Consider the following 72,089-nt stretch of genomic DNA (forward strand, 5'->3'; position numbering starts at 1 on the left):
ACAGGATAATCAGAAACAACACTTTTAGCTTTTATGGAATTTTAGTGAAAAGGAAGTCTCTTCTAAACGAAAATCCAGTCTAGGCAGAAAGTGTTGTCCCTGATTAGCCTGTGAAGACGTACGCTCATGCATTAAGACCTGTTTTCTCACAAAGAGGCTCTTAAATAGTTACCAGTATAGAAGAATCCTGCATCCACCATATTGTCAACACTAACGGGAAATTTAACTCCGCACTTTCGAAACGTTTCCTGCCTTGTGACAGGTTTACTGTACTCCGGAAACTTTGCAACATTTGTTCTGTGAGTTGCATTGCAAGCTGTCTGAGGGAGGGGAACATTTCCAACATTTTGCTTAGCTAAAAAAGGACATGAAGAGTTAAATTTTGAATGTTCTGTACGCACTCTATCGCCTTGTTCCCAACTTTTTAACACTAAATTACAAAATATGCACTTTGCCTGATCTGGTTGTCCCAAAAAGTAAAATCCATCTTTGGCAAGTTCTTCTGGTCTCACAGGAGATGACTTTGGCCAGTCCTTGAAAGAGTTCAGTCTCATCTTCTCACTTTTCAACAACAACCGATCAGTAAAATCATCCTGCAAAATATTTTTGAAATTGTATTTAAATTTGAAAAGACAATACTTACAGTGTTCTACAAGTTGTTACAAAGAACAAAAAAGATTTCCATACTACAGTTAATTTTCCCTTAATCAGTGATCAGTTGAAACACAGGACATACATCATTTTTTGTGGAAATGTAGAAATTATTGTAATAAATTAATTATCATAAACTGTAATGTCTTCTGACTGATTGACATTGCTTATATTTAATGCAATGTTGAATCTACCATTATATTTATATAAAGGTGTAGGTAAATATAAAACAAAATTGTATTTGGAATTTTTAAGTTTGATTCCATACCAAGCATGCATTGACAAAGTAACAGGCCCTGATATAAGCATAGCTGTACTTTCTACCTAAGTTAGGAACAGCAAACACCCTCAGCATAATGACATCATTTTTCTGTCATTTTCTTTAGTTTATTAACCCTTTCCCACTCAGAGGCAAAGTGAAAGTGGCTATATGCAAACAACATTAAACCAGAACAGCCTGCGAGTAACTTGCAGTCTGTTCAGGTTTTATGCTGTTTGCTGCTCATCAGTAACTATGGGATGGAAATGAAGCCTTTCAAACTTGAATCTAGTAAGAAAGGTCTTCAATTAAATTCAATTTTTTAAGGGAATCGAAATGCGTAAAAAAAGCGTATCTAATTGGTAAAGGATTAAATAGAAACATAAGAATGTACAGGATAAATATAATACCAGGAAAGTGTGAATACAGATAAGTTGACATGCTAGGCTGGACAACCTGAGACACTTACCAGGCTATGGGTGTATGGCTTCTAATCATAAATAAATCATAAATAAACAGGCCTTGCTCTGGGAAAATGGGGTTAAATGCATGTGCGTAAAGAGTCGTACAACACAGGCTAATAATCAGGCATGACCCTCTCCGCCTAGTTCAGATTTTCACTTAAAAGAGATTTCATTTAAATGAAAAATACCATAAAAGCAGAAAGTGTTGTTCCTGATTAGCCTGCGCTGACTGCATGCCCCCCCCCCAAACATCTACAGACCCCATACCTGTTTGCAGTCCATGTCATCAAAGCCATTAGTGATCTGTTCTCCTCTTTCCTGGCCATTCACCGGCATTTTAGGCCTTGATGCTGGACAAATAGCACGGTCTGCCACATCTCTACTGCGAACGCTCATTTAGTACCTTTATTTCTAAAAAAAGAAAAATCTGGTAAACTAAATTCTTAACACCCCAATACCTCCCACCCAATAAAGTTGCGCTAATTTTAATCGCCACTTAACAACATTTTCATTTCGCAACAATTTTGATACAGGCAGCAAGAACCCTGGGTAAACTTTGTTTGTTGAAAGTGCCTGAATTGTGCTTCCAATTAAGAAATTATGTTAAAGCGTCAATCAGTATATATTCAATGAGTTATGTTCCTTATTAAAAATAATTTGCTGCTTAAAACAAGTAATACAAGGTACAATACGTGATGCCTGGCATGAACTGACAATAGCTCATGAGATAAAATCCTGAAAGGCTCTTTCACACATCAATCAAAATTTAGATTGGACTTGGATAATATTCAATCATCACACATAGATATCACTTGTTTAGCAGTTAACATCATGATCATTTTTGTTGGGGACTTTACTAAGATGGTTTTTTATGGAAAATAATCCATGGGCAATAACTGGAGATGTAGCGGGGTTTTCCAATTGTTCTATTACAATAACTGTATACAATTTAATGACTACATTGAGTTCATCAATAACACAAAACTTTATTAATATTTTAGATCGTATTTTTTTAATTTTACTACAGGTTTCATAATATTCCAAATTCCAAAATAAGCAGTTTTTACTCTTACACTTAATATTTAGTTATTTCCCCCCCCCCCCCCACCCGAGCTTGAACTAATTAAAAAAGCAAATTAACCTAACACTACCATGGTGTCTAGTATATTGCTGGTGAATTACTGGCATTTCACGACAGGAGGAGTTGTTACTTTTTGGGACAAAACCTGGATACAAATTAGCAGACCCATAAAAAGCAGAGAAGATGTAGATCTACAATGTGGCTTCATTTGCGATATAAAGACAGAATGATGAATGTGAAACAATCTTTATAAAAAATATCAAACAATAATTTCCTTGACATCTTAATCAAGAAAAAAACTCACAATTACATTTGAAAAATCCATACAAAATTACAGAACTGGTTTTAAATATTAGTACTTAAGAAACATTTGGAAGTGGGATTGAGATGAAATGATAATATACCTTCTAATAAATATTAAAAAAGGCAGTTAAATATACAGTTAGTGATTGCCCATGAGCTCAATGGAGTATATTTTTTCCTGGGATACTAAATTTCTTAAACTTCATACAAGTCCATTCAATTTATCATTGAATACAAATTGGCGACTGTGAATCGATAACAAATTTAATAATTCATTTATTGGGGTTAATCAAATTATTCCATTCAGGCTAATAATAGGAAATAGCTCATTTAAATTGCTTTATGTTTTTTTATTATATATCATTTTAGTTTTGAAGAGTGTAAGATACACATTACATGTTCATGGTTCTGGGCTTATATAGTTATTTTGATGAGTAATCAAAATCATAAAGATTGTTACCCATGCAGGTAACCAATTGAAAAGATCATTTATTTTCCTGTATATAAACGGAAACACAAATTATTGAGAAGGAAATTTCTGAAATGTTATTTCAGGTTCTATAAAATTTTGTACTAAAAAAGCAGATTATGTAAATCGCATGACTAAGAAAAATGGTAAACTATGTTTAGTAACTGATCTTAGAATAGCTTTTCTAATCTAAGCCTCTTAAGTTTATACCATTTATGCCTAGTGGACTCTCCCATCCTTCTAAAATGGATCAATTTATTTCCAAAATAAGGGATGTCTTATCATGTCTAGTATATTTATTTCTATATTTTGAATATTCCTTACAGAAATTCCTTTAAGCAAACAGCGCAGACCCTGATGAGACGCCGCATCATGCAGCGTCTCATCTGGGTCTACGCTGTTTGCCAAGGCCTTTTTTCTAGACGCTAGGCATAAATGGGTTAACCTTAAGACTATTTGATAACAGTTGATTAGAAAAATGAGTTAACATTTCCCATTGTGGATATTTTTAGGATTCATTTTTTTAATTTAAGTATGGTTCTTAAAAAGTAATACAGATTCATCATACTGGATGAAGTATTTGAATAATTTTAACCATGATGAGTGTAAGTACATCCAGTCTCTTTTCCTGTATATTTGACGAATTAATAGTTAAATTAATTTTTTATACTAAATGAAAACAAGTTCAACACAATTGTGACATTTCATTAAAATGTGTATGCAATCACAACAAAATACAAGCAAAATGATTTATGTATTAGATATTTTCTGAGTAAAAGGCCCATTCTAAGATTACACCATAGCAAATTGTTTTTCCCAATAGGGAAAAGTACCAGTACCGCACAAAATTAAAAAAATAGCCAAAAAAACAATAAACTTGGGAAATTTGCATTGTTAAATTCTCACTTTGGGAATTATGAGTCTCTTTAATTGTTTGTTACTTATAATTGCACAAACCTATTTAAATAATCGTTTACATGCCTCTAGGCCTGCAATGTTCAGTTTCAGCCATAATTTTAATTGTTTGACAGATACAGAAAACCTGTTGCAGATAATGCGCTTCTGAGAGAAATTGGTGCAACCTTTCTTCTGTTGGGGATTTTTTCAGATGACAAATGGGAATTTTGCAATTTTTCATCATTTGGGAAAGTGCTTTTTACCAGCACGTTACAAAGAAGGAAAAAAATGCTGCAACCCTGATTTGTTCATATCTTTTCTCTCACTCAGTTCAGTCATGATTTGATAACAAATACACTAAACTTTTTTTTAGAATTTTTGTTGTAGTGAGGATATTCGCAAAGAAACAGTAAAGCTGAACATTTACCATGCTTTAAATATACATTATATGCATCTTTCAATGTTAAAAAAAAGAAAATTATCAAGCGCTTCAAAGGCCAAACTATTGAATAACTTTTAGACTTTTGAATAGACTTTTACTCCAAGGGCCAGTGGTTTAAGCCCAGTTGAGGAATACTTTTGTCTCTTTTTTAATTGTATTCTTGTTTGTTTTTTTACAGTATTTATTTACTTCCAATGTTTAAATTTATCAATTTAAAGCATTTAATGACAAACTTCATTACATATTACCAGGGCCCTCAATCTATTAAATCTGCCGCCGAATTTCGGCGGCAGTCCCCCACCTGAAAAGTATACTTTTTTCCCCTTTTGGGGGGAAAAATTCCCCCTTAAAAAAAAATAATGTTTTTTTTTTTAAATAGAAAGATGTGTCTCATGATAATTATATCTCAATTCTATTTCAATTTAATCTTTGCAAACATACTAAATTATGAAAAATGCAATGAATATAGTGCAAACATGTACAAATGTAATAATGAGAGAGCAAGTAAAAAAATCCCCCAAAAAGGGAAACGCCGCGAAAATTCCCCCTCCTAAGGGCTGCGGACCCCTTCCCCCAAAGTAGTGTGAGGGCCCTGTATTACATACCAAAATCTGTGAAAAGGTCCCTTTAACGCAACAGGTTTAGCAAATTTTACTTTATTAATGAGTTTTTTTCCAAACAAAATCTACAAATCAGGTGCTTTGAACGAAAAAACAACATCTATAAGATAGATTTTTATAATAAATAACTTAAGTTTAAGCAGCTATATAATTTCCAACTTGAAGGGGTAGCCAAAATCCATAGCAATGGATAAAACTATAGGAAAGTCTAAGAAAGATACAAGTGAGGCACAATCCAATGAGTTAGTAGCATAGGTTTTTAAGATTTTTTTTCTACTCCTATACATATGATATCTATATATCCTACTCCATAGATTATGTCTAATTATTTGGACTATGGATTTTCATAGGGATACATGAGGTGACTAACCAGTCATGATAATTATGTTTTTCATGTTTTCTATATTTAGAACATACTGATTATCATACAGTTTTTATCAATTAAGGTGTAATGACGAATGGCAAACCTACATTTTTCACATTGCTTAAATATTTAGGAAATATTTATAGGCACAATTGAATTGAATTGTAAACAGACCCATGATTTACATCATCGACAATCAGCGAGCAGCACCATGCACTTGGTAAATTGTCTTGCTTTTCAGGCTGTTGTCGTTTCCGTTTATTATTGTTTGTGTTGTTGTTGTTGTTGTTGTCTGGAAATTATAATCGGGGTCACTAGGTCAAGACGGGCACTGGAGAACAGCCAATAGATCTACATAGCAGACATTCCTCTATATTCTGCAAATTTTATAATTTCATAGAAAACCGCAACAGTACTCAGTCCTACTTGGTTACTCCTTTCTCCATAGATTCAACAAGATCAGGGCTAATCTATTTAACATTTCAGGGGTCATTATCAAAGTGGTGTGAAGCGCTGAACACTGTTGGACGTGATAACATGAGGGGATTTATTGGCCATATCTAATTACAAGATATTGGTGCAGAATGCTGAGAATTCAGAGGGTTTTAAACATTGCTCACACACTAAATGAACAATTTGATTGTAGAAAAATACAGGGGCATGCATTTTAATAGGTATCAAAGAGTTAATTAATATTAATTAACTCAAGCACATTTTAATAAAGAGCATCGTGCTTGTATTTGAATGATGGATTAAAATATAAAAAACAGATCAAAACTTGTACATAGTTTATTATTGAATTGAACAACATATTAATTAAACTATGTTATGGAAAGTATATAAATATGCGAAGAGTATGTAATGATCTCAGAGCATAATTATAATTATGTTATATAAAATTATAATGCAGATATTTTTTATTACACATTATTATCAAATTCAGAAGTAAGCAATTGAATATTCCTTATTTTTTCAATGTAAATTTATTAATGTTCATATAAACAAGTTGAAATAGCATTAATAGAATGCCACATAAACTTTATAGAATTCTTGTCAATTTATAATAATAGAATGATAACCTGCTGTATACAGTTATATTAAGTACTGTCATGATTGTAACCCAAACTTTTCTAGCAAGAACATTTCATGGAAAAAAACATTTATTTATACACCAAATACCAACTTCACCTTAGTAATTCACATAACAAATGTTCACATAATATACATAACGGGTAACCATGTTACTAATCAGTAAGTTAAAAAACAAATTTTTTAATAAACAACTTTACAGGACTATCAACATGAGTATCCAGCATGATATTTGCTAGTGGAGTGTTGAACTTAAATTATATAATTAAATGAATTAATTAGATGTAGTCTCCTGTGGTTGATAAATATTAAATACCAAAATGTCCCAACTTAGAGTCTTATCAACATGAATTTTGCATTGATCTACTTCAAATATATTTTCCATCTGTGCACTGGTTCATCAAACATCATGTTTCTTTCTGAAAAACAAGAACAATGATTTATTGTTTGAAATTCTTCTCTGTAAAATAACAGCATGCTTGTATTTGTGTACACTTATTCTTTTAATATGTAACCACTTACACACATAAATTGTACATCTATTCAGATTCAAGACATAAATTCCAACACTATGTAGGCAAGCTACATTAAGTCAGTTGAAAGGTTGCGCCGTTACGGTACCTAATCAATAAGATTTTAATAATGATTAATACTAACGATAACTAACATTATGTATAAACTTATCAATATCATGTGTTCGAACCCTTACAACTTCCTACACAATCAAAATAAAACATTATGTATATCAGAATTAAAGTAAAATGTAATTATGCGGCATAAGGCTACACAATTTGAAAGCAACATTTTTGCTATTGTCGGCATATATGGTATCTCCTTCTCTCATAAAATGCATTTCAAAGAAACATATTTTCCTCCAGCTTTCTTCAGTAAACTCATTTTTGTAAAATGAATTTAATGTTGTACTGCCTCTTTCCTCAATTTTAAGTTCCGACAAAAGGACTTTTGACAGAAAATCAGCATTAACTATATGTTTGTATATCTCTTTTGTAGATGTAATGGGGGTTTCCTCTGACTGTTTAACTAATATCCCCTTAATTCCTTCGTAACCTGTCTACACACTTCACAGTATTGCACTATTTGCTCTCCAGTTTAAATAAAGGTTTTCCTTCAACACTTTTTACACTGCGATCTTTTCCTTTCAACCAACTGAAAATGTTGCCACTTTTAATTGCTGGTTCATCTCCACACTTATTGTTTTTTAGAAATGTTTTGAACTCATCAAAGATAATTTATATTCTGAATCAGTTTCGTCAAAAACTATTCTAAGTTACCTCAGTGATGGAATATGAAAAGTCATTTTGGTTGTCAATCTGAAAGAGTAAAGAAAACTATGTTTTAAAATCATATAACTTCTATTAGTTTTAATTTCAATCATTTCATATTACATGTTCGGTGCTTGTTACATGTCAAATTTAAAATCTAACAAAGGTGAACATAAAATTATTTTACTAACAAATTTCAAGCTTACCTGTTTTATAAATATAAAAAATCAAAATAAATGTTGTATTGGCTATGAATATTTGGCACAACTGATAATAACACTGGTCGATAACTCTCTGAAATATGTTGCAGCATATTCAGATTTGGCCAGATATAACACCTGGGTTCATTTATTATCGCCAAACAGGCTGTTGTCAGCCTGACAGGGGAGTGTGCTTTATGACCACAGAACAGTTAACACTAATTAGTTCTGCTGATAAGCCGATGGCTAAAATCTAGCCGTCCTGGGAGTAACTGAGTAGGACTGTACTCGCTTATTTTGAAAATAAAAGCAGTTTACTGATACAACAACTACTACTAGTACTACTACTACTTCTACTACCACTGTGCAGCAACTACTACTACTGCTTCTGCTACTAAAACCGCTATATATAATAATACTAATACTATCAATTATAATACTAATATAAAGAAATGGAACCTGAAATGAGCTGCATGTGAATCGTTTTAAAACAGTTTAATACAAACATACCTTAATACCTTACACCACATCCAATTTATTTATTTTTTGCTTAATATACATTTATATCCTACACATAAACATGCTCATAAGAAACAAGACTCAACCGTTGTTTCATTCTTGATCTTTAGTTATTTACATTCCCCATGTGTTGGTGTTATCTATCTGTTTACAATAGCCATGAAATCCCCCGATTATGACTCATACCTACGGTCGCGTGGTATTGCCATCTCGATATAAACATAGCTTAATAGTCACTGTGTCTACTGACTTTTAAAACATATGCAATTAGTTTATGTAAAGAATGTATTGCTTTCCATGCAATTTGTCTTTTTTTTCTAGGACGTTCATTTATAATCGTTATCAGTCATATTTGTCAAATAAGGTTGAATAGATTCTACATGATTTAATATATTATTTAGTATAAAATTGAATTTTATTTTCTCTAAAAGAAAGGGCGTGTACGATGTAAATATAGCATATGCTATGAATATAATTACAAATTCAAATAAATAAAAAGGAGTTTGTTAGTTTAATGTATATAAATATGTGCAATAGTGAAAAAAACACGTTTGCCCAAGTAGGATACCGTATTTATTGTTTATATATATATGGTTTAAGCGATCTCGACCGAACGTAAATTGAAGTTAATTAGAAAGTGTATATATAGAGAGTTATCTAGTTAAATACTATTCAAGCATGAGCCATTACTATGATTTAAGTGGGACGCGACTTTAATTATATTTAATAACACGTATGTATTTGTTATAAGACTTTCAGTTTATAAATAGCTCATATATTAAACTTGTCAAAAAAGAATATTTGATTGAGACTAGACCACAAAGTACAGTACAAGATTTGTAACGCATGGGATTAACTGAGGAGTCGTTAAGTATAGATCGTAAGATATGCGTGGCTTCTGAACGAGAACCATCGATTAATGACTCACAAACACAAAAGTGAATTCGATAATTTTAATTTACGCCAAACTACACTATTTACAATTAAATACGTCAATGTGCGCACGTTCTTCTGAAGGAGTTAACCTGAAATGACAAATTTGGGTTAACAAGTAAGGTAGTAAACGATGTCATCAAAACTAAGTATATATTTTTCATTTGTTGTTGTAATTGTTTCAAAATACCAATATTATTTAAGTGAAATGTTCGAAGATTTTCGTGTTTGTGAAAAATATCAGAACAATTTTATTTTAAATAATGTGGTATTATCAGTATATCAAGAAAACAAGTTCAACAATTTGTATAAGACTGTGCGAAACGATATATTTCGTGTTTGTTTAGAAATCAGTGTTATTTTGTTTTCGTATAATTCATCAATTTTGGAGTCATGGCTTTTTCCGGATCGCGGTATTGTAGTGGATATGGTGTCCGCCTAGCGATCGGGAGGTAACGGGTTCGATCCCCGTTCTGGGAGCGTTCTTTCTATCTCCCCCAAAGAAGTGCTGGTTCTAACCAGGCTTAAGACTCATTGAATAGTCATATTGCGTCGATGCTCCTGCAATTAATGGGAAGAAGAAGAAGGAAGAAGAAGAAGAAGAAGAAAAGTTTGTCCAGCACGGATGGATACTGCCTGAAGTGACAAGTGTTGCGAGCTCACAAGTTTATTGTGAAGAAAAAATTCAATGGCCATTGTCAGATTAAATAAATAAAAGCATCGCACTTAATCCATCTTATCCGGGGCTTTACTTTCCCCATTATGGTTTGACTTGTGCTTGAACTGAACAGGTGTAAAGCATGGTGATGCAGACAATCACGCGCTTCTGTAAGTGCTTGAGAGTTTGTCCAATCTGTATCTCTCAAAAAAGCTTATCGGTGTTTTTCTTAGACACTTATTTTCCACAAATGGAACAAGAAAACAACCTTAACCAAATACATTTATTTCATGAATAAAGTACAAGGCTCCATCTTTTTTTAACAAAAAGAGTCAAAGTATTATACATGTATAAAATATACACCATATTTAACCCATTAATGCCTAGTGGACTCTCCCATCCTGCTAAATTTGATCAATCTATTTCCAAAATAGGGATATCTAGTATATTTATTTCTATATTTAGAATATTTCTTAAAGAAATTCCTTTAAGCATACAGCGCAGACCCAGATGAGACGCTGCATCATGCGGCGTCTCATCTGGGTCTACGCTGTTTTCAAAGGCCTTTTTTCTCGACGCTAGGCATAAATGGGTTAAACCAGCTAATGGTTACATGCTTTTTTCTGATAATGTTTCTTGTGCTTACTTATGCATATATTCAAACTACGTCACAGCTTTTGAAAACATCAACTTTGAACCGCTTTTTAATGATGAAAATCTCAGTTTTTAGTTGCCTATTTTTGTTTCTCGGGAGGTGATAAGTCTGCCCGCCGTCGGTTCGCCCGTTCGTCCGCCAGACCGTCTATCTGGAAACTGGATTCTGCAATTTCTCAAAGAGAACAGCATATTGTTGTATGGAACTTGGTATGAAAACGGGATGAGTATGCACCACAGTGTATTTTAGTATTACGTCATTATACTCGGCATCATGCTCTGCTCTCAGTCTGCACTTGGCTTTATATTCCTCGAATCAATGAAATAATGTTCAATAAATTATCAGACGAGTGCACACGTATATATGCGAAATCTAGAACGAACCTAACGCCAAGCAAATAATGACATATTATATCATTATTGTTTTTTTAACTTAATTTGTTTACATTTGATACTAAAACAGTGTGATTTGTGCCGTGTGGTTGCATACGTATCCCCGTAAATATAATTATGCTATGAAGTTTTGTGCATGAGACGTTGGCCTTTGGTCACTTGTCATAAGTAACAGACCTCTTGCTTTCTTCCTGTAATAAAATGTATGCCCTGCACCATCATTTTCGCTTTGTTTATACACTACTTCTACAGCAGTTTTTCTCTTTGTAGCGCGTGAAAGCAGGACTTACGTGCTAATGTACTTAATATTTGTATTTTTTTAGATAAATAAACCGGGTTTATTACTGCATTTAAATTGAAATCTCTCTCAATAACTAATAGCTCATCATCTACGGTCACTAATTTAGGGTGTTGATAGGATGTTCTTAGAGTATCTTCTTTTTCTTATCCCTTGTAAAATTAACATCCACAACAGGCGCACCCTAAAGTACACAGTAGGTGGCTTAGTTCGTAAGCCAGGAAAATTATTATTTAAACTGATTCACTTTGTAAAACTATGTACACTTTCTTTAGTATTTACACTGGATTTGAAAGTCAATTATTGTATCATACAATGTCAATATGATATGTACTGCAATACAATAGTAGAACCACGTAACCTTAGCTCCCAGTAAACACTGATTTCCTCGCAGAGATTATTTCGCAAATTGTGTAGACAAACAATAAAACGTCTGGTTTGAAGTTAAACGTGCACCTTACTATCATTGTCTCGAATACATGTTCCGAACACGTTGACCAGTCCACACTAGGTTTAAGAAAGTCACGCTATGTAAAATATCTCATAGTAATGTAATGCGGTATTATTAAATAGGATACCATCTAGCCGGTTGTTAACTCGGTTACCTGATGTTAAAATTTCCATAGTGTCGTTTTTCACACAGCAGAGAGGACACAGCTATGAATCAAATTCTGGCTAAACTAAGATTTATTTACTTGAAGAACAACTGTCACAGTCAACCCACAAAGTTGGAGAGCAACCAAGAAACTTCCCTGGATGTCAAAGTACAGTTCATGTAGATTGATTTTCTCCTTGGCTCTTGCAGTTCTTTTTAACGACTATATTGACCAGCCTTGTTCATCTCGATTTTAAAACTGGATTATTCAGGTGGCCATGCGTATTACCCAGGTCATATAACGAGAGAAAGTGTTGTATTGGGCCGGCTCATGGGTTGTTCTTCTTGCATTTGATGCCGTTTGTAAAGTTGTATTCCAATAGAAATTGTGCCTTGATAACTGATATTATTGAACATGTATCTTCAGGTCTAGAACAGCTTCTACAGGAAGGAGACCATTAATTAAATGTCTGCATGGTTAGCAACAGGTTAGTATTGTCATTACATATGTAACATATGATTTCAAGCATCATTCAGAGTTGATGCCGTGAAGACCAGCAACTGCCTTTTCTGTTAAATGTTTAATTTCATATTTTAAAGACGATGACGAAAAGCTTCTGATGAGGCCAAGATGGGTTGCTAATGATTTGCGGGTGGATCCGAATGTAGGCGGCTGTAATAAGTAGCATTCTTATGCTGCAATTGTGCTGGCTATATTAGTTGTCAACTTGGGTCCTACTATGGTTGAAGGACTGAGGAATGCTCCTGGAGATCACAATGTCCTCAGTACTCGAAGTATGCCAGGAACGTTGGATGCTGGACACAGAGGGCTGGGTGTTCAGTGGAGTTCTTGGAGATACTGGCATGTGCTTTTGAAGGATGAGGAGAAGCAGACTGGAGCGTCTTGATGCGTGTTCTAAATTCGTGGTATTGGGAGTGATGACAACAGTTGTGTTCCTCGGTTTGATAGAGGTTATGCGGGATATTGTTCGAGGGAGTGATGACCACAGTTGTGGTCCTCGGGTTGGCAGCTGTTGTGAGAGACTCTGGCGTGATATTTTCCCAGGCCCTTTGATGAGGAGGGACACTGTGTGTCTGCCTTGTCCGGAAAAATTCGGGGAATGTGCTTCCTATGTTACCATGTAGAATTGAGTTCCAGTCAGGAAATATGTCCTCAGCTACCCTTCCATCCATAACTATTAAAGCAGGAAAGACTAGCGAAATTTTTTCTGCCTGGATTACTTTCACGGATTTCTTTTTGTATTTTGGCCGTTTGAGCGTTTATCGAGCTTGTGTGATTTCGTCAGAAAAGTCTCTGTTAATGCTGAAGTTTGACCCTCTTAACCGATTTGCACGAGAGAGATCATTTCAAGTTTATTGAACGTCCGGAAAGTTCACAATGATACCCCTGCTGGTGCTCCTTGAGAGTCTTCCAAGATGGTGAGCTCGCTGAATTCTTCGATGGTGCCTTATCTTGAGCTGTTCATCAAGAAATTGAGCAATGACTTTAAAACAGTTTTCATTTCTTTGCTCGACTATTCCACCAAATATGAGATTATTTCTTCGGCTCCTTGCCTCAATGTCAATGGATTTGTATTCAAGGAGTTTTAAACGTAAATTTTGTTCTGACAGTGTATCTTCTATTGATATCAATTTTGTATGCATCTTTAAACATTCTTCAACCTTGTGATCAAAATGTTCATTTGTTTAAATATATCTGTCACTTTTCCATCAAGTGATAATTGAAATACAACAAAGTTGTTTTTACATCGAACATATGTTGCAATCAAAGGTGCGAAAGTTTCCCTTTGTGATTCACACCTATACAGTATTATCCACACCTATCCACTTATATATTATCAGTGGAACGAACTGGTAGTGGCACGAAACGTCCATCACCCCACAGTTCAAAATTGCTATTTTTCGGATAAACTTTATTTATTTCATGGGCTAAATGACAAAGTGCGAATACCAAAAAAGTTGCTCATTATTAGCAGGTATGATAGAAGCATGTAAATAATTTTTAATTTACACCGAACTGAGCACCTTTGTACAGTTTTCAACCCATAACCTATAAGCGCCAACACATCTTCTCTTTAGAAGAAGTGCTGGAATGGAAGTAAAAGAAGACATAAAAACTGCATCTTGTACCTTATACGTGTTAAGCTTTCAAACATTTTTTCCTGTAATTAAAAAAAGATTATCTTATACAAAGGATGTTTTGGTAAAACATAGAATTTTGTATTTAATGAAAAATGTATGATGTTACATGATGAACAACAGTTTACGCTTTTGATAAAGCAGTCATGCCAAGAAACAGATTAGCATGTAACCAGCAAAGTTCATCATTGTCTTCAACACTGTGGTGACAGCAATTAACACATGTATGATTAAGTAATTAATAAGCATTATACTTTATATACTTGGTATTAATGCGCATGCGTGGAAAAGTGTAGACATGGACTTTTAAAAACAACAGTTTTTGGCTCTAAAAATTAATGTATAAGTGCTTACTAGTGTTTTTTCATGAAGAATACCCGACATGAGGCAGTGCTCCAACATTTTTACTCAATGCCGGCTAATAGCGACAATTCATAAACAAGACAACCCAAACAGGTCAGAATAGGAAAACGTAATGCCAACACCCCATTTACGGGTGATGATAACCATTGTTCCGAAACCGGTTTGGCAAATCAGCAAACTACAAGCACGGGAAAATCAAGCGCGATTCAAGCGGTCAACACACCAGCAACGTATGTAAACATTCCCTTGAATGATTGCCTAAGTTTTCAAAACAGTCAGGAATACGTTTCGTCAATAATTAACCCTTATAACATCTCACTAGTCGCTATGAATTTTAGTCAACCGAACTTTGGAAAACCGCATTTTTTATGTTCACTCCCCAAACTTCTGCCGGCCAACAGAACATTACACCAAATTGAACATTGGGCATAATGAAAGACGTGAAAGCTATCACAACGCCATTCCTCCTAATCGAGAAACATTAAGCACTATGAGTTTAAAGATCACCGAAATGGAAAACAAACTCGGAAATTTAGACCAAAGGGTTACAACTATTGAAAACTCTTGCAGCTTCATAAGCAATGAATTTGACACACAAACAGTTCAGCTCACACAAACACAGGCACAATTAAAAACGTTAAAATCTAAATGTGCGACTATGAAAAAAATTCTTAAGAATATGATTCCAAAGAGGAGATAAACGAAAAGTAGTCGACCTTGAAAGTCGCTAATTGAGGGAAAATCTAATGTTCTACGGAATCGACGAGACAAATGACCCAGTCAATGAAAACAGCGAAACATTAGTTAAAACACTCATTCTAGACGTCCTGAAAATCAATACACAAATCATGGTATTCGATAGGGTACACAGAATTGGCCCAAAAGGAAATAGACGAACGAGACCTATCGTCGCCAAAGTCCATAGCTACAACGACAGAGAGACAGTGCGTCAAAAATCGTTTGACACAGAAAGCGGAAATGGAATAGCGTAACATTGAAGTCGGCGTCCAATGACCCCAACAAATCAGACAGGCCAGAAAAGCTCTGCATTTCTTGCCAAGGAAGCGGAATCCAGATGGGAAAAAACACGGATGGTAGACAACAAACTCTACATCAACAATTAATTACGTCATAAGTACGTCAACGGAAACGTCATCAACATTAGACAATAGGAACATCATGAGAATGACATCAGCTTCCTGTCGTGGAACGTTAACGGACTTGCTCGGAAAATAAGTGATCCAGATTTCCTAAGTGAAAGAACATCATATGACATTATACTTTGATCAGAGACTTGGCTATCATCTAACACGTGTGTCCATCTGGACATCAATAGGTTTAAAAGCGAACATATCGTCATATCCTAAGAAAAAAAAGTGCAAACACCACAAAAGGGCGATACAGTGGAGGTATTTCATTATATTATAAAAATGATTTACCAAACAAAATTAAAATAGAAGATACAAATAAATTAGGATAAAATGTTGTAAAACTATTTTTAACTTTGATCAAGATGTGTATATATGTCATGCATACAATAAAAACCTAAAATCTCAATACCAGCGATATTGATTTTTTGAAATAATAGAATTCGATATAGAACGATATAAAATCCACGGAAAGATATTAATTACGGGCTATTTGAATAGCAGAACCTCGACATGCTTGAGAGAGAACGATGTTTTAGATATTGATTGATATATCGATGATGACGTGACATTACAAAACAATGTTTACATCACGCCGCGATTAAGTAAAGATCACGTGCTTGATGCGCACGGTAAACGCCTCATCGAGTTTTGTCAATTGACCAGTCGCCAAATTATCGATCGCTCCGCCCACATAGTCACGTGGTCTAGTGATTAGAAAACTCCGACAAGCAGATCGCAATTATAGCGGATTACGTGAGGGAAATTCTATATTTGTAGTGATGTATTATGCTCTTTTCTATAAAATAAATTATTAAAGCCGCACACTAAACTAGACTGCTTTGTAAAACGTTAATACAATCATAAAAACTTTAGAGAGAAATGGCGTAATCAAAATAAATGAGTTAACGGCAGACTGACTATCAGAAACGTTTCTTATACATATTATATAGGGAGGTGATGAAAAATCCGTTGTAAAAATGAGCATTTATTTCATATTGATTTTGAACTTGTATTCAACCGTCTGACAGTAAACCCGGTGGCTATTCATATATAATTTTGAAAATATTTTTATTAAATTCAAATGACATATCCATATTATGATGGGTTTTTTGTTTATTAAAAATGTTTAGATCTTTGTTTTATTGTGTTAGTTTTAAAAAGACACCGATTTTTTTTATTTAGATATAAATTAAATTTTGATTGTAACCATAATTTAATACAGGCCTGATTTCGTGGTTTCATTAACAGATAGTCTAATATGCATTTTATTACATTTATGTTTCATGCGAACCTGTTACATTTCACTATCAAAAAATGAAATGTTGGTATTACGGTGCTGTTCACGAACATTCGAATTGAATACATTTAGCATATTATGCATTTGCTTATTTATAACAAGATGGCCCTTATATGTTAATTGCAATTTTCACATTTCTCCCCGTATCAATATATGTTGTATTAGAAATGTTGTTGTTGTAATATAAGCCGTACATTTTACACTTGAAGTCGCTTTAAGCTGGCTAAACCGCGTTGAAATCACCTTTTTGTTGTTTTTACTTTAGTTAAAACAATATTTAAGTTAACAATTTATAATGATTTCCCTTGTTTATGATCCACAGAAAATAAATATATAATTGGAAATCATTTAAGTAATTAAATAGTTTTCTTTTCTTGTGTACAGTACCTAACAATGCCTTAATGTTCCTTCATTCTGAGATCCACGCAACATACTGTTATTTATTAATCATCGACAATTACGCTGAGATTAATAAGCACGTGTGGCAATTATTATGTTGCCCAAACTGCTTAATAATATTGTGCATCAAACGGTATAACACGTTTAATAGAACACACACCTGGTGTAGTTAAACTATTTATTGTGTTTGTTTTCTCATTACTCGTTCATATGTTCAAGAAATAAAGATAAAATAATAACCTTTTATTAAGTATGTATAGCACCTACAATTTTGAATAATAATCGAACAGTAATGATCATGCATTTGATATAAAATCTGTGTAAACTCTTAAAAATTACGTCCATTCCATATGTACAACACGCTTTGTTTGTCGGACAAAATGGCGGCCAGATAAGCGTTGCTGAGGGGTGTGTGAAAAATCGATATCTGATTGGCTGATCGACAAAATGTGGGCGGAGTTGGCGACTGGTCAATTAAGTTCGCTTATAATGGGTAATGGTCGGCTGCATAGTGACCGCGACATCGGAGTATTTACATTTCATTCATTCAGTGAGAGTAGCGTTGGAGATTATCTTTTATTAAGTTTCCGAGATTTTGACTGCGTTTCGTATTTTGGGATATTAGATCAAAATGAATTTTCGGACCATTCGGGGCTAGTATTTTGCTTACAGTCTTACCAACAATTACCCTGAAAAGCCGAACAATTCAAATCTTATTTGATTGAATACCAAGCCAACATAAATTCGTTGGCGGATCGAATCGATAATGGGAGTGATATTGATATAATATCCTCACATTTTATGGATATTTTGGAAACAGGTGCGGCCCAAGTATTTGAGAAAAAGCACACCTCTTCTCATAAAAGTCATCCGTCTAATGATAACGAAAAACCCTGGTTTAACCAAGAATGCCGTTTAGCAAGATCGGAATTTAAAAAATCTCGAAATAAATTTCTGAAGGATAAAACCAATTCAAGTTAAGGACAGGCATTCTTAAACTCAAAAACTAAATACACACGTACAAGCTGCAAAGCAAAATGTAATTTTAAGACCCACGAAAGCAACATCTTTCGAAATTGAGTAAATCGAACCATAAAGATTTTTGGAACGCCTAGCCGGTACGAGCACTTTAAGAACCTTTACTCAACTGAAGAAACCCCCGAAAATGCATAACCCGAACACACCCTAAACACCCAAGATATCGAATTAGATAGAGAATTAAGCCTATAGGAAATCATTTAAGCAATACGTTCACAAAACATCAACGGTAATAGTGGTATTGATAAGCTATGTGCAGAGGTTTACAAATGCGCAATCAGCGAACTAGCGCCGTTCATTCTTAAGTTATTTAATAGTCTATTCGACCATGGGGAATACCCGAGTCATGGGGAGAGGGCATAATTGTACCGATCTTCAAAGGCGGAAACATGGAAGATGAAACGAATTACAGAGGAATCACTTTAGTTAATATCCTTCCAAAAACATATTCAACTGTACTTTTAAATCGTTTGACGGAATGGTCCGAAAATATGAAACTATCATAAAAAACCAATTTGGTTTCAAAAGGGTAAATCAAAATAGATTGTATCTTCGTTCTGCATTCTATAATTACAAAAACACTTAGTAAAAAAGCAATTATATTGCGCCTTCGTGGACTTTGAATAATGTTTCGATAAATTAGCGACAATTATTTTCCAGAAACTTATTAATGAAAATGTCAGCTCCAAATTCGTAAACGCGGTCAGAGGTATGTACAGTACCATGAAATCATGCGTGCGATATAATTCTACGTACTCGTCGTTTTTCGAGTCAAAACAAGGTGATCAAAGCTCAACTTTACTCTTCCTCTTTTTCGTAAACGATTTTTCACAAACATTAATGAAAACATAGACGGACTATTCACGTTAGAAAATCAAAAGCTATTTCTGTTACTTTTTGCCGACGATGCCGTTTTGTTCGCACACACTCCGCGAGCGCTCTCGTCATTGCTTAAAGACCTCGAACATTACTTCCAACATTGGCGCCTATCTGTCAATATCTCGGTGTGCAGCTCTTAAAAACGGCAATTGGAATATAACACAGAAAAATATTCAAGTAGGTACAACATTAACATATTCAGCGGAAATATGGGGTTTAAAAGAAAGTTACGATATAGTAACGATATAGAACTAGTACACCGAAAATTTATCACAGTTAGAAAATCAACATTCAGATGGTTTATATGGAGAATTAGAAAGGTACCCTATGGTTATAAAACAAAAACTAAAAGTACTTAAATACTGGATATTGTTTTTAATAAACCCGAATAACAAATTATTAACAAGACATATTTATCATTTGTTAAAAGAGGAAGCTGATGGAAATATCACATACGGAAATAAAAAAAATGGGCCTTCGAAATAATATCTCTATTAGAAAATATTGGATGGTGGAATCAAAACGAAGTTTTACCAAATGATTTCGACCTAAAAAATATATCAGATCGAATATATGATATTTTTTAACAGTCGTGGTACTCAAACATTAATAATTCAAATCGACTAGCCTCTTATAGCACCTATAAGGACGATTTTGAATTTGAGGCATATCTTAATAGCATAAACGAAACAACATTTAGAATTGCCCTAACTCAGTTTAGAATATCTGCACACAATAATGCGATCGAGAAAGAACGAGATGAAAATATCCCAAAAGAAAATAGATTGTGCACATATTGTAATATGAAAGTCATCGAAAGTGAATACCACTTCTTACTTGTATATCCAGCCATACCACAATCAGAAAACAATATTTGAAACCATATTACTGTCACTGGCCATCAATAAACAAGTTCCGGTCTCTTATGTCGTCAAAATCAACTAAAGTAATAAACAATTTATCGAAGTACATATATTATGAAACAAGATCACGAACTATTTTTACATCGAATATACCCTAAATAAATAGCACGTTATTGTCTCTTGCATCATTTATAAGAAGATAGTGTAAAGGACGCTAAATCATAATGTATCCTACATGCAAATAAATGTTGTTGTTATTGTTGTAAATCAAGATAATATGTACTATGCAAATTCTGTTTGCACGGCACTTACATCTCTGTTAATCATTCTCAGATTAATGTTTAAAATATGTCATGTTCCTTTCACTTTTCACGCTATAACTCTATTGTTGGCTAACAGTATGCATTGTGCTATTTTATGCCAGAATAAAGATATGTTATGCTATGTTATGTTAAATTAATGTTTAAATTTAGAGCATTAAATATTTTCTGTTCTCTATGCATGTCTGGAGGGTTCAGAGTGTATTATGTACAAAACAAAAATATTTTCATCATGCTAATATATATTGATTAATAATTTGTTGTGATATTTTCACAAAGATTAAGTTTAAAAAGAAAAATAACGATGAAAACAAATAGTGCATTTTATATTGATTTTATTGTAATAAATTGTGGAAAAGTATGTGGTCTCAATTGTGTGATGTATTACTGATGTGTTCGTAAAAGGTTGCTTATACGCAATCAGTCATTTATATATTTGTTATCATTGCAGATCTTCGAAAATTCATTTTGCCAATCCTGGTGCAACCTTTGCTTACCAAGCTTAAATTTAACTGTCAGTTTGGACACTATGTCGATGATAATATGTACGATATATTGTGTTGTGATTGACTTTTTTAACAGATAAAGTGTTTTATTTCAGACTTAACATGTCATTTTTCATCAAGGAATAACAAAAAAATACAATTTTATTGATATGCATGAATAAGTAGTAAATAATATCAACGATCTGTATCTTATGTTGTTTTTTAACAGTCTGTCATCCATAAGTAAACACATTAAGCACGTAAAGTATGTTTAGGGAATACAATGTATACATTTTTGTTGTTTCTGCAAACTAAGTCAGATACATGAAAATCTGTTTCATGATTGATGATGAACAACTCACTCATAGTGATTTCACTATAAAATATACTGTACAGTAAAATAAATATGTTGTATTGTATGCCTGGTATGTGTTCTAAAAATAAAATCGCTAATACTGTTGTAGTTCATATTCTCATCAAGATACATATATTGTGGATAACAAATAGCATGTATATGCAATAGAAAATGTACTGTTTCCATAGCAACTGTTAACGCAATTAATTTTGTGTAATTAATTTCATCAATCATTGAATAAAATAGAATTGCTAAATACAAAGACTTATGGCGGTATAGATGCACAACACAAATTGTATCATGAGCAGTTATTCATGTTAGTTCCTTGTTCGTAGCTATAGAAACTGGTCAATCTCTGAATACACCTATTTCAAGAAAATGTGCATACATTTTTTATTATAAAAATGTTTATGATGTTTCATATCTGTCTAGGGCCTTTTTCTTGCTGTCATGTTTTTGTATTATATTCTTTAAAATGGTCATACATATGAAAAAAGAACATGTTTGTTTCCATGAAAACCATGAGTATTTCTGATTTATATTACTTCAAATAATTCGGTATTTTTAATCAAATACATCAACATACGCGAATAATGGAGTTATTATCAGCACAAACTGATAAGCATAACATGTACTGATACTTATTGAATTAAAATGTAATTTCTTCAAAACAGTGCCATTTGGCGCGTAAGATTTGCAACACAAAAATGAACAGGAATTGCGAAAATGCTGACTTTGAAATAAGTTTACCTTCTAAATAATACAATTGAAAACAAAAGTTAAACTATTTTTGTGTGTTTTCACTTGTAAGTCGCATATTCACCGCATGAAATGTGAGTTATTATAGTCAAACCACACATTAGTGTTAGTAGATACAAATTATACATCCGGAGTTCACATCATATGTGTCCTCATCGCTTATTATGAGTTTATCTCTCCGCCATCGAAATATATCGTTTGTACATATTTAACACGAATTAAGTTTTTTCGGACCATTTAAATCACACATTCATGGCCGCGTCATGCGAAAATGGGTCTTATGGCGTTTCGGGCAACGCTCAAGCCCAGCCTGTTCATTTGCGTGGTCTGGTCATAAGCGATGCTGTCCGCTATAAAATCACTCAATGTTTTATGGTCTCATTATGTATCTCCTGTCCAGACTGAGAGATGTGCAGACTGGGTGGGCTATACATGTAGCTATGATGGGCGCATATGGCATAAGAACCATTTTCGCATGACGCGGGTCCTTTTAAATCTCATTGTGAATTGTAAATGGCATATTTTAGCAAAATGCATTTCGATATAAAATTGAATTCAAAAAGCAAATGCAGCAAACTGGCAAATAAGGGTAGCCTATTCAGGCGTTCAGGAACGATTTCCAGACGTGCTGACCGAGTACGGCAAACATTTGTGGTTAGAAAATTAATTGATTTTCTCTTAACCTGATACTATACTATTTCGGTAGTGTTTTTTTTTTTCATCTTAAAAGCAAAAATGTTTTTATCGACAGTCATTTATGTCCCTGACGATTTAGTGACTGCGTACGGAACCTGAAATTCTGCGAGATGGGCCACATTTTGTGTATATGTGTCGCTTGAACATGCAGAGTAGTCCGGAATTGCGTAAATTAAAACAGTGTTACATCCTTTACGCTGCGCACAGACACAGTGATGCAGCCAAATGTCAGGGGGTTTCTTTCTATTCAGCCTAAAAAATAGTCAAGTGTATTCATTCGTGCCTGCTTGCGTTATGTAGAGGTCATTTAAGGTGAAAAGCTGGGTAAAACAGCTACGCAGAAAAAGCGCACGAGTGTTCTATACCGATGTTCAGGTAGGAGACTTGTTGACACCGTGTGAACTACTAGGGTAACAAGTAATGCATCAACAACAAAGTAATTGTAAACAGAGCTTTCTTTATGACAACCTAATACCATCGTGGGATACCCACGTTCGACCCATTCCGCTCCACTCCATTTATCGACCGTGGGGCATTGCGAACTCTTTTCACCGTTTTAGGGTGTGTCAAATCCAGTAATTTCATTGGATCCCTCACGATTTTATGAGGATTTTTTTACCAATGATACAACTCGTTCTATAGAGACTTCGGGTTTGTTGTCAAAATAGCGTCGTCCGTAGACATGGAATTTCTTCGTGCATGCGAATATTTAAAATTGAGAATTTATACGACTTTCATAGTATAATTTTTCCCTTTTATAATTCCACAACAAAACACACATTTATTTTCTATGGCGGCCGCCATTATCCAGGCGAAGCATTGACACCTACAAAGCGAAGACTATTCTTTTTGTAAACTGCGATTTCATTGGTCTACTGAAAGGTTGCAGTTAAGGTCAAAACGGCGTGTATTGCTTATAGACAATCCTAGAAATCGATACCTCCCGGATTACCCGCCCCTGAATACTCTCGCGCGCCTCCAAAACGGTACTGAAGAAATAAACATGGACCTATATATGTGTGTATAGGTCCCTACGCAAAACAAGGAAGCGAAACGGGTTTATCAAATATATTTGAGGATTTAAAGAGTTTCTGTTATCGATCTGACAACCACGTAATAGTTCGTTTTTTATATTAATATAAATTACGTAATTAGTAGAAATAAGGTTCATCTGCATTCGTTTAAGAGTAATAACACACAGCATGGACATGGACCTATTTGTGTAGGTCCCTGGCATGAATAAGTTCTTGATTGTCATTTAACATGTTATTTAAAGGTGACGCGTGATATCTTATCTAAATTTCGGTATCAACACATGTGCAGACATGTGGTGTCACGGGCAAATCCATAAACGCTTTTAATCCACACTTGGAACATCGCCTCCCATTGAGCGAATTCGTTCGCGCCTTTATCGCTGATGTTTTTTTCAAGAGATGTATGATGCTGTCATTTATAATCCGTAATTAAAGGAAAATAAATGACTTATTTTGTGCATGTTTTTATTTTTTAAGCGTAAATTTAGACCGTTTTACGAACATTTAATAAAGACATACGTTTAGGAAATCTAGAGAACACAATTGGAACTATTTAAGTTTATTTAAGGCTCATTATTTTTCATGTTGAACATTTCAATCGTGAATTAAGATGTTATTAAGAAAATTTAATAATATTTCAGGCAACATGTAAAACGTTATTTAAATAATAATATAAGAAAGTTGTAGACAAAAGCTGATATGTCCTTTTCAATAAAAAAGTATGACATATCCTGACATCTTACACAGTTTTGCAAGCTAGTTATTTTTGTATTAGCTTGAGAGCGAATTTTAAATAAAAGATTGCTAAAAACCACTTTAGTTTTAGACTAAGCTAGATACATAATTTTAATTAAAAAAAATCTCTACCTGAAAATCTTACAGAGTTTCGATAGCAAAGATTTACGAAACAATTTTAGAATCATAAACTTCATTTCGGCTATAGATTTGTATATTACCTTTAAAATGACACTTACAAGGGAAATATTAATAGCGAAATGGTAACTGTTTAGACAAACAAAGAGATGTATTATTCAATTAAAGAAGTCGTCCTAAGTCTTTAATCTTACAACGTTTCTTAATGAATATCTCCGGAAAGTATAGAAAGTACGACATTTAATAAGAAATAATATAGGCTTAAACAAAGGCAGATATCAATTTAATTGTCTACATCGATCTTAAATCTATCTAATTAATATCAAAGATCTATCCAAAAAATATGGTCTGAATGGATGTTTCCAATCTTTATATATTGATAGATCTTTGTTAATATCTCCGGCACTATTTACGCTAAAATCACAACGTTTACTTCACACTTTAGATATTTCTATACCTTTATAATTATGCTTGAATAATTTTATTCCATAAAGAAATAATTAAATTTTATACAAAGGCATTATGCTGAAAGGTATGCTTAAAAATGCCAACTCTGCCTTAAACATTACGTGTTGTCACTGAATATTGTTGCAGAGACACATATTTTATGAATCTATCGTGTATATTTTTAATTTAAATTATATTGATTTACGATGTGATACATGTCGACACTTGGTTTCATGTTTCACTTGTTTTCAATCCTAATGTGCAAAGTCATAAAGTACTGTTTATTGGAATAAAGCGGGTGTACACTATGATAACGTTGTAATCTGTCAAATTCTTCAGTACCGTTTTCAATCGCGGGTTACGTAATAGCCAATATGGCGGCGCCCATATTATCGATTCTGGGATTGTCTATATTGTCCCACGGCTAATGCTGGAGAGTAACGGAATGAATTAGTCGTGGGTATCCGACGAAGCCTAATACATGAGTAAAAACTACTGCTCGCAGATTTATTTTCATCAATTATCTTATTGTATATGTTTAATATAGTGTCACAAAAAAGTTTTGTACAGGGGATTTCCATCATGAAATTATATTCTTACTGTGAAAGGTATTCGATATTCCAACAATATTCATTTCATATGATGGTGATTGCAAATTTTATTTTATATTAACTGGTTCTAATTATACCATTTTCATGATATTTTTAATGAATTCAGAACGTCAAAAAGATCCATGTTATAACATAAATATGAGGCTGAACAGTGCACACACATCTCGACCTGTGCGTTAAACAAACTCTTTATAAAGTTGGATGGGCTGTGTTCGTTTCACACTTGCGACTTTTAAAGCTATAATATAATTTTGAAAAATGAGTTACGTCTAAGATCATGCAAAAGCGAACAACTTCAGTGCCTCCCGCGCTTTGATTCTAATAAGCGAGTTCTTTTCAAACACTTCAATACACTGTTTATACGCTGTTGTGCACGATAGAGTCACCATCTATTTATGCGTCATTGGTCATTGTCGGCTCGGGTACTACTTACATGTACCCCGGGTACTCTTAAGTATACTTACATGTACCCTGGGTACGGTAAATATACTTAATCGTACTGGTCGATATAAGACTGTACCCGAGTTGTATTCCCGCCTAAAATTCGATGTCGTAACGCGCTACCAATTATTTTAAACAAACTTCTCTTTATAAAACAACTGTATCAACATGCATTTTGAGTATGAGTTTCGATAATTTAGAGGCGATTTTATAGAAAATTGACATAAAAAAAATAGCCGGCAACGACCGAGTACGTGTTAATTTTCCCGGGTACGTTTTAGTATATTTACCGTACCCGGGGTACATGTAAGCAAACTTAAGAGTACCCGGGGTACATGTAAGTAGTACCCGATCCGACAATGACCAATCGAGCTCTATTTATAGTGTAATGTATACACTCTTATTAGTAGTAATTAACCTGAATAAAAAGTTCCCTCCCTTGTTAACATACATTATGGAAATTCGCGCCACTGAGTTTGTGGAACAGCAAAAACCCGTGGTCTCATCAAAAGCGTCAAGACTGAAGAGGCAAGGACCATGGCGGCGTACATCTGGAACAGGTTTGTTTTTCGGTGTAATGTATGATCTGTGCAGTTAATTGTTTTACTTTTTATGACCCCGGATCGAAAGATCGGGGGTATATTGTTTTTGCCCTGTCTGTCATTGTATGTGTCCGTGTGTTCCAAAACTTTAACCAAAGCTTTAACCTTCTTCTTAACTTTTGCAAAATTGAACGTAATAGCTTGATATTTGGCATGCATGTGTATCTCATGGAGCTGCACATTTTGAGTGGTGTGTTGTGATATAGTGGTAAATGAATATTACCTATCCACATCGGCAGATGTGGATGACATCAGGAATGGTGAAATCACAGGATACAAACAGATTAAGTTAACAAGAACAATAAAACACGACTTCTTCTGTCTTGATTCCGGATAGCACACTGGATCCCGGCTTTATTTACCCCCTACTTGGCCAGAGGTCGGAACGGTCCCAACACAATTCGGTTATTCCACCACATTCCTCCCCATTTTATAGCACCCTTTTTTTAATTGAAAAGACTGTGACCCCATGCCCACCCATTACACTTGTTCATGACCTAGCCCTCTTTAACCTGTTTCTCATAATTAAGCATGGGTCAGTCAGACTCCCATTTATCCTCCTAAAAAATCCCTGCACGCATTACATTGATTGACCAGACCACTTATTACCACATAGACCCAACTAGAATCATTTTACTAGATCTTGGCTCATATTTAACCTGCCCACACTTCCCCATACAGCACAGACCACAAGGAGGGATCCTGTCACCTGCTCCATGGTTTGACCTTACTCCTTAATCATATTAATGACCGAAAAGACCCTCAGGATCCCTATGCGTGCCACACCTAGATCCGTAACGACCCTACTACTGACCGCATCTAGCTTAACCTTGACTAAGATCGGCCATAAAACTGACCACACAACCTCAGTGAATATCAGTCGCACAACCAACCACATCTAGTACCACCTCGAACAATATCAGCCATATAATCGACCGCAGCTAGCACAACCATCGGCCATCAAACCGACCGCATCTAGTACAACCTCGAACAATATCGGCCATATAATCGACCACGGCTAGCACAACCATGAAAAATATCGGCCATCAAACCGACCGCATCAAGTACAACCTCGAACAATATCGACCATATAATCGACCGCAGCTAGCACAACCATGTATAAAGTCGGCCATCAAACTGACTGCATCTAGTACAACCTCGAATAGTATCGGCCATATAATTGACCGCAGCTAGCACAACCATCGGCCATCAAACCGACCGCATCTTGTACAACCTCGAATAGTATTGGCCATATAATTGACTGCAGCTAGCACGACCATGAATAATGTCTGCCATAAAACCAACCGCATCTAGTACAACCTCGGACAATGTCGGCCCTAGAATTGACCGCATCTAGCACACACATGAATAATATCAGCCATAGAATTGACCGCATCTAGCACAACCATGTGTAATGTCGGCCATACAATTGACCGTATCTAGCTCAACCTTGAACAATGTCGGCAATACAACCGACCGCATCTCGAACAACCTCAGAAAATGCCGGCTTTACAACAGACAGTATCTTGCAAAACCTTAGACAATGCTGGCCTTACAACTGACCGTAATTTGCACAACCTCAGACAATGCTGGCCTTACAACTGACCGCATCTTGCAAAACCTCAGACAATGCCGGCCTTACAACTGACCGTATCTTGCACAACCTCAGACAATGCCGGCCTTACAACTGACCGTATCTTGCACAACCTCAGACAATGTCGGCCTTACAACTGACCGTACCTTGCACAGTTACAGGGCGCCCCAAATGGTGGCGCCATCCTATTATGATTCTTTATCACATTGCTCAAGTCGCCGTCTTCTACCAGGACTCCGGCATCGACCCTGCCACTTGAGTACATGCCATTGCCTGAGCCCCCACTATTACACCGCTAGCTTGCGCGAGTCAAATAAACCTGTTGCGGACAATCATAAAAGCACAGAAATTACCAGGTGGATCAGTTCTGTGCATGAGCCATTCCTGAACAAATCGGAAATGGCTCACCGCCTTCACCACAACTCGCCGCAGTGAACCTCTAAGCATAAACTTTCCCTTTCCTTAACCCTTTTCTTGTGCCATAGCGACCATCTGGCCACTAAAACCCAAGGCGGCCCCCACTACATCAATAGTGGCTTCATGTTTTCGCAATACAATCAACTCGAACACCTGTTCCAACATCGGAACCTTTTCCGGCAACTGACCAACTACCCGGTCCGAAACCAAGGTCACCTCAGCCGCCTTTTCCACCACAGCCTGTACCTCAATACCGTTTACCCTAGCATCTACTTGGAACATTAAATCAGATTTAATCTGTCTAATGATCACCGATGGGCTCTTATCATTATGGATCAGTTCTAAGCCCTCTACACTGACCCCTTGACTTTTAAATCGCTAAATGAAACCTTTTTACCCTCTGTATGGGTATCGCCACCCTTATCAGGCGCTTGATTTGGGCAATCTCTAGCCATGTGACCACTCTCGTTACACCTGTAACACCGGTCATTCCTAGCTGGAGACTGAGATGAGCTTCTGACGGGCATTGCCAGAAGTTAGTCAAGCTTTCCCATCAAAACATTCATCTTCTCATCCAATAATTCATTTTTCTTCTCCATGGCAACCATCCTATCAACTAGCCTATACTGCGGAGCAACCTTGACCTCGGAAACCTCCATTTGCCCTTCACATTCTACTTTTTTGACCGCTTTCACTCTGCCATACATTAATCCGTGGGTGTGAACAGCCCACTTAAGCTTGTCAATAGCTTGCTCGATAGATGCGGGCCTCTGACAAACAACTAACTCGCCCGCTTCTTTATCCCTAGCACCCATGCAGAATCTTAATATGGACTCTTGCAACATGTACGCCTCGGGCAGGTCCCTATACGCTTTGCCTGCAAGGGTCAATACCCTGTCAGCCCAGTCATCGACCGATTCATCATCTCCCTGTCTAGCACTGGAGAAAGTTACCCTCGCCGTCTCTGGCAAGTCACGGTACCCGAACCGCCTCTCTAGCTTGTCAACAACCTTGGAATAATTAAGCTCTCACTCCCTATCCATCACCAAGGCATAGTATTATCTTGCCTTGTCAGTCAAGCAGAGACATAGGTAGTCTCTCTTTTCTCCAACTCCCCACTCAAAAATAGTTGAGTATTTCTCAAATTTGGTAAGGAAGGCCTGCCAGCTTCCCAGACCATCGTACACTAGTGCCTTAGGCAGCGACTGCAGCCTAGACTTCTGCTGGCCAGGAGGCAAAGCTCTTTGGCCAGCGGGTGCAGCAACATTCTCGCTTACACCTCGCGTTGCATTAACCGCACTCTGGGTGACAAGACGAGGGGCTGTCCTACTCCTGTCCACCTGTGGTGCAGGTACCACCGGAGTCGAGGTTACATACTAAGGTTGGTTAACCTGGTTGGTTAATTGACCCTGACCACCTAGCGAAACTGGTACCTGCGTCACCACCTGGTAAGGCATAGGTTGAGCCCCTTGCGCCATGGCATGGTAATGTACAGGGTACATCCCATGTGCTGGCTGTCCTGGTGAAAACATATCTGGACATTGATGTTGGTTAACAGGATCAATTAATTGACCCTAACCACCTTGCGAAACCGGTACCTGCGTCATTGCCTGATAAAGCATATGCTGATCCCCTTGCGTCATGGCATTGAATTGTACGGGGTACGTTCCATGTGCCATGGGCATTTGAGCCATTGCTTGGTAAGGGCCAGCCTGCATACCATGGTCCTTTGACATATAAGGTGCCGGTGTCGCAGGCCTATTTTGAACAGAATGGCCTAATGATCCATGCTGCCATCCAAGTTTTACCTTGGGTTGAGTTGCAGCCTGGTGCTGCACAGACTTGGCCTGGAGTGACATTTGTGCCGGTGTGTTTGTCCAATGTAGCTCCATCTTATCCACCGACCCCTTGTACCACAATGCCTCAGTCTTGTGCTACGCCACTTTAGGCTTTGCACCCTGATCCACCACCTTAAAATCAGATGATTTAACATATGATGAAGGGGGTCCACTGAGGTTGGCACTATCAATTGCTGCCGACACCTTCGTAATCACATCTTGGCCAAAATTGGTGACAGGTTCACCAAACACCTGATCTTTCTCCATTCTTGACCATAGATTCCGATCATTGACTCACCTTCAGATTTACTGAACGTGAGCAAGGACCACAAGAGTAGAGATGACCTGAGATGCGGTATGGTGGCTAAATCATATCGAGTAATTCTACCATGCAATTCCCTGTACGTTATAATAGATTGGGCCACTTTCGGACCAATACCAGGAAGCATTCGCAATTCATACTCAGACGCAGTATCAACATCAATAAGCTTTGTTCGGTCCATGATTTGAAATTATGTATTTAGTTTAATTATTTTTTAAAGAAACTGGCATAACTACTATTTCCACTACCAGGTACAAGAAAAAAATAATTTTAAATCAACGTACCCAAATTTCACAAAAAAAAATAATTTAATTTATTGGAGGGACTACGGTAATGCACTGAATGGGTGCGCTCATGAACAAATTTTAAGTGTACGGTAATCCACCAAAACCTTTCCAATATCTCGTTGGACAGAATATTTTATTCACATTCCAACGAAATCATCTTGATATTTGGTATGTTGATTGCTATGAATAGCACACAACAAGAAATATCTACAAATATACAAAATATGCAAGCTACAATATGAAGCGTGCACACACTTGTAATGAAATTGTGATCCAATCACGAACAATGTTTAACGCTGTTAATAGATAACTTATCTATTTGAAATCAGGAATTCACTAGTTAATGCCTTTTAACTAATGAAATTTGTATTGAATTAAAAATGAATGTAACAAGTCTCATAATGTATAGTGAAATGTTACAAATGAAGTATAATTTTAGAAATTCACTAGTTATAAATAACCAGCGAAATTGTTATAATTTGAAATTGTTATAATTGTAATGTCAGTTGTCTTCACTACAGACTGGACATTTCCTGTAGGAAAACACTAGAACATTTTATTTATGAAGAGACTTTAGTAATTGAACACAGGTCACACATCATATAATAAACAAATGGCAAAAAAGACTTAAATTTCAATGAAATAATAAAATGCAATATGATATGAATAACACTCTTTTTATTTAATGCTTTCCGGTGGTTTATAGAGAAATATCAGTGAATTAAAACTGATAATTTCACTGTTTCAAACAGTGAAAATTATCAGTGAGAATTATCGATAATTTTCATTGTTTACTGTGAAATGACGTCATTAGCCGGATTTTTTTCGAAAAAATCTCTGCTTATAGATTGATGTTGTTGGGCGGGCAGGCGGGCGGGGTGGCGGCGTGCTCGAAAATGTTAAAGTTCTTATTTCATGGTATAACTTTGGTATGCTTGGACCTAGAGTCTTCAAACTTGACATGAAGGTTGGCCAGGATTAACAGATGACCACTGGTCATTTCAAGGTCATTCATTTGAAGGTCAAGGTCACTGTGATCTTCAATATAAAAAATGTTAAAGTTGTTATAACTTTGGTATGCTTGGACCTAGAGTCTTGAAACTTGACATGAAGGTTGGCCATAACTAGTTAGTAACCACTGGTCATTTCAAGGTCATTCATTTGAAGGTCAAGGTCACTGTGACCTTGAATGTAAAAATGTTAAAGTTCTTATTTCATGGTATAACTTTGGTATGCTTGGACCTAGAGTCTTCAAACTTGACATGAAGGTTGGCCAGGATTAACAGATGACCACTGGTCATTTCAAGGTCATTCATTTGAAGGTGAAGGTCACTGTGACCTTCAATATAAAAATGTTAAAGTTGTTATAACTTTGGTATGCTTGGACCTAGAGTCTTGAAACTTGACATGAAGGTTGGCCAGAACTAGTAAGTAACCACTGGACATTTCAAGGTCATTCATTTGAAGGTCAAGGTCACTGTGACCTTGAATGTAAAAATGTTAAAGTTGTTATAACTTTGGTATGCTTGGACCTAGAGTCTTGAAACTTGACATGAAGGTTGGCCAGAACTAGTAAGTAACCACTGGACATTTCAAGGTCATTCATTTGAAGGTCAAGGTCACTGTGACCTTGAATGTAAAAATGTTAAAGTTCTTATTTCATGTTATAACTTTGGTATGCTTGTACCTAGAGTCTTCAAACTTGAAATAAAGATTGGCCAGTACTAGAAGATGACCACTGGTCATTTCAATGTCATTCATTTGAAGGTCAAGGTCACTGTGACCTTAAATGTTAAAATGTTAAAATTGTTATAACTTTGGTATGCTTGGACATAGAGTCTTCAAACTTGACATGAAGGTTTGCAAGCACACTTAGATGACCACTGGTCATTTCAAGTTCATATTTGTGACCTTAAATGTTATTGTTGTTCATGTATATGCATGCATTCAAAACATAACACAAGGTTTGCTCATGCCTTGAAAAGTACTTACATTTCATTTTGACCTTTGAACAATATTTCAGTAATTTAAGTATTGCATTGACAAAAACACGAAAGGTACTTTCCTGTCATTTAAATCAAAAATCCGGCTTCAATGCGGTCATCTCCGACCGCGGAACTCTTGTTTTTTTGACGAAATGACGTCATTATCCCAGCAAAATTCGTTAGTTAAACTCTTGAACAATGTATATAAACTGTGAAAAATGCATTAAATAAAAAGAAAATTTGTTGGATTCGGTGGATTATCGACTTTAATTCACTCGTGATCATAGAAAACATATATTTTCTATGATCACTCGTGAATTAAAATCGATAATCCACCGGATCCAACAAATATCCTCTATATATATCTAGTTTGATTTGAAGTGTTTTGATACTTAATTAAGTTTCAATATCACCGAAAATTCTCAACAATAAGAATGAATAATGGTGAATATGCGAAACTTTTGCAAAAAATGTTTATGTGTACATGAAACACGAGTTGAAAACAATGTGGTTATTTGCCTGACTGTAGGCAAATCAATGATATTACAAAAGGACAGCTAAATATAGATGGTGAATGGAGCGAATAATAGCGATTTCATGGTTGAAATCACCGCAAATGTACGTAGTGCAACCTACGTCGAAATCAGCAAAATAGCTAACAAAACACGACGTAATCGGTTGAATTCAACACCTTATACCTAAATTGCAATGAAGAAATAGTAAATTAATGAAAGTACATACAGTTAATATGAAAACAAACAAAGACAAGTGTTCTTGAAAATGTTTAAGATGGCCGACTCGAAATTTTTCGAATCAAAATTTCTGACTTTTTTAAAGTAAAAAATACAATTAGTTCGGTGCTCGCAGCGCCATTTGTTGTGATATAGTGGTAAATGAATATTACATATCCACATCAGCAGATGTGGATGACATCAGGAATGGTGAAATCACAGGAAACAAACAGATTAAGTTAACAAGAACAATTAAACGCAGAACAATTAAACGCGACTTCTTCTGTCTTGATTTCGGATAGCACACTGGATCCCTGCTTTATTTACGCCCTACTTGTCCAGAGGTCGGAACGGTCCCAACAAAATTCGGTTATTCCACCACAGGTGAAAGGTCAAGGTCATCCTTCAAGGTCAAAGGTAAAAAAAATAATTCAAAAACTTTAACCAAAACTTTTACCTTCTTCATAACTTTTGCAATATTGAACGTAGCAACTTGATATTTGGCATGCCTGTGCATCTCATAGAGCTGCACATTTTGAGTGGTGAAATGTTAAGGTCATCCTTCAAGGTCAAAGGTAAAAAAATAATCAAAGCGGCGCATTAGGGGGCATTGTGTTTCTGACAAACACATCTCTTGTTCTAATTTGTTTGTGAATCCCATTTTATTGCCATTTACAATATTTTGAAATTATATACCGTCTTTATCCTAATAAACGCTCCCGCCCTAACAAACGCGCCCCTATCGTAAAATAAAATGAAGGAGTGATGAAAATAATAGCGCCCCCTTTTCTCGGCTGCTAAGGGGTAAAGTACTGGTTATAGGCCCAGGAAACGGACTTGAGAGCGTTTATATAAGCCTGAGGCTTTTGATGCAATCTAAGGGGTAAAGTAATTGCATTTTATTAACAGAACATTCTTTTTTTTATCAACAAGGTACAGTACAGCTCACACAAAACCAACAAATTCTGCGATCCGCGGAGTTTGACGACATCAAGTGTTCGCGGAGTTGAATCGGCATCGACCATCTGGTTGCCGCGTCTGTTCGCCGAGACAAGCCTCGGCATGATGCCGAGGAAATTGTTGGTGATGTGACACTCCGCGAACACTCTTATTAACTATAATTTACCTAGGATAAAAACTGATTACAAGTTCCGAATCCGAATCATAAAGTTTATTAAATGTAGTTGTTGTTTTCAAATTTCAACATGTATTTCACACCTTGACAGTTTTTTCTGTCTTTTTTAAATGCCTTGTATAAAACAAAACCGTGTTCGCACCTAGCTGTAGGATACTGCACCTCGATGAGTGATAATTGCGTGTTTGATAAGGCAAGTAACAGTTTGAAGCCATAGATAACTCATAACTGATTGTAATAATCGTATTTTCCCGAGTCTCGATTCCCCGATACATACGTTTCAACTGTCTCAATCGCATACATGCAACTTCTCCCGTCTTTATCTATTACTCGATAATCTCGCATATGCCCGATTTCCTTTTTTAAAAGCAAACTCTGGTTAATATGGATGATAAAAGTGCTCAATTTCTGCATATGCTTCTATTTAAAGATTTGATGAAATAAGCGCCCAATCAGGACAGTTGTATTACAACATGCGTTAATCACCTGACATGGTTTGCACTGGTCGTGTACAGCTTTTTTAGGCTTTAAATTCTAGCCACATTTACATAGTGCATGTGAATTAAATGAATTTCTTTGTTCTGAAAAAAGCGCGCAAAAATTGGCGTGGGTGTATTTAATTGTGAATAAACATTTCATAGCGGGTAAAACATTGAGATCATTAATTTTAATTTCCAATAAAAGTTTCGTTGTGAATTTCAACTAAATTACCGGGTCATGTAGCGAATTACTTGGCATTGACATTTCCTCTTAATTAAATATAATTCAAACACGCTGTATCGTTACCGTTACGCTGTTTCAGTTCCTTAATTATTGAAACCATTATTTTATTGTATACTGACTGCACACAAGTGTCATGTACAGTTCATATTCGTCTGCAACGACCAATAAACAACTTAATCGGGACGGCAGTATTCCCACTGAACACGCAGTTCATCACCAGAAGCAATGTGTAAATTTAAATTTAGATGCACATGTACACAAGTTATTTTCTGAAAATCGGGAAGAAGTGAAAGTAATCATTTAAAAAATAAACCAACATTTGAATTTCCTCAAATGGTCAACATTATTTACATTTTTGTCGTCTGTGTATTTTAGCAACTCGATCATATGCAAAAAGATATCGTTTTTTTTCGATGTTTAAAGCAAGTCTCGTTTCCCTGATTAAACTGTGTAAATTTCTTCGATATGGTTACTGACCTACATTGTTTTGACAGAGGACATCCGATGGTAACTGTATGAAGTATGCAGAAAAGCTGACGAAATGTTAAAAAAATCACAGAATAACAGGGTATTATCTGTATCTGTTTCTTATATTCTTTAATTTGAAATTCTTTTATTCATTAATTTTAAAATTATTTAACATTTGTAATAGTATACAATCAATATTTGTACATATTTCTCCTCGGTGAATCGCCGCGTGTCAAGACGCGGTGTGATTCGGCAGATCCATGCCGAGGCAGAAACAGAATGATTATAGGGTGCAGTATTCTGGTAAGACTAATTGTGATATGTTTACGATTGCTCAATGAACTTGGAACTTTTCGCAAATACCGGTAAACATATTTTACGTGTCAGTTCATATTATACCTAAAGGGGGGTGAAATAAACGGGCCCCCTTTGTGATTTGCATCGCGCCCGGGTGCGTTTATTAGGATAAAGACGGTACTTGGTTTGTGCAAAACATGTCCTTTAGAAAATGGATGCAAAGGATAGCGAGCAACGTGTGTGTTTTTATTAATGAGGGCTTTAACGGTGTATAGTATAGTGTGTTTTGACCAAATATGCCCCAAATGAAATAAAGTATAATAATTGTAGCAAGGGTTTCAATTAAAAATATCTTTTCGGACATTCATCAATCCAAGTAAAGTATAATTGCCGTCAAATGATACAAATCAACAACTTTGGCATGAAACGTAACTTAGGCATAGTTTTATAAACCAAAACAACTTTCACTTTTTAAGACATTAAAAATAATTTAAATAAAGGATACATGACAATTTTAGTCACATATCCATTATACAATCAGTAAAAAGTACATTTCTAACATGTTCAAGAGATATTGTGAATCGAATGAACAAGAATATTACGAAAATAAAAGTAACACAAGTAGACATATCTCTTCACTTCACCCTTTACACAAAATATAATCGACATCACTAATTCAACAATTCACCAGTACATGTTTGGGTCTGCAATGAAGCACACTGTTGGGCCTTGTCCGGCCAGCGGATTGTGGGTTCCTTCTAGATGCATGTGCGCGGAGATTCCTCATCTGGGTGGATGATGGTGATTGTTGTTTTTGCGGTGTCCTACATAAGTATCTTGGATAATTTAGGCTGGGTATACACTGTTCACCTTGTTATTTGGACGTTCTTGGCGTAGGCGTTTGTACTGTGGCCATAGTCGCTTACATGCGTTAACAATCTCCCCGTATGATAATTGTCGTTGTGAAGAAGCCAGATACCACTAAACCGGATGTAAAAAACGTTCATGTATTTCATATTTATAACCATCTTCAGACTTTTTAATAAATCATACACGGTATGTTAGCAGGTTGGTAAATGTATTATTGCCTATTGTCAATTTTATTTGTAGACGTTTAAAAAATGTTGTTGTCGTGTATACATTGAGTTTAGTCAAATAATTTCTTATTCAACAGTGTCGCCACTTTTGTGATACTTGAAAACGCAATTTATGACTTACATTTTAATAACGCCCGTGTTTCTTATCAATGAATGTTCATACATTACAAAAACATGAAGAAATAATTGCATGATCTTTTTCTATTTTATTTTTTTCATGAAAATAATAAAACAAGAAAAAGATCAGTAATCACAATTCATTTGTGTTTATGCAATTTTCATTATTACAATTATTTGCTTAAATGTGCAGCCCATATGGATGGGTGGCATCTACCTATGAAATAAAGTAAACGAATATTGCGGTGTTTGAAGACACTAACATTGTATTAACTGTGAAATATATATGTGGCGATGCGGTCTCGTTCGCTTGCAAGTGAACCGGTCACGGGGCGGTTGCGAGATATTCGATAATTGTAGGCACTTATGTAATGCGGAAATATTTATTCCAATTAATGCTAATTTCCGGTCAGGATGACACCACTGACTGTTTGTATGTCTATTAACTAAATTATGATGTACCCTTTAGGTCAAAAGTACATATACGCCAACAGCTAAAAATAGATATCACAGCGATGACAATTTTGTCACTGCGGTAATGAATTTATCATTTTGGTGATATATTTGTAACTGCGGTGATACTTTGTCTGACCCAAAGAGTTTGATAAGAGCTAACTGACCAATGAAATAAAGTCTTGCAAAACGGCAAATCAGCGAATATTTACTGCAAAGTTATCAATGTTTTGTTTTTAAGAAACTATACACGAAAAACAAAATAAACAAAAGCAAAGTGACATAAACGTTGTTTTATTCAAAATAAACGATAGCAACGTGTAATGAATATTGCTTAATGTATGTGAGTAAGTTAAAAAGTAAGTTTTAAAATAACACGGATTATAATTATATATATCTATTACAGGCAATGTCTAATAATGAAGTAGAATTGCGATTTTACTTACTTTGTTATTATTTATTTTTTTATTTTTTATAAGTATACTGTGTGTATGTACATTTCTGTATACTTATTTAAGAACGCGACCGAAATAAACTTATGGCACTCGATCTATTGTCAACCTTTTAATTGAAGCTTTATTCGTTGTTACTTGTTCATATTAGTATGACTTCATAAAGAATTAATAATCTAGGTGACAATTTCAGAAACCTTATTATTATCTGTTGCCTCAACGTCTGTGCGTGTTTAAAACCATCGGATAAGTGTCATAAAACCGGGATACCGTGTAGGCAGTAGACCGTTAAACAAAGTGATAACGGATTAATAGCACAAGTCTTTAACAACGAATTCCCTATGATCTAATTGCGATAAAGCAGATGATGTGCCAATAAGTGTAAGTTAACAAATAAAATGTACAATTCACTAACCATTTATTTACTCAAAACGATAAGTGTGGCAAACAGCTGGCCATCTCTATAAAAATCCTAAAAAAGTTGAAAAATCGCGGTTTGGTACGGGGAAAATGATTGGTTGAAGACTGACCCAAACAAATTAATGTTTAAGCAGGCATAAAATATACCAACAGTCATAATTTGTCACCGCTGTGACAAAATTGTTACCGCAGTGACAAAATAGATATCACCGCGGTGACGAATTTGTTACCGCAGTGACAAATTATCACCGCGGTAACAATTTTGTCACCGCGGTAATATCTATATTTCGCTCGACTATTATCTATGAAATACATATATTGGAGCTATCCTACTCAACCCGGCGTTGGCGTGAGCGTGTGCGTGAGCGTTAGCGTTGGATTGTTAAAGTTTGCATACCACCTTAAATATTGTATAATGTCCCTTGACATATTGCTTTTATATTTTGCATACATCTTTACCAAAATGACCTCAATCTATAAACAAGAGCAGACAACTGTATCAATCTTTTTGTAAGAATTATGGCCCTTTTTCCACTGAGAATATGCATATTATTGATAAATCTATGGTAAAGTTTGCGTACCACCTCAAATATTTTCTATGTCCCTTGACATATTGCTTATATATTTTCATATATATATATATATATATATATATATATATTTTCATATATATATATATATATATATATATATATATGGACTCCACCCAAACCATCCCCCACGCCCCACCCAGACCCCCCCTCAAAAATGTTTTGTTTCCTTTTTATTTTTTATTTTTGAAAGATCATCTAATAAATTCTCACCCCCACATTATACCCCCCTTTCTACCTCACACCCAAATATTTATGCCCCCCTTCGAAGAAGAGGGGGTATTTTGCTTTGCACATGTCGGTCAGTCGGTCGGTCTGTCGGTCGGTCCGTCCGTCCACCAGGTGGTTTCCGGATGATAACTCAAGAATGCTTAGGCCTAGGATCATGAAACTTCATAGGTACATTGATCATGACTCGCAGATGACCCCTATTGATTTTGAGGTCACTAGGTCAAGGTCACGGTGACCTGAAATAGTAAAATGGTTTCCGGATGATAATTCAAGAACGCTTATGCCTAGGATCATGAAACTTGATAGGTAGATTGATCATGACTCGCAGATGACCCCTATTGATTTTCAGGTCACTAGGTCAAAGGTCAAGGTCACAGTGACCCGAAATAGTTAAATGGTTTCCGGATGATAACTCAAGAACGCTTATGCCTAAGATTATGAAACTTGAAAGGTAGATTGATCATGACTCGCAGATGACCCCTATTGATTTTGAGGTCACTTGGTCAAAGGTCAAGGTCACGGTGACCCGAAATAGTTAAATGGTTTCCGGATGATAACTCAAGAACGCTTATGCCTAGGATCATGAAACTTGATAGGTACATTGATCATGACTCGCAGATGACCCCTATTGATTATGAGGTCACTAGGTCAAAGGTCAAGGTCACAATGACCCAAAATAGTAAAATGGTTTCCCGAAGATAACTCAAGAAAGCTTATGGCTAGGATCATGAAACTTGATAGGTACATTGATCATGACTCGCAGATGACCCCTATTGATTTTCAGGTCACTAGGTCAAAGGTCAAGGTCACAGTGACAAAAAACATATTTACAAAATGGCTGTCACTACAACTGAGAGCCCATATGAAGGGCATGCATGTTTTACAAACAGCCCTTGTTTCTTTTTGAAACATGGTAAAAAAAAACACATATTTATTATGCCCCCCTTCGAAGAAGAGGGGGTATATTGCTTTGCACATGTCGGTCTGTCGGTCGGTCTGTCCACCAGGTGGTTTCCGGATGATCACTCAAAAACGCTTGGGCCTAGGATCACGAAACTTCATAGGTACATTGATCATGACTCGGAGATGACCCCTATTAATTTTGAGGTCACTAGGTCAAAGGTCAAGGTCACGGTGATCCGAAATAGTAAAATGGTTTCCGGATGATAACTCAAGAACGCTTAGGCCTAGGATCATGAAACTTGATAGGTACATTGATTATGACTCGCAGATGACCCATATTGATTTTCAGGTCACTAGGTCAAAGGTCAAGGTCACAGTGACCCGAAATAGTAAAATGGTTTCCGGATGATAACTCAAGAACGCTTAGGCCTAGGATTATGAAACTTGATAGGTAGATTGATTGTTACTCGCAGATGACCCCTATTGATTTTCAGGTCACTAGGTCAAAGGTTAAGGTCACAGTGACCCAAAATAGTAAAATGGTTTCCGGATGATAACTCAAGAAAGCTTATGCCTAGGATTATGAAACTTGATAGGTAGATTGATCATGACTCGCAGTTGACCCCTATTGATTTTCAGGTCACTATATCAAAGGTCAAGGTCACGGTGACCTGAAATAGTAAAATGGTTTCCGGATGATAACTCAAGAACGCTAATGGCTACGATCATGAAACTTCATAGGTACATTGATCATGACTCGCAGATGACCCCTATTGATTTTGAGGTCACTATGTCAAAGGTCAAGGTCATGGTGACCCGAAATAGTAAAATGGTTTCTGGATGGTAACTCAAGAACGCTTATGCCTAGGATCATGAAACTTGATGGGTACATTGATCATGACTCGCAGATGACCCCTATCGATTTTGATGTCACTTGGTCAAAGGTCAAGTTCATGGTGACCCGTAATAGTAAAATGGTTTCTGGATGATAACTTAAGAACGCTTATTCCTAGGATCATGAAACTTTATAGGTAGATTATTCATGACTCTAAGATGACCCCTAATGATTTTCAGGTCACTAGGTCAAAGGTCAAGGTTACGGTGACCCGAAATAGTAAAATGGTTTCCGGATGATAACTCAAGAACACTTATGACTAGGATCATGAAACTATTAGGTACATTGATCATGACTGGCAGATGACCCCTATTGATTTTCAGGTCACTAGGTCAAAGGTCACAGTGACAAAAACATACTCACACAATGGCTGTCACTACAACGGAGAGCCTATATGGGGGGCATGCATGTTTTACAAACAGCCCTTGTTTATTTTATTTTTGAAGGACCGTCCAACCATCCCACCCAAGCTATTCCTATCAAACTTGAAATACAATCTTATTAGTTTCTGTCTTCACGAACGTTCAATAGATTGTGGAAAATATACCTGAACTCAGATTTGTATTTAATGTACAACTTCTTTAAAACATAAGTGATCAATATGTTTCAATTATGGTCCTCTTCAACTTAGAATATGACTATCCGGGTTTTCCCCAGGCCATTTAAGCGCCCCTTGCCGGTGCGCTTGAATTTAGAAATCAGAGTCCCCAGGGCGCTTGAAATTTTCCGATCAGTGTATTTTTCAGTAAAAGAAAGTGGAGATTGTCTAAAAAAATCAAGGTTTCTCTATCAGTGTATCAATAATCCTTGTTTTAAAAGAGCACTCAGTACCTACTGAGTAATCGCCATAAACACCACATGGGGAAATAGATAATCCACTGATAAGAGAATAGCATGACGCGCGTATCGATTATTCTAGCCACATTACACAGTCATTTAAATGCTGACAAGGATGTATCTGGTAACTTTTCAGTCGTCAAACTGTGAAGTTCATCGTCCAATCGGTTACGCGAATGCTTATGAGGGCGGGGTTAACTATCGACCATTATTTTTGATTGACGTCGGGCATGCAGTAAGAGTTTATCGCAGCTTGATTAGCAAGAAGTTGTACCATTTACGTTATTAAAACCGGTAATTAGTACAGTATAGTACATTAAAGACTGTTTCGGGCATCATCATCACACCTTTTTACTGTAAACAATTGTTACCTATGACTCATAATTAATACAAGAAATTAATTGCAAGTGGTAAACAAGTAATTATTATAGCGAGTAAGTTGTGCAAATGACTCCCGGTTACAATTATGTGATAACAATTTAATTCCAGTACATGTATATTTCATGTCCATTTATAAAACTAGAACTGATTCACCTCGTTTTTCTGACATTTCGACATGTAGTGCGCTTTTACAAATTTTCGTTGAATTAATTACGCACGCTTGTAAATGTTTCGTCCGATAATCGATAGTTAGAAGACTGATGATGGCAACTGGCCGTAATCCTCATGGACAACGTGAATTTCATGTATAATTCCGTCAAAACATTTATTTGACTCGTAAAGTGTTTAAACAAATTATCGTTGAATTTATAACGCAACGGTTAATATTTTTTGAAATCTCAAATGGGAATAATTAAATTTGTAATCCGAAACCCATTCCCGTAAGTCGATGTTAACGCGTTTTTAATCCGAGACACACTTCTGAATGTAAATGTTACCGCAACATTAAATATTTTTGCTTCAAATTAGCAGTGCAAATTTATTTTGTGTCGAATCTTTTTCTCAATTAAAAAGAGCGCCAAAATTATGCAGCATGTACAACGTTGCGTCATTTGCATACAAAAGCGTGCGTGTATTTAGCGTTTTAACAAGCACACAACAGGTCAGGGGATTGACGCATATTCAGAGGCAATATTTCATCAAATCCATAAATAGTCACTTAAAAAATGGCAAGGTTTGTGTTAAAGAAATAATTGAGAGCTTTTATCGCAAATATTTACCAGAAAGTGATTGATAAAAAAGGAATAAACGGGATTATCGGGTAATAAATAGAAACTTGAAAAGTAGTAAGTATACAGTAATAGAGTTGGGTTGAAATGGATGTATTGGGGAATCATTCGAGTCGGGATTTTACTATCTGTGCAGGAAAGTTTTAAAACAATTAAACAATATAAAAAAAATATATGTTTAAATGACTGTTTTTTTTTTTAAGAGTCATAGTGCACCAAATGACGTCTTTTGACGCTTTTTTTCTCTGAGTTATAACGCACCACAGAACGTGAATTGACACGTTAAATTTTTTAAAAAATCAACGTCTGGAGGGGACACCCCTCCCGAACCACCCCTAGCAGCCCCGGGGCGCCTGACAAAAATCCTGTGGAAATCACTGGACTATATTACCTTGAGCTTATTGAATATGAACAATTTCCCCATGATTGCTTACGTTATACTGTCAAGCACTCGAATAGTCGAGCGCGCTGTCTTCTGACAGCTCTTGTTAGCTGTTGGCGTATTTGTACTTTTGACCCAAATGGTACAGCATACTTAATACGTTCAGTCAGATATGCCCGAATGTTCTAAATTATTTATTCTAACAAAGAAAACCAAAGCAGCTCTAGTAAGTAACTTACTTTTATTCTAAGAACTATTCAGCATGTAATAAAGCTACATTTTCACAAATGTCCTAAAGACATGACGGTAATGAGACATTATGGAACAAAGTAAAATTGTGTTAAACAAGAGCCAGCCAAGTCTGAAGTATAAACGTCTGTTCAGAAATTACACTAACTGATACTATAATGGCAGAATAAAGAGATTAAAAACTTAGTTAAGAAAGGTCAAAACTTGTGGCCACATAAGTGTAACTAACTGCCTTTAACTCAAATCAAAAATAGCCTATCTACCAGAAAATGTCAGAAAATGTAGAAAACAATCCAACATAGATAGTAAACAATTAACTCCAAAAAAATTAGAAACAATTTGTGGAGTGTGGGGTAACTCCAGTGAATTAATAGATATAACTGTTAACTATTACTAATCTAAATTTAGAAAATGAAAATTTCCTAAGTAAATGTTTGCAAACATTATCTAAGTGTTGATAAGAATTTGTAAAAATATGCCATGGTGTCTTGATCCTGATTAATTACTTAATTATTTATTAGAAATTCCAGCATTTCTTTCATGGAGATGTTGAGTTTTCAAGAAAGCATCAAGAAGTCATTAAATCAGCCCAAACAGCTTATTTTATTCAGTTCTGAGAGCACTAGCAGAACAGTCTATTTTCCCTCAGAACAGTCCATTTACAGACATTTTGATTGGTTAAAAAACGAATGACCGATCGGCTTGCAACATTGAGCTCATGAATTTTCATACGAGCCATTTTGTTTGTTTATGCCGCCGGTAGGGTGGCATATAGCATTTGAACTGTCTGTCCGTCCGTCCGTCCGTCCGAAAACTTTAACATTGGCCATAACTTTTGCAATATTGAAGATAGCAACATGATATTTGGCATGCATGTGTATCTCGTGGAGCTGCACATTTTGAGTGGTGAAAGGTCAAGGTCATCTTTCAAGGTCAAAAGTAAAAAAAATACAATCCAAGGGAAGTAATAAGCTTTAAAACGGAGATAATTTCTAAATCTGCCAAATGATATATTGAAATTTTATTTCAAAGCGGCGCAATACAGGCATTGTGTTCCTGACAAACACATCTCTTGTTATGTCATGTTTTCCTGGTTTAATGAAACGCCGAGAATGATGACATTAAAATTGATTTATGTAACGTAGTACTACAATTTTCGAACACAACATTTTTCAAACTTAAAAATCTCAATTATGAGTAAAAAGAAAATTAGAATCATATCGCGTTCCACTATTTTCACGTTCAAAACGATGAAACCACACCTACTCCACGTGCAAAAGCGCCCAATTGTTACGGAGGAATGATTTTATCGTTATCTTGCACAGAACAAAGCCAGATGATCACATGTTAATTTTAAATCCCAATGTTAAAGGGATCTTTTCACGCTTTGGTAAATTGACAAAATTGAAAAAAGTTGTTTCAGATTCGCAAATTTTCGTTTTAGTTATGATATTTGTGAGGAAACAGTAATACTGAACATTTACCATGCTCTAATATAGCCATTATATGCATCTTTTGACGATTATAAAACCTAAAAATTATAAAGCGTTGCAACGCGAAACGATTGAATACCGGTAATGGGTCGTTAAGCCACCGTGATGGGTTTTTTATTAGTTCTAAATGATAAAATCTATTGTAGATATATTTGTGTATTTGCAATTTCTTCACTGTCGTCTTCCGCACCATCAAAGTCCATTTGATTTAAACACACATGTTCACTGTTTAATGACTCATAACTGCTTATGTTTAATTGATTTTCTATTTCGAGAACGTCTTCTGCAATTGAACTTAAATTGTGGTAAAAATTAATTTGTTTACAAGAAGTGAATGAATTGTTGGTGGTCCGGCTTCTTTTTCTTGACGTTGGTGTTTTGGGTGTCGATGCTATCAAGTTGGCAAGCTTTTGTTTCAGCAGTGAACTTCTCAATGTGTCGCTTGATTTTTCAGTTGGTTTCATGAGTATTAAATCGGGTGCTTGGTTTACTTCCAGTTGGTTTCATGAGTATTGAATCAGGTGCTTGGTTTACTTAGAAGCCGGCTTTTGGGTTGTTTTTTTTCCTGGAAACACGCGTTTTGCTATTCCTTCGACGTTTCGTGAGAACTGTGTCTATTTTAAAAATAGAATGTCCATGAATCCCAATTTAAAGGGGTGTTTTACAGGGTCTTTCTACATAAAAAAACAGTTTTTTGATAATTCCGACATGATAATTTATTGAAGATACAAAAAGGTTACGCCAGCTTAACAAAATTCATTAAATTTCAACTCAAAATGAAAATGTGAATTTCTTGCATTTCCTACATGATAATTTATTGAAGATACAAAAAGGTTACGCCAGCTTAACAAAATTCATTAAATTTCAACTCAAAATGAAAATGTGAATTTCTTGCATTTCCTATCATTTCTAATTTACAGACCCATTATTAAAATATTACTCCAGCATAACAAACTTCCAACATTTATTAGCATAATATTACTCCACAGTAGAAATTAGTCAAAGAACAAAAAAAAACAACAAACAGCAATCACATTTGTTTAAGCATGTATTCTAAATTAAAAGTGAGTAAAATATAGACTGCATACAACATTTGAGGATCTGTCAACTTTATACACTGATCACATGCAAGTTTTTCCTTAAAGTTAACAAAACAGTTATATAAAAATTATATTAAATTTTATAACTTATGAACTAATTATAACAACAATATATACATATTCTCATCTAAAAGACTAGTTGATCAAGTTTTTTTAAACACACATTGTTGTTCCATTTCAGTAAAATCACGCTATGATGACCTTAGTTGAAAACATGTTAATATCAACATGAAACAATATCAGATGATCACAGGAGGATCAAAGTATCAACATTTCAAAACAAATATTTCTGTACAGCAAAATAAAATATTGATCTGCAAAACTAGAAAATGATTTACACTTACAGTTGTAAAAATATAAACAAAATAAATATGATAACAGAACTTTAATAAATATGAATGAGGTTGTTACAAAATAACTCATTATCAATTATTTATGTATACATATAAGTTTTTACTAAATATAAAATACTTCAAATAATGCTCATGATTAATATGATGATTTAACCATGATCAATAAAAATCATTTCGTTTCCATTTAAGACGATATTTTATGTTGAATTCACTAAAACACAAACATATGAACACAACTTCATTGAACAGTCGCCTACAAAACTATTAAAATAACTGCATGACAGAGCATAAAATGCATTTAAATGTTATATATGAATGGTTAACATATACAGAAAATACACATTTTAAACTGTTGAAAATGGGGAATAACTGTTGTAATGGTTAACTTCAGCAGACAAGTCACACATTCACAACTTTATATTTTCAGTGACAATTCATGCAAGTTTTCAATAGTGTACGTGAAAGAGAAAGATACCACCTTGGGACATGTTCATGTCTATATACAAACAAAAAGATGGACATTATAAGTGGATAGACGCCAATCATGATTCAAATGGACTGGGGTCATGGGGCACAATAACATATTTTAACTTAACCTTTATATTTCAGTTGAAAACATGAGGACAAACTTCCTGTTATTACTTTCATAAATGCAAAAAAGCTGATATAATAGTTGATTTTTTGTTTGTTAAAATTTATATTTAACCAATGGAGTTTATTTAAAAAATATACCATTCGCATATCTTTTAATTAGCTTTGCAGGAAGCCACTCCTCTGCCATCATCAAATCTCCAGAAGGCTTCTGTTGGTTCCATATCCAGGGTTCGACACTAAGGCACGTCCGACAGACATTGTCTAGTAAGATCGGTGGTCGGGCTAGTTAAACTGCGGGCTAGCTTGTCCGACTGGTCGTACATGAAAAAATCTATAATGATTAATAGAACTATAACTAACTGCTGTGAAAACCTTTTTTCTTAATGTGTAAAATTACTCTCGTATCCGTTATTTACATCAGAACAAAACTAGCGTATATAAATAAACACGGAGCATTCACATGATTCATCGCTATTTTTAGACGCAAAGGAGGGCTTCCAGCAGAAATTGCTTTTTCCATTGGTCAAGTTGTCATGAATATTAATGATTTTCTGCAGTGTCGTAAACCTTTACAGCATGTTTTTACGACTTCTATCGAAAATCGGTTTCGTCAATGCAAACATTTTGGCGTAGCAGACAAAAGAATGTAATTTAAAGAATGGCTTTGTTCAAGTTTGGATTTTCGTCCGAAAAATCAGTAAAAAAAGAAGAATCCGTCGGTAAAACTGACAGGAAACTTGAATATAAAAAAAGAAAACGTCAATTTTATCCTAAATGGAAAATTGAGTTTCCATGGTTTGAACTTGACGAAGAAAAGCAAAAACTGTTTACTCTATGCATCAAAATAACTTTCTGGTGTTCACTGATTTTTTACTGATAAATCCTGATTAAACAGTTACATGACACAATTGTGTTTATTTGCAATGTCATTTATGGTCTAGTATACATCAGATTCGGGCTAGTAGATTTTAAGAGGAGCTGGTCCGATGGTCTTGCTGTAAAAAAGTTAATGTCGAACCCTGATATCGGTGGTCTCTGTTGTGTTACCAGTTTTCTTGTGGTCATTGACCTGTATAGTCTCTGTGAAGTAAACATGGCAATAACTAATTTTCTTTACTGTATTTATGTTAACATCTGTAAATTAATGCAGGATATATACTTTCACATGCACAAGAGTAAATATGCACAACATTTTTAAAGTTAATATGCTTATGAATAACTCATTTATTATGATAAACAGGACGTGTGTTTGTAAAAAACAGTTTCCACCAAATACACTTTTGTCTCAAATCTCCTGTAATATCATAGAACACATCACAAATCCCCATGGTGATTAATATCATTATACACATGATTTATATTTAATCTTTCCAACAGGGGCTGTACTTTAAAATGCAACAATGCACAGGTTCATTTTATGATAAAGTTTCATCACTCTAGCAACAATGCATTTCACTGTGGACCCTTTATTAAAGCTGGCTAGCTCAGCTGGAAAATCACTGGACTATGAACTTGACTTTCACTGAGCTTAATTTCTCAAGCATTAATACTTTTATGTAACAGTCAACATACTTAAACACAATTCTTGCTTGCTCAATTGGTACAGTGCATACATATTCTCGGCTAGCGGATCCAATACCCAGCCAGGGCACATAACAAGTAGTACATCATGTGATATACCTATGGAAAATTTAATTAAACAAAGTTCCCTTTCTTGCAAAAAGGTGTCCATAACTCTCATAAGCAAAGATGGAAAAAACTAATAATAATTTGATAAAAATGATTATAAAATTTCAGAACTATAAAAGTTATATTGTATGATAAAAGCGTTATAAACTCTATTAACATAGATACAGGGGATTATTAGAACGACAAACCAAATTTTTATTTTCCCACTAGTAAGAGCATAAATAATATTGATTCTCTAACAATTAACATTTGTCACTTACAAGTTTACTTTTCAATTCGGAATTTTCTTTTTCCAGCGCAGAACACCTTTCTTGTGATGCCCTCAAATGTTCGGCCATTTGGTTGTGGGGACAGTGGTCTAGTGGTAAGATGCTGGGCTAGGGATCGAAAGGTCCCTGGTTCAAATTCCGCCCAGGCACTGGATTTTTCTGAGTAAAATTAATCCCACGCTTGCTCCTCTCCACCCAGGTGTATAAATGGGTTCCTTTGAGGGAAATAAGCCAATGCCGTGGCTGCCTGGTGCGCCATATGTTAACGGACGACTTAAATCCCACAATAATACTCATTATTAATTATTTATGTATACATATAAGTTTTTACTAAATATAAAATACTTCAAATAATGTTGATTGTGAAGTTGGCTGAAGATGTATATGGAAGCAGACTATAAACCGCACCTTTAACCTTTTGTATTTCTCCTGAACAACATGATATATATGTTTCACTGCATTTAAACTTTGAAAGTCTCTTCTCGTCATCTTCTGAATACATAAGACTCTGCTTATCTATGACAATTTACCTATATGTGTTACTTAATATAGGCTAACATCTTTCATTGTGGTTTGCAAACTCTTTTTTTTATGTCCCCCACTATAGTAGTGGGGGACATATTGTTTTTGCCCTGTCTGTCTGTTGGTCTGTTGGTCTGTCTGTCTGTTTGCGCCAACTTTAACATTTTGCAATAACTTTTGCTATATTGAAGATAGCAACTTCATATTTGGCATGCATGTGTATCTCATGAAGCTGCACATTTTGAATGGTGAAAGGTCAAGGTCAAGGTCATCCTTCAAGGTCAGAGGTCAAATATATGTGGCCAAAATCGCTCATTTTTAGCTCATCTATTTTTTGAAAAAAAATTATGAGCTATTGTCATCACCTCGGCGTCGGCGTTGGCGTTGGCGTTGGCGTTGGCGTTGGCGTTGGCGTCGGCGTCCGGTTAAGTTTTGCGTTTAGGTCCACTTTTCTCAGAAAGTATCAATGCTATTGCATTCAAACTTGGTACACTTACTTACTATCATGAGGGGACTGGGCAGGCAAAGTTAGATAACTCTGGCGTGCATTTTGACAGAATTATGTGCCCTTTTTATACTTAAAAAATTGAAAATTTTGGTTAAGTTTTGCGTTTAGTTCCACTTTTCTCAGTAAGTATCAATGCTATTGCATTCAAACTTGGTACACTTACTTACTATCATGAGGGGACTGGGCAGGCAAATTTAGATAACTCTGGCATGCATTTTGACAGAATTATGTGCCCTTTTTATACTTAGAAAATTGACAATTTTGGTTAAGTTTTGTGTTTAGGTCCATTTTATTCCTTAAGCATTAAAGCTATTGCTTTCATACTTGCAACACTTACTAACTATCATAAGGGGACTGTGCAGGCAAAGTAATGTAACTCTGACTGGCATTTTGACAGAATTATGTGCCCTTTTTATACTTAGAAAATTGAAAATTTGATTAAGTTTTGTGTTTAGGTCCACTTTATTCCTACAGTATCAAAGCTATTGCTTTCATACTTGCAAGATTTATGAACTATCATAAGGGGACCGTGCAGGCAAAGTTATGTAACTCTGACTGGCATTTGAACGGAATTATGGGCCCTTTATACTTAGAAAATTGAAAATTTGGTTAAGATTTATGTTTTGGTCCACTTTACCCCTAAAGTATCATAGATATTGCTTTCATACTTGGAACACTCACAAACTATCATAAGGGTACAGTAAAAGGACAAGTTGCATAACTCTGGTTGTCATTGTTACGGAATTATGGCCCTTTTTTGACTTAGTAACTTTTAATATATGGTTAAATTTTGTGTTTCGATCCACTTTACTTCTTAAGTATCAAGGCTATTGCTTTCAAACTTCAAATACTTACATGCTATCATGAGGTTACTGTACCTGGCAACTTTAATTTTACTTTGACCTTTGAATGACCTTGACTCTCAAGGTCAAATTATTAAATTTTGCTAAAATTGCCATAACTTCTTTATTTATGATTAGATTTGATTGATACTTTGATGAAACTACTCTTACCTGACATACCACAATAGACTCCACCCAAACCATCCCCCGTGCCGTCCCCTCCCCCCCTCCCCCCTCCCCCCCTCCCCCCCCCCTATTTTTTTTTTTTTTTTTTTTTTTTTTTTTAAGATCATCTCACAAATGACCACCACACCCTCACACTATACCCCCCCCCCCACCCCCACCCCCCCCCCCTAATTTTTTTTTTTTTTTTTTTTTTTTTTTTTTTTTTTTTAAGATCATCTCACAAATTACCACCACACCCTCACACTATACCCCCCCCCATTTTTTTTTTAAAAATGGTTATGTTTGAAATACCGTCCAACCATCGCACCCAAACCCCCCCCCCATCGCCCCCCCCCAACCCCCCCCCCCCCCCCCCCCGGATTTTTTTTTTTTTTTTTTTTTTTTTTCGCTTTTTTGGAAGATAATGTAATAAATGTCCACAACCCCACACTATACACCCCTCTTCACTCCACTCCTCCCTCCTTTGTGATTGAAAATGAGAGTCCCTTCACCTTTAAAAAGAAAATAGATGAGCGGTCTGCACCCGCAAGGCGGTGCTCTTGTATGAATACTTTTGCAATATTGAAGATAACAACTTGATATTTGGCATGCATGTGTATCTCATGGAGCTGCACATTTTGAGTGGTGAAAGGTCAAGGTCAAGGTCATCCTTCAAGGTCAGAGGTCAATTATATGTGGCCAAAATCGCTCATTTTATGAATACTTTTGCAATATTGAAGATAGCAACTTGATATTTGGCATGCATGTGCATCTCATGGAGCTGCTCATTTTGAGTGGTGAAAGGTCAAGGTCATCCTTCAAGGTCAGAGGTCAAATATATGTGGCCCAAATCGCTTATTTTATGAATACTTTTGGAATATTGAAGATAGCAACTTGATATTTGGCATGCATGTGTATCTCATGGAGCTGCACATTTTGAGTGGTGAAAGGTCAAGGTCATCCTTCACAAGGTCAAGGTCATCCTACAATGCCAAACATCATATAGGGGGACATTGTGTTTCACAAACACATCTTGTTTTCAAGAATAAAGGCCATGCCCATTCCCCAATTGTTCAAAAACCCTGAATTGAGACTCATTCTTCTAAAATATTAATCCAGTCAGACATTTAATACAAATGTTTATTCCAGCTGTTTTATATAACATTAATTGACATATTCAGCCCATTATGCAATACATTATTAAATCATTTATATTTGTCAACAACATTGAAATAATTAGTGATAACATAAAACCTACATGTTATTAATTGCATCTGTTAAACTGCTAACTCAGTTGAATCACAAAAAACATTGATGGTATCAATGTGCACTGTTTTATCATCAACAAACTGAATGGATACAACTTACATTGTACCAGCAGATCTTCATACATGTATTCATTGCTTTCTTCTATCTCACAGGTAAACCCATCCTCAATTTTCCGTTTTTTCAAAGATGCTGGTGAAAATTCCTTCCTAAAAGTGTGTTAAATCAATTTTTTAAATCAAGTTGGTCTCAAGTGATTATATGTTTAATTTATGGTTTAATTTGCAAATATGATATCACACACACCTTTAATATTTTATTTGGACTAACATCAACAGATGCTTGCATCCATTTTTTACATACAATTAAATCAGTTTATTTTATTTGGCCATGTGTCGTGATATATGTAACCAGTAGATCCTTTTTATAAAATAGACGAACAGAAAATAGAGATTATATAAACCTATGAAACCATCTCCAGAACTTTGTACCTGTGTTGATTTTTATAAATTAGATGGGTCATGAATTGTTTCTAGATTATTGAAGATGTTATATTTTATAGATTTATATTTTAAGAAGAACGTATTCTTACACTTTCTTATTGTATTCTGCCAGACCTAGCCTTTTCAGAACTTCCAGACACGTTTTTATTTCATCGTCTAATAATTTCACTAACGGCCGGAAAAACTTTTCGGTAATTTTAACGGAAGTTTCTGAAACATCCTCCACCATGGCCCAGACGTTCTACTCCAGCTGAGCAATTTTCAGAGATTTTTAATCGCACGTTTATCACAGTTTCCGTCAATATTCTAAGTCATTTTAACCGCCCGTAAGTTATAATAAAGTCCAGTTGACAGACAACTACATGCTTCTTTTGGCTTGATTGTAACCGAATGTTTAGAGCCATGTATTCCATCAACTACAAAGGTTTTCATGGATGGTATTAATTTTATTGTCTCCTACCGGTTTCAGTCTTTCTGTCTGTCTGTATGTCTGTATGTCTGACACACTTTTCTGGATCCTGCGATAACTTTAAAAGTTCTTAATATTTTTTCTTGAAACTTGAAACATGGATAGATGGCAATATGGACATTATGCACGTCATTTCATTTTGTTCCTACGTCAAAAATTCTGGTTGCTATGGCAACAAATATTTTTAAAAATCTGACAATGGTGGAATTTCTTACAATGGTGGAGCCGGTAGGGGACATATATTGCTTGGCAATAGTCTTGTTTTATCATTATTTATAATAAATTCCGCCAAAGCTTTTTGGGACATATTCTTTTCAATACCCTTCCTTTCCCCTAAATCCTTATCGTCAATACAAGCGACGTTTTTTATAATTAATTATTTCAAATGTTTCTCCGTCGATGCCATTTTCTCTTGTTTCTAAATTGGTTTAAATTAGTTTATCAGTAATTTCATCAGCCGTTTCGAATGCTCTAGTGCTTCTTTCGATTGTCTTAAAATATTATCCGGTGTACCGGATATTTGTGGAACATTAATTTCACTTCTGTCTAATTGTTCGTATTTACAGTCTTTTCTTAACTTAAAAAGTACAAAATCCAGCTCGACCACATTGTTTGTCCGCATAAACTGATTTTTGACACATTAGTAAGTTTAAACATATTAAATCTACCGGTAGCTCTTTCCTGTGTTGTATTGCCTTTTTAGCCGGATTTTTTTCGAAAAAATCTCGGCTTATAGATTGATGTTGTCGGGCGGGCGGGGGGGCTGGCGGGGGGGCGGGCGGGCGGGCGGGCGGGCGGGCGGCGTGCTCGAAAATGTTAAAGTTCTTATTTCATGGTATAACTTTGGTATGCTTGGACCTAGAGTCTTCAAACTTGACATGAAGGTTGGCCAGGATTAACAGATGACCACTGGTCATTTCAAGGTCATTCATTTGAAGGTCAAGGTCACTGTGACCTTCAATATAAAAAATGTTAAAGTTGTTATAACTTTGGTATGCTTGGACCTAGAGTCTTGAAACTTGACATGAAGGTTGGCCATAACTAGTTAGTAACCACTGGTCATTTCAAGGTAATTCATTTGAAGGTCAAGGTCACTGTGACCTTGAATGTAAAAATGTTAAAGTTCTTATTTCATGGTATAACTTTGGTATGCTTGGACCTAGAGTCTTCAAACTTGACATGAAGGTTGGCCAGGATTAACAGATGACCACTGGTCATTTCAAGGTCATTCATTTGAAGGTCAAGGTCACTGTGACCTTCAATATAAAAAATGTTAAAGTTGTTATAACTTTGGTATGCTTGGACCTAGAGTCTTGAAACTTGACATGAAGGTTGGCCATAACTAGTTAGTAACCACTGGTCATTTCAAGGTCATTCATTTGAAGGTCAAGGTCACTGTGACCTTGAATGTAAAAATGTTAAAGTTCTTATTTCATGGTATAACTTTGGTATGCTTGGACCTAGAGTCTTCAAACTTGACATGAAGGTTGGCCAGTATTAACAGATGACCACTGGTCATTTCAAGGTCATTCATTTGAAGGTGAAGGTCACTGTGACCTTCAATATAAAAATGTTAAAGTTGATATAACTTTGGTATGCTTGGACCTAGAGTCTTGAAACTTGACATGAAGGTTGGCCAGAACTAGTAAGTAACCACTGGACATTTCAAGGTCATTCATTTGAAGGTCAAGGTCACTGTGACCTTGAATGTAAAAATGTTAAAGTTGTTATAACTTTGGTATGCTTGAACCTAGAGTCTTGAAACTTGACATGAAGGTTGGCCAGAACTAGTAAGTAACCACTGGACATTTCAAGGTCATTCATTTGAAGGTCAAGGTCACTGTGACCTTGAATGTAAAAATGTTAAAGTTCTTATTTCATGTTATAACTTTGGTATGCTTGTACCTAGAGTCTTCAAACTTGAAATAAAGATTGGCCAGTACTAGAAGATGACCACTGGTCATTTCAATGTCATTCATTTGAAGGTCAAGGTCACTGTGACCTTAAATGTTAAAATGTTAAAATTGTTATAACTTTGGTATGCTTGGACATAGAGTCTTCAAACTTGACATGAAGGTTTGCAAGCACACTTAGATGACCACTGGTCATTTCAAGGTCATTCATTCTAAGGTCAAGGTCACTGTGACCTTGAATGTAAAAATGTTAAAGTTCTTATAACTTTGGTAGGTAAAAATGTTAAAGTTCTTATTCCATGTTATAACTTTGGTATGCTTGTACCTAGAGTCTTCAAACTTGACATAAAGGTTGGCCAGTACTAGAAGATCACCACTGCTCATTTCAATGTCATTCATTTGAATGTCAAGTTCATATTTGTGACCTTAAATGTTATTGTTGTTCATGTATATGCATGCATTCAAAACATAACACAAGGTTTGCTCATGCCTTGAAAAGTACTTACATTTCATTTTGACCTTTGAACAATATTTCAGTAATTTAAGTATTGCATTGACAAAAACACGAAAGGTACTTTCCTGTCATTTAATTCAAAAATCCGGCTTCAATGCGGTCATCTCCGACCGCGGAACTCTTGTTTAATCATTAATTGATTCGGCGTGGTTGCTGGTCATTCCTGAGTAGGGATTGTATATGCCTAATTTTTCTAACACCCAACGACCAGAATTATTCAAAATGGTTTGATGCAAATGTCTTTCAAAACAGTTCTTAAATTCCTGGCTCCACTCTTGTTCTTTTTCAGTTTTATGATCAGAGTAATCCTCTTCAGTTGCACATTTCATCAAGTCTTGCACATGTTTATTGTACACGGACAAATCATCATTTTTAGTCCCCTACCGGTTTGACCGGACGGGACTTATGTTTTTTTCTCCGTCCGTCGGTCCGTTCGTCACACTTTTCCGGATCCTGCGATAACTTTAAAAGTTCTTAATATTTTGTCATGAAACTTGGAATATGGATAGATGGCAATGTGGACATTATGCACGTCATTTCATTTTGTTCCTTCGTCAAAATTGTGGTTGCTATGGAAACAAATAGACTAGAAATAGTGCTGAAAATGGTGTTTTTTTCTTGATCCTACGATAACTTTAAAAGTTCTTAATTTTTTTCATGAAACTTGGAACATGGATAGATGGCAATATGGATATTATGCACGTCATTTCATTTTGTTCCTACGTCAAAAATTCTGGTTGCTATGGCAACAAATAGACTAGAAATAGTGCTGAAAATGGTGTTTTTTTCTGGATCCTGCGATAACTTTAAAAGTTCTTAATATTTTATATGAAACTTGAAATATGGATAGATGGCAATATGGACATTATGCACGTCATTTCATTTTGTTCCTACGTCAAAAATTCTGGTTGCTATGGCAACAAATAGACTAGAAATACTGCTGAAAATGGTGTTTTTTCTGGATCCTGCGATAACTTTAAAAGTTCTTAATTTTTTTTCATGAAACTTGAAATATGGATATATGGCAATATCGACATTATGCACGTCATTTCATTTTGTTCATTCGTCAAAAATTCTGGTTGCTATGGCAACAAATAGACTAGAAATACTGCTGAAAATGGTGGTTTTCTGGATCCTGCCATAACTTTAAAAGTTCTTAATATTTTTTTCATGAAACTTGAAATAGGGATAGATGGCAATATGGACATTTAGATTATGCACGTCATTTCGTTTTGTTCCTTCGTCAAAAATTCTGGTTGCTATGGCAACAAATAGACTAGAAATAGTGCTGAAAATGGTGTTTTTTTCTGGATCCTGCGATAACTTTAAAAGTTCTTAATATTTTTTCATGAAACTTGAAACATGGATAGATGGCAATATGTACATTATGCACGTCATTTCTTTTTGTTCGTACGCCAAAAATTGTGGTTGCTATGGCAACAAATAAAAAAAATATTCTGACAGTGGTGGAATTTCTGACAATGGTGGAGCCGGTAGGGGACTTTAACTGCTTGGCAATAGTCTTGTTTGCATTAGTTTTCTTAAGCCACGTATTTATGTCTGTTCGTATATGATTCCAGCAGTGAATAATTTGTATATTGGGTAACGAATTGCTAATTTAATACCGGCCTCTCGATCACAAATTAGCGGAACGTTTGTTCTTTTTCAAAATGGGAATATGTTCCTTTATAACACTGAAAAACCTTTAATGGAATTTTACATCTTTTCGTTAGTGCATCATGCATTGAACGGGCACTATTGTATTGCCTTCAAACAAAATATGTTGATATGACAGAACACTATTAAACAAGTGCCCCATTTTATAAGTTGTGTTATAAAACATGTTTAGGGGTGTATCAAAATTGAACATTAGTTATTCACTTAATTCTGTCAGTATTTCTTCATACCCAGATATGCACACAATGGATGGAAAGACGTCAATTTGTTTGTTTAAATTTTCTAATTATATTGAAATTTCACAGATATATATTTCGTCGTTGCTTTAACGTTTGTCACTTCTACTTTTGTATACTTCACCTGGCGGTGATATTTCACCTGGCGAACGTTTCTTGCAGTTTTTACATCAAAATCTAGTATACCTTTCTCAGCTTTGCATTTCAATTCTTTGTCTATAAAATTAGCACAAACAGTGACATCATCAGCACGTGACTTGATATATTCAATAACAGAAGGATTTGTTCTTGTAAATACATTTTCCTTATTCTTAGAATTCCCATGTGCTAGTGGTGTATATATGGTGGGGTCTCCTAGATAGTGTATAATCGCAAATTTTCCATTTTCTAAGCGTTCGTAAATATGCCTTTGAAATGATTTTGATTGTTTGTTTTCAACTAATCTTATTTTGAAAAACAATTTATTCATCGTTGATTTCTTATTTGGAAAGCGTTTGCGACCATCATTTATCTACATATATTTGTCAACACGAACGTCTTTTTTCATTATTGATAATGAATCTAAAGCTACAACATATATATCCCCACCACTTATGTTAAAAGGCATTTCAGTTGAAACCTTATCACACATTTGCTAAGCCACACAAGCACCAATTATGTCTTCAACACTCTTTGCAGACAATAGTTCCTTCTGGTTTGAATGCACTACTGCTGTTCCGCCCCCACCGGACTGTCTGTTTCTACTGTCTGGAACTTGTGTAGCATCTTCAATCCATCGGACTATCTCATCAATTTCGAGATGAATATGTGGAAAAGCGTGCTGCTTGTGTCGCGTCTCACGTGCAGTAGTGGTAGAAGTAGGAGTAGGTTTCGTGTTGAGATTGCGCGTGAAGCGCATTGAAGCTGGGCGCTGATTTGACCTGGCATGCGCTGAAGCGCGCTGCTCGTCAGACGTCTTGCGAATGGAAGTAGGACACGCGTACCACGTGGAGCGCATAGAAGCTGGCTGCTTAGGGGGCTTGGCACGTACCGAAGCGCGCTGCTCGTAAGACGTCTTGCGTATGGAAGTATACAAGAACACTGAGTACGAACCCTTCCACAAATAATCAGACAAGTACTTTATCTGGCTATGTCCCACTACTAAAGGCATTGTTAGTTAATTAAATCACACAAAACAATTTGCTCACAAGGTCAATTAAGACACTTTATATCAATATAGATTCATAAAATGTTTAAGCAATATATATATATAAATTAATATTCATTTCGTGTTCCACTCCTGCAATATTGCATCAATACATTTAATAAAATTTAAAAGTTGCTGTAATCACATTAATGATAGTATACTTGTTTCAATTTGAACCTTTCCGGATCATACGGCCCAGATTGACGGACTATACAGCCCCGATTTGCGGACCATACGAAACATGTCTGAATTTATATTTATTTCGTGTTTCACTTCTTTCAATATTGTATCAATATATAATTAAAATATTTAAGTGGCTGTTATACATTAATTACAGCATACTTTTTAAATTTGAACATGTGCGGACGGATCATGTCTTAATCAGTAAGTATTGCTACAAAAATGACATTGCAATAAATAGCAGCTGTTCAATGACAAAAATATGGATATATGTTCAAGCACCTGTATTGACAAATGTCTGTACAAATACTTTTATATCAATTATGGATGATCTATATAAAAACGAATGTACATGAACAAACATTTATTATATACAAGCAAACAAACAAACAGACATATACATTTACACTCAACCGTTCACACAGGTCCATATAATCTACAACACTCATTCAACAGTTCACTTGTACACATCTCTCTCTATACAAACGAATGTGCAAGAACAAACATTAAATACAAGCCAACTAACAATCAGACATATTCCATTCCACTCAATCGCTCACACAGGTCCATACAATCTACAACACTCATTCAACAACTTACTCGTACAAATCTGTTTTTTTCCGTAGTGGTCCCAAGCCCCCCACAAACGCCCATGGTTGGCACGGGTTTACTCTGATATCTTTTTAACTTTTTTATGTCCCCCCCTATATATTGTTTTTGCCCTGTCGGTTGGTCTGTTGGTTGGTCTGTTGGTTGGTTGGTTTGTGCCAACTTTAACATTTGCAATAAGTTTTGCAATATTGAAGATAGGAACTTGATATTTGGCATGCATATGTATCTCCTGGAGCTGTACATTTTGAGTGGTGAAAGGTCAAGGTCATCTTTCAAGGTCAAAGGTCAAATATATGGGTCAAAATCGCTCATTTAATGTACACTTTTGCAGTATTTCAATATTCAAGATAGCAACTTGATATTTGGCATGCATGTGTATCTCATGGAGCTGCACAATTTGAGTGGTGAAAGGTCAAGGTCAAGGTCATCCTTCAAGGTCAGTTGTCAAATATATGTGGCCAAAATCGCTCATTTTATGAGTACTTTTGCAATATTGAAGATGGCAACTTGATATTTGGCATGCATGTGTATCTCATGGAGCTGCACATTTTGAGTGGTGAAAGGTCAAGGTCATCCTTCAAGGTCAGAGGTCAAATATATGTGGCCCAAATCGCTAATTTTATGAATACTTTTGCAATATTGAATATAGCAACTTGATATTTGGCATGCACGTGTATCTCATGGAGCTGCACATTTTTAGTGGTGAAAGGTCAAGGTCATCCTTCAAGGTCAAATATATGGGTCAAAATTGCTCATGTAATGTCACTTCTGCAATATTGAAGCTAGCAATTTTATATTTGAAATGCATGTGTATCTCATGGAGCTGCACATTTTGAGTGGTGAAGGGTCAAGGTCAAGGTCATCCTACAAGGTCAAACGTCATATAGGGGAACATTGTGTTTCACAAACACATCTTGTTTCTTTTATCGACTTATATTGCTTTGGCACTTCGGTCGCTTCTTCGAAGAGCAGGGTGATCAGTAGGTAGAAGGACAGGTTACCCTTCTTGGCCCTGCGGTTAAAGGGGTTGTGCCACCCCTCAACATCATTATTAGTTCTTACTGATCGCCCGTACACCGACCAGTTTTCCACCGCCCATACGCCGTTTGTCATCCATGTTTTTCTCCACGTATGTGAAGAAGGGTCGCTTTGACCTTTTTCTCTGATTTTATCGAAAGCGGGGCGGATGTCAGCTGTCGGCAGAAGAGGCAGCGCGAAGATCTTCCGGAGCATCTTGTAGACTCCATCCCTACTCTCATAGGCTGTCCGGAGATCGATTTCCTGGCATTTTAGCCACAATGCCTGGCCAAAGTGGATGGCACATCCTTTGATTTCTGAATTTGTGGTCCGTACACTTGGAAAAGCATTACCTGTAAGTTTTAATTAAACATCTTCTAATAAAATTAGTAAAATAATGTTTAAATGTTTACAATGAATAACTCTTCCATGAAGATTCTGTGTTGTGTTATGATTTTTTAGCCGTTAAAGCTTCCGATATGATTTCATGTCGGAATGATGCTACAGCAAATCGACGTAAAACGATATGAGGTTGATATATATTATATCATGCATGTAAAGACATAACTAAAGAGGAAAAATGCCACCTTTTCTAATCAATGAAAATTCAAAAGCTTACCAGTGAATACTACATCACTGAAATCATCTTTTTGTCTCTCAACATTTTGATAGCGAACTGCTTTCTGACCTGGCTGTTCTTCACACTAATCATTTGGCAATATACCGATTGTTTGCAGGTCCATCTAAGTTGCCTTCTTATCATCTGGACTGTCGTTTGAGACATATGCACACCAAAAACATAGTTTATTTTTTCTTGCACAACCGAAGCCGACAACACGTTGTTCTGTCTTTATACAAAATCCACAAAATCGGAATGCTCTCTTTTCACTTTTTTCACCTGATTTTGCGGACGACCTTCGACGTTATTCCCATCACACTTGGATAGAATCTTTTGTACACCACGGTCAGTTATAACATAAGAATGATGAAGTCTCAAGTGTTAAGCAATCTCAACCTAGTTGCTCCCAGCACTCTTTAATCTTCTAATTGTTGTTTCAATATGTTTTGGAAGTTCGATACGGCATCTTGTCGCCGAAATTTTCGCAATGACTGAATTTCCGGAAAAGTAGAATACAGTACCCAACCTTGACTGTAATGATAACTTACACTATAAATTAAAAGCATCAACACAGACTTAAACATTTACAAAAAATCTGTGTACCGCGCATTTGATAAAAAAAACTAACAAAACAACGTGGGTTTTCTTTTTTTGCATGTGTATACGGCGTGCTGTAAACCTATAAATAGGACATATCTACATAAAGTGTACATAAGCCCAATCTTTTCATTGGTTTTCATCGCTACGCATGCGCAATGAAATAAGCGCAAACAAATGCAAACAATGGCAAACAAATGCTTGAAACGGTTAAAACAAAATTGCTATTAATCGCAACCTTGCGGAACACAATCGCTTACTCTTCTGTAATAAAATTTAAGTTACATAATAATGACATAATAAAACTAAACTTTACTACAACGCATCCCTTTTAGTAAGTATTTTGTTTTGTCCTTGAAGCTACAACTGTCAAAATAAAATCTAAAATGTTACTGTCAAAATAAAATCTAAAATGTTAGGGGTAGACGTTTTCCAACGAAATACTGAAAAACAACAACAATATCAAACTAATGATAAAGCAATGAAAATATGTCAAGCAAAGTATAAAAAATTGACTTAGTAATGAAATATATACACATCTCTGTACACGCAAAGTCTCCTGTAAGAATTTGTTCCCTAAGTATGTCAATCATAAAGCAGCACTCTATTTGTTAAGTGTTAAAAACAGTAGCACATACATAAAGCACTGAATTTGTTTTGCGTTATCACAATATTAATATGTGAACCCCAAGTATTGACAGTATATAATGGTCACAAACCAAACATTCAATGTTTGCAAAATAAATGCAGCACCCCAGGCAGATAACAGCAGTAATAACATGGAAATCATACAAAGGTATGCCCAACACAACACATGACGAACAATCTAAAATAAAATGAGATTTTAGTAACAAATTTGAAAATATTAACTTAAAATAAGTGACTCTTAATACCTTGAGCAAATTTAAAACACAATGACTTTGAATGTGGCATAAACTAGGAAAAATATTATGCACTTCAACTCGGACACAAGTAACTATTGCACAGACCACTTGTAGTACAACTTCAGCACATGAACCATAAATAACACTTAGCTAATTTATTTTTAAAAGTTACTCGATAAGACATCCTCATAAGTTCACCAAAGATGACACACACATTTTGAATTATTACTTACATGTGAATCAATGTACTTAAATTTTGAAATGTACTCTAAATAAAGTTAGCACTAACAAATAGTAAAGATTTGAATTCTTTTTAACTATTCAGTAATGTTTGTCGCTATACGGTACAAAGGTATGAAATGGTCAGAAATAAATATACAATACTTTAGGAATTGATTTTCTCTAGACTTTGGATCTAGCCGACCATTAAAATTATGTACAGTAAAATGTCTGTGAACTAAGAAAACAATAGGACTGTGACATGACAAAAATAATATTAGATAGTCCACGATTAGAGGATGGTCCCTAAAGTAGAGCAAACCGTCATCTTCATTGGTCCCTGGCTTCCACGACATCTGGGTTGGCGTTGTACTCCTCCAGAAAACTGCCCGGCTCCTGGTGAAGAAGCTCTTCAATCTGCTGTGGTGGATGGGGAAACAGGTTATTCTCTCGCTAGTGCCAGTGTTGTTTCGTCAGGCATCTGAAACTGCACATGGAATGGCTTTTCCGGGCTCCGTAGCAGTGTGCATGTAGGTGGAGGGTGACACCGTTCTTCTTCTGGGCCTCTCTCGTGTCTAGAGCTCTGGGGTTGGTGGTCCTGCATCTTCTTCCAAATCTGGTATGTCAGCCTACATTTGCATCGGTACGCCATCTTGCTAGGGATATATCTAGGTAATGTCATTCCCGAAAAGTTATTGGCAGTTGTTCCAGGTTAGTCCATGTTGTTAAAGTGTTAAAAACTGGGTAGGCTTCAATTAACAAGGTTAGTGATTCAGTATTTTGCTGGCCCATTTTGGCGGAGTGTCCGTGTATGGCTTGAGTCGATCATGGTGTACAATTATCTTCATTGTTCATATACTGACGGGCTAAGCTCCCTTTTAACAATAAAAGGTCCAGTATACTTGGCCTCCAGTGTCTTGCCCATTCCAAGTAATTTGAAGACTAGTGATCATTCAGGGAATTTATTTTTAACCAGGTTTTCCGAAGGAAAAAACTGGTTATTAGATTGGCGAATGCGGGCGGGCTGGCTGGCTGGCTGGCTGGCTGGCGGGCTGGCAGGCTGGCGGGCGGGCGGAACAAGCTTGTCCGGGCCATAACTTTGTCGTTCATTGTGAGATTTTAAAATCATTTGGCACATTTGTTAACCATCATTAGACGGTGTGTCGCGCGAAAAAATTACGTCAATATCTCCAAGGTCAAGGTCACACTTTGAGTTCAAAGGTAAAAAATAGCCATAAATGAGCTTGTCTGGGCTATAACTATGTCATTCATTATGAAATTTTAAAATCATTTGGCACATTTGTTCACCATCATGGGACGGTGTGTCGCACGAAAGAATCACGTCAATATCTCCAATGTCAAGGTCGCCACGACTAAAAATAGATTTATTTTAAAACAAACTTACAAAGGGGGTTAATTTTGTTTTTTCATTTCAAAAGTTCAGTTTGAGTTGTCTCCCTTTATCAGATTTTTTTTCCAGTGAAAACCTGTTTTTGTGACAATTTTGTCCCTTGTCTATCATTCTTGTGTCGTTATGTCACATTTGTCCTTCCGCGCTTTCTTGAAGACACTCCCTGGCCAATTGATAGGCTTCGTCCATCCTATCTCTCAAAGAGTGGACATGTTGTGTTGGAGGAGCTTTTGGTCAAGGGGAATGGATAAAGCAGATCAGAAGGCATTTTGACTTCCCTACCAAACATTAGCATATTGGGGTTGTATCCTGTAGCTGGATGAATGATGCTTCTGTATGCTGCTAAAAGAAGCTTGATGTGTGTGTGTTCCAATTGGTCCTGTTTTTGTCAACATACTTCTCAATCATTTTTTGCGAGGGTGCTGTTGAAACGCTCCACTAGCCCGTTTGAGCTTGGGCGGTATGCTGTCGTTCTTGTTTTCTTTATTTGCAGGAGATTCAGGACTTCTTTGAAAAGGTTGCTTTCAAGATTTCTACCCTGGTCGGTGTAAACCTGCAAGGACGTTGCGTACCTAGAGATGGAGTCCATAACTAGCCTGTGTGCCACAACTGCTGTCATTGATTGGGTACAGAATGCTTCCATTTATCTGGTAAAGTAATCTCCAACTACTTGGATGTAACGGTTCTTCCTTTCTGTTTGTGGCAACAGTCCAATTACATCAATGGCAATCCGATCCATTTGGTATCCCGACTGATATAGACAATCCCAGAAATCGATTACTCCCGGATTACCGCCCCTCGCGCCGCCATCTTGGTACTGAAGAACAATGCAGGGACCTATATGTGTGTATAGGTCCCTGAACAATAAAACGAAGTGACGCGATTTTATAAAATATATTTCAAGATTTAGATGGTTTCTGTTATAGATACAATAATCATATAACAGTTCGTTTTCTTTTTAAATAAATATAGTTATCAAGTCCATTTGCATTGTTTAAGAGTCATAAAACCAGAGACGAAGATCTAAGTCTCTGATAAAACTCAGTATGAATAAGTCATTTATTGTCATTTGACATGTTATTAGAAGGTGACGCATGGTATCTTATCTTAATAACAGCATCTACACGTGTGGAGATATATGGTGTCACAGACGTCAATACCGAAAGAAACATCATTGCGTTCATGTTTCAATAGTTTATTTTAAATCTTAATTGTATAGTGAACATTTAAGAAAGAAATTAATATGTTGACGGAATGTAGCGAACATTATTAGGAATATTAAAGTTAATGTATGACTACAAATGTGTCATGTTGAGCATTTTTATCGTAAATTAAGATTGTAAGAAAATAAAGTTAAGCGAGCAAACAATTAAGTAAATATGTAGAACAAGACAAACACAGTTTGTTCAGGCTATAGACTTTGATACTAACATTAGAATGGTATTAAAGTGATAAAATACAAATAAAAGTATAAGCAAAATCAGATATTCACTTTTCAATTAAAAAACCTGCCATGTTTTGACATCTTACACATTCTTGCTAACGAATATTCCATTGACTAGTTAATTTAACATCAAACAATTATTTTCCGGCGAGAGATATTTGTTTGAAAGTGATTTTTAAATAAAATATAGTAATAAAAAACACAGTTTTAGACTAAACCATATACTTTTTAATAAGAAAAGTTTGCCTCTACATGAAATCTTACAGAGTTTCGCTTATTAATATTTCCGGAACAATTTTAGTTAAAATCACAAATTTTATTTCAGCTAGAGCTTTTACACTACCTTAAAAATGATACTTTAATAAGAAATATTAACAAAAAAATAATAAATCTTTAGAAAAACAAAGATATGAATTATTCAATAAAAAAAATCTGTCTCGGTATTGAATCATATAGATTTTCTTAATGGGTATATCTGGAACTATATAAACAAATTATACAGAAATAATAATGTTTTAATCAAAGGCAGATATCTGATTTTCAAAGATATTGTATATCTTGGTCATAAATCTTTAAAAAGTTCGCTAATTAACACCTGCAGAATTATTAACGCTAAAAATCATGAAGTTTTCTTCAGACTTCGGAAATGACCTTTATAATTATTATCGAATAATACAATTCAATAAAGAAATAATTGTGTTATAAGCAAAGGCATAACTGAAAGGATTTCTTTTTTAAAAAAAACCCAGCATATTCGGCCTTTAACATTACGTGAAGAATTTGACAGATAACATCGTTCTACATGTCACCCATGTAGAACGCTATTATCTGTCAAATTTTCAGTACCAAGATGGCGGCGGGGTCATGCGGTCAATTTATCGATTCTGGGATTTTCTATTTTCTCTGTGGCGCTTTTGGTCGCTTGGCTGGATGCTTACTTTTGGCACGAGAACGGAGAAGCATTTTTGGATCTGAAGGGTTGGGTCGATGAATTCCCTTGTCCCTCAAACAGTTGTTGGTCATCAACTCTGGTAGTAAGCTGTTGTCTCTTCCGAACGATACCATCGGCAATGCCATTTCTAAAAAAGGTCTGTAAGGATTCCCTATATCAATTCTTTCTTGAGGAATGAAAGGCTGAAACCCGACGTTTGTTTGAGGGTGGTTTCTGTTGTTTCTCTCTCGGTGGTAAGAAGAATGACTGGTTCTGATGTCATTTCCATGTCTGTTGGTGTGAGAGTCTTGGTTACGGGGTTGATTGACTTGCACTTCAGCGTCAAGCGCGTAATCTTGAGGATGTCTTGGTTTTCTCAGTTGCGACGCAGTGGTCTCGCTGGCAGTCGTTAGAGCTTAAATGTCCTCTGCAAGTGGTCATCTATGTTACTCGAACTACTGAGCCGCTAATTGTCTTCTCTGTGAAAACTTTTGTCCTGTGATCATCCTTGGGGTGGGAATTTCTCACCAAGTGTGGAGTGTTCCTGTGACTGTAGTTTCTCCATTCATGTTCTTCATTTCCATGTACTTCCTCTGCATACTGAGCTTGGCAATCTTGTCCGTATTGATACCGATGCCCAAATTGCTGTGACAATGGCGCTTCTGGAACAATGATCTGCTGGTTGGGTGGAATAATGTCGGTTTCATTGAAGTCTGGTGAATCAAAGATGGAACATGGCGAACGCTGTGGATATATCAGGGCACTGCTGCTACTGCAGCTGCTTGAGCGTTTGTGTTCTGGACATGGCTAGTGTTGACTCATCTTGAATGCCGATGGAAGCTTTCTTGACCGAAGCTACATGTGATTGCCTTTCGTTTTCAGTCTTCTTTTTCTCAAGATTACGACAAATTTACCATACTGTTGCATTGGTACCAGACTTGATAGAAAAAATTAAGATAATGTGGACGACGTTTTGATTGAAGTGTTCATTTTAAAGTTACTGAAATATGAACAATTACCCTGCTTGAATGCCAAAGATAATTGCAAGTTCAAAACAGTAATGAATTTGAAATGTGAACACTTAAGGTTAGTGTTAGTAGTAACAGTGTTAAAGAACTGTTCAGATAATAAGGATTGGCCAGCAAAAGTTCCAACTCATATCTTCTTTAGTGTAAACTTTGACTTACTGAAAGAAAATGCTCCTTCAAGACTGGATATTTTAACATAAGGCCTGAAATCTGATTTTATAAACATCTAAAAGGAGATAACCTTGTTGTGACCGATCCCACTTCTGACACCACTATTGTGGCGGTGTGGTCTCGTTCGCTTCAAAGTGAACCGGTCACGGACCGGTTACGAGTTATTCGATAATTGTAGGCACTTATGTAATGCGGAAATATTTATTTGACGAACGCTTATTTCCGGACAAGGAGACACCGCTGACTGGTTGTATGTCTATTAACTGAAGGCGTTATTTTTAACACTCAGATACGCCTAAATGTACTGAATTATTTATTCTAACAATGAAAATCAAAGCAGCTTTATAGAAAATAAGTAACTTTTATTCTAACAACTACTCAGCATGCAATAAAGCTGCATTTTCACAAATGTCATAAAGACATGGCGGTAATGTGACATTATGAAGCAAAGCAAAATAGTGTAGAAAAAGAGCCAGCCAAGTCTGAAGTATAAAGTTCTGTACAGAAATTTCACTAACTGATAACATTATAATGGCAATCAGAATGAAGAGATTAAAAACCAATTAAACAACGGCCAAACATTGTGGCTACATAAGTGAAACTTACTGAACTCAAATAAAAAATAGCTTCCAGACAATGGCCGAAAATCTAGAAAAGGATCCAAAATAGATAGTAAACAATTAACTCCAATAAATTAAGAAACAATTTGTGGAGTGGGAAAACTCCAGTGAATTAATAGAGATTACTGTTAACTATTTACTAAGATTATCTAAATTTAGAAAATGAAAATTTGTTAAGTAAATGTTTGCAACAATTATCTAAGTATTGATAAGCATTTGGAAAAATATGCCAAGGTGTGTTGATATTGATTAATAATTTAATTATTTATTAGAAATTTCCACCTTTCTTTTCTGGAGATGTTGAGTTTTCAAGAGAGCATCAAGAAGTCATTAAATCAGCCATAACAGATTATTTTTTACAGTTCTGAGAGCTCTGGCGGAACAGTCTATTTTCCCTCAGAACAGTCCATTTACAGGCATTTTGATGGGTTAAAATATAATCTCTACTCATGGACTAAAATATCATAAAAACACTCAAATCAACAATGTGATTTAAATTGATCATAACCAACAAACTTTCAATAAAATAGGCAAGCTCAACATGCATTCAGCTATCAAAACACACCAATAATAAATAATCAATATCTTAGCTCTGGGGAACTCAAATAGGCGTATCACTAAAAGTTCCCATTATTAATTAATTTGCAACATACTGATAACAAATGTGATAAAACAATTACCGTACAACATATTTACACAAAAAATACAACTTAGCCAAAAATATCATTATATAAGAAAAATATGCATTTTGAAGTATTAGGCCTTAAAAGTGCTTTAAAACCAAGGGGTCCACCAAATTCCAGAGCTGATCTAAAATAGATAAGGGAACCTGAGTGATCAGGTTAAACAAGGGCAAAAAATACTGCAAACTTATGTACAGGTTGTCTTTCTTTTAGCTATCTCTAAGTTGATAGGCTTATCATAAGTGCTGATGACTAACTGTTTATTATGAAAAATCTGTGTTATGATTATAGTTATGAAATATGACAATAGTAAAATAAAAGTTACATAATAATGACAAATAAAAACTTAACTTTACTACATATTGTTAATTGTCGACAGGTCCGATTTTAATATCTTATTGTATGGTTTAAAATGCATATAGCATTATATTTTATATATTTATGCCCCCCTTCGAAGAAGAGGACGAGAGAGGGGGTATATTGCTTTGCTCATGTCGGTCGGTCGGTCCGTCCACCAGGTGGTTGTCAGACAATAACTCAAGAACGCTTGGGCCTAGGATCATGAAACTTCATAGGTACATTGATCATGACTCGCAGATGACCCCTATTGATTTTTAGGTCACTAGGTCAAAGGTCAAGGTCACGGTGACCCGAAATAGTAAAATGGTTTCCGGATGATAACTCAAGAACGCTTAGGCCTAGGATCATGAAACTTGATAGGTAGATTGATCATGACTCGCAGATGACCCCTATTGATTTTCAGGTCACTAGGTCAAAGGTCAAGGTCACAGTGACCCGAAATAGTAAAATGGTTTCCGGATGATAACTCAAGAACGCTTAGGCCTAGGATCATGAAACTTGATAGGTAGATTGATCATGACTCGCAGATGACCCCTATTGATTTTCAGGTCACTAGGTCAAAGGTCAAGGTCACGATGACCCGAAATAGTAAAATGGTTTCCGGATGATAACTGAAGAACGCTTATTCCTAGGATCATGAAACTTGATAGGTAGAATGATCATGACTCGCAGATGACCCCTATTGATTTTCAGGTCACTAGGTCAAAGGTCAAGGTCACGGTGACCCGAAAAAGTAAAATGGTGTCCGGATGATAACTTAAGAATGCTTATGGCTAGGATCATGAAACTTCATAGGTACATTGATCATGACTGGCAGATGACCCCTATTGATTTTCAGGTCACTAGGTCAAAGGTCAAGATCACAGTGACAAAAAACATATTCACACAATGGCTCTCACTACAACGGAGAGCCCATATGGGGGGCATGCATGTTTTACAAACAGCACTTGTTATGTATTTAAATGGACCAAGGTTTATACACAATAAATGATTATTTTGTATAAAATAAATATAAATCCAACAATTTATAAATATACATTTCACGCATCACCTTGAACAATTTCATCCGCGTTATGTTTGATGTGTTGCCACCCGTTTTCTTGTATTATATGTTTTGGCCTCGATATCATCGGTAAACAGCATGGATGCAGATGCTGACAATCCCCCATTTGATTTTCGAGAAACGACATTTTTTCCAAAAAAAAAACTTGTAGAGTGCACTAAAAGTGCGTTTGAGTTTGTGTTTCTATCATTATATGTTGCATGTTGTTAAATATGTGTTCTTTAACAAATGGGTTCAAAACGCTTGATTTGACATGAATAGGAGTTTACTGGTCTATGACATTTCCACACAAAATAACGAATCCCTGAATACATGATTTAATATCTTCGAGGCATTGTGCAGACATATACATTACAAGTGCAAGTTTTTATTTGTTTTTCTTCGCGGTCCCATGTTCCCACTGCTACAAACCAT

At 35.6% G+C, this 72,089-nt stretch overlaps 1 protein-coding gene and 1 long non-coding RNA gene across 3 annotated transcripts in view; one reads left to right on the forward strand and one right to left on the reverse strand.

The window, feature by feature from the left end:
- Positions 1 to 5,835, reverse strand: part of LOC127846337 (baculoviral IAP repeat-containing protein 7-B-like) — a 20,499-nt gene extending 14,664 nt beyond the window's left edge. The window contains exons 1-3 of the mRNA XM_052377507.1: positions 5,725 to 5,835; positions 1,642 to 1,785; positions 173 to 593 (exon numbers count right to left, since the gene is read on the reverse strand). Of these exons, the coding sequence (XP_052233467.1) occupies positions 173 to 593; positions 1,642 to 1,770 (550 nt within the window). The 5' untranslated portion in view covers positions 1,771 to 1,785; positions 5,725 to 5,835. The remainder of the gene's footprint in view (positions 1 to 172; positions 594 to 1,641; positions 1,786 to 5,724) is intronic.
- Positions 5,836 to 32,298: 26,463 nt separating this feature from the next.
- LOC127844093 (uncharacterized) lies at positions 32,299 to 56,885 on the forward strand. 2 transcript variants are annotated; one of them, XR_008032558.1, is made up of 3 exons: positions 32,299 to 33,000; positions 55,380 to 55,680; positions 55,981 to 56,885. It is a non-coding gene; the product is annotated as an uncharacterized LOC127844093 (long non-coding RNA). The 2 variants fall into 2 exon arrangements; XR_008032557.1 differs by having other exon boundaries at positions 55,380 to 55,534; positions 55,836 to 56,883.
- Positions 56,886 to 72,089: the final 15,204 nt, after the last annotated feature.

This window comes from Dreissena polymorpha, chromosome 9 (assembly GCF_020536995.1).
Source record: "Dreissena polymorpha isolate Duluth1 chromosome 9, UMN_Dpol_1.0, whole genome shotgun sequence".
Classification (NCBI taxonomy): Eukaryota; Metazoa; Mollusca; class Bivalvia; order Myida; family Dreissenidae; genus Dreissena; species Dreissena polymorpha.